This window comes from Lissotriton helveticus (genome assembly GCF_964261635.1).
Source record: "Lissotriton helveticus chromosome 1_1 unlocalized genomic scaffold, aLisHel1.1 SUPER_1_unloc_30, whole genome shotgun sequence".
Taxonomy (NCBI): domain Eukaryota; kingdom Metazoa; phylum Chordata; class Amphibia; order Caudata; family Salamandridae; genus Lissotriton; species Lissotriton helveticus.
Genome location: NW_027611671.1, coordinates 2,230,287 through 2,302,375, shown reverse-complemented (window position 1 = coordinate 2,302,375; position 72,089 = coordinate 2,230,287).

The window sequence follows — 72,089 nt, the reverse complement described above, 5'->3', positions numbered from 1 at the left end:
TCGGGCTGTTAGAAGCTGGGCAGGCTTGATCTCGTCGATCTCAGTCGCTCGAGTTCCGGCGGGAACTGCAACTAAGTAGACGTCGAGGGCTGGATGGTGCCTGCTGCTGCAGGGTGGTCACTCCTTGACCACAAGGGAGATTCTTCGGGCTTCCACGTTGAGATGGAGGGCGAAGGGTCCAGAATATCGTTTCAAAATGTTTCTTCCAGGAAATCTGATGTGCATTGGCACTGCTCCCACTCTTATTCGAATCTGGTGGGCGTGATTACCTGCTAGGTCCCCTCCTATGGGTGGGACCCAGGAAGTGGGTGGATACACCCCCTTCCTTTGATCCAGGCCGCCCTGGCACGAGGGCTGGAGTGCCCCAGAACCGGTTTGGCCGGATTATGCAAGGGGCAGCCTTGTGCGCCCCAGGCAGTGTCTGGTTTCTTTCAAACCTCCCTGCTACAATACACTATCTCCTGTCTGGAGGGCGGTGACACCCTCCTGTGACAGGAAACCCTTTGTCCAGGACCCCCTTGACTGGGTTTCGGTCAGCTCCAGGGGTCCAGACATTTGTCTGTGGCAGAGGCATCCATTTTGGGGATCTTAAGGCCTTTGGAGAAATCAACCGCATTAAAGTGAAGTAACATGTCTTACCCCTCTAGAGGGGTGGAATGCCATCCCCGTCGCCAGAACTGGCGAGGGGATGGTATTCCAAAGCGTATGACACCTTACACGACATGTTTTGATAAAGCCAAACCAGAGTTGCTAAATAACCGCGAGGATTATAAGGCACTTAATAGTATATGGTATGGCATTATCCTGAAACAGCTTAGGGATTTGTTCCCGACGGCTGCAGACAGGCTCAGCTCATGCTAGAGCTCCATCTCACATAAAAACCATGCACCCAGCCTCCAGGATTGGTGAGGCCTGTCTATAGGAGTGGCTCACAGGTTTACATGTGTCCAGATATAGGTTTAGACATAGGTATACTATATCTAAGCAAGGGGTGTGTACACCACCTTACCCCAGCTGAGTGATCAGCCAGTTGTGTCAATTTAAGAACCAGCCAGGGGTGGCAAAAGATATGCTGCAGCCCCTGGTAGGCCTTAGTGGCTCCTGTGCCCTGTGCACCTATAGTGCATTCTGCAGGGGCTGACAAGGAGTCCAGTTCCAATTGGTATGTGCCTATAGCACATGTGTCATTAATTTAGTGAGAGAACAGCAGGCTGGGGGTCTGATCAGCAGGCCCACAGCCTCAGTAGTCGAAAACCAGTGAAGCAAAAAGCAAAAATTTGGGGTGACCATAGGATAGCAGACCCTACTCTCCTACACAACCCCCCCCCAAACGCAGGGACATTAAACTAACCTTGACCAGATAAGTCTTCATGTTCTAAGTGGAAGTACCTGGAGAGACCATCTGCATTACCATGGTCAGTCCCTGGGCGGTGCTCCACTGTAAAGTCCATCCCCTGTAGGGAAATGGACCACCTGAGCAGTTTGGGATTTTCACCCTTCATCTGATTAAGCCATAAGAGGGGCTTATGGTCTGTTTGCACCAGGAAGTGAGTTCCAAACAAGTAGGACCTCAACTTCTTTAATGCCCAAACCACAGCAAAGGCCTCCCTCTCAATGGCTGACCAACGTTTTTCTCTTGGGGTTAGCCTCCTGCTAATGAAAGCAATTGGCTGGTCTTGACCATCTTGATTAAGTTGTGAGAGTACAGCTCCCACCCCCAACTCAGAAGCATCTGTCTGAACAATGAACTGTTTGGAGTAGTCAGGACTCTTTAGGATAGGTGCAGAGCACATGGCCTTCTTCAGGTCTTCAAATGCCTTCTGACAGCTAACTGTCCACTGAACCTTTTTTGGCATCTTCTTGGATGTCAAGTCATTTAATGGTGTCACTATAGACCCATAGTTTTTCACAAACTTTCTGTAATACCCAGTCAGGCCCAAGAAGGCTCTGACTTGTGTCTGGGTAACTGGAGGAGCCCAGTCCTGTATGGCCTGGATTTTGCTTTCCAGTGGCTGAACCTGGCCTCCACCTACTAGGTGGCCCAGGTATACAACCTTACTCTGCCCTATCTGGCACTTTGTGGCCTTGATAGTTAGGCCTGCCTTTTGCAGGGCCTCCAAAACTTTCTTCAGGTGGATCAGGTGATCCTCCCAGGTGGAGCTAAAGACAGCAATATCATCCAGATAAGCTGCACAAAAGTCATCCAACCCAGTAAGGACTTGGTTCACCAACCTTTGAAAAGTGGCAGGTGCATTCTTCAAACCAAAGGGCATTACCACAAACTGATAATGTCCACTAGGGGTAGAGAATGCTGTTTTGGCTTTTGACTCCTCAGCTAGTCTGATTTGCCAGTAGCCAGCTGTCAGATCAAATGTGCTCAGAAACTTGGCAGAAGCCAATCTGTCAATGAGCTCATCTGCTCTTGGAATGGGGTGAGCATCTGTCCTAGTGACAGCATTGAGACCCCTGTAATCCACGCAAAACCTCATTTCTCTCTTACCATCTTGGGTATGAGGTTTTGGCACCAGGACTACTGGGCTGGCCCATGGGCTCTCTGATGGCTCAATCACTCCAAGCTCCAACATCTTTTGCACCTCAGCCTTGATGCAATCCCTGACATGATCAGGTTGCCTGTAGATCTTATTCTTGACAGGCAGACTGTCACCAGTGTCCACAACATGGGTACACCAGTCAGTTTGGCTGGGTGTGAGTGAAAACATTTGCCTGTGAGCCTGCAAAACTTGTCTGCAGTCCCTCTGTTGCTGGTCAGTGAGGCTGCCTGCCAAGGCTACTCCATCAACTGAACCATCATCAGGGTTCTGGGAAAGCAGGTCTGGGAGAGGGTCACTCTCTTCCTCCTGTTCCCCATCTGTGGCCATGAGCAAGCTCATGTCCTCCCTGTCTACAAATGCTTTCAAGCGATTCACATGGATTACCCTGTGGGGGCTCCTGGGTGTTCCAAAGTCTACCAAGTAGGTGACTTCCCCTTTCTTCTCAATAATAGGATAGGGTCCACTCCATTTGTCTTGGAGTGCTGCTGGAGCCACTGGCTCCAGTACCCATACCTTCTGTCCTGGTTGGAACTCTACCAGCACAGCCTTTTGGTCATGCCAAGCTTTCTGCAATTCTTGGCTGGCCTCCAGGTTTTTGGATGCTCTTTCCATGTACTCAGCCATCCTGGAGCGGAGACCAAGTACATAGTCCACTATGTCTAGTTTGGGCTTTCTGAGAGGTAACTCCCATCCTTCCTTCACCAAACACAATGGACCTCTCACAGGGTGGCCAAACAAAAGTTCAAAAGGGCTGTAGCCAACCCCCTTCTGTGGGACCTCTCTGTAAGCAAAGAGCAGGCAGGGTAAAAGAATGTCCCATTTCCGCCTGAGCTTCTCTGGTAATCCTTTTATCATGCCTTTAAGGGTCTTGTTAAATCTCTCCACAAGCCCATTGCATTGTGGATGATATGGGGTGGTAAACTTGTAGTTTACTCCACATTCCTTCCACATTGCTTTTAGATAGCTGGACATAAAATTTGTCCCTCTATCTGATAGTACCTCCTTAGGAAAGCCCACTCTTGAGAAAACTGCAATGAGGGCTTTTGCCACCACAGGTGCTGTGGTGGTCCTTAGGGGAATAGCCTCTGGGTACCTGGTGGCATGATCCACTACCACCAGTATGAATCTGTTCCCAGATGCTGTTTGGGGGTCCATTGGACCCACAATATCAATTCCAACTCTCTCAAAGGGGACCCCCACCACAGGTAGTGGTATTAGGGGGGCCTTTGTTGTGCCACCTGACTTACCACTGGCTTGGCAAGTGACACAGGAGCGACAAAACTCCTTGACATCCTCTGACATGTGAGGCCAGTGAAAGTGTGGAACAAGCCTGTCCCACGTCTTGTTCTGGCCTAAGTGTCCTGCAAGGGGAATATCATGGGCCAAGGTAAGGAGGAATCCCCTAAACTGCAGAGGTATCACCAACCTCCTGGTCATGCCAGGCTTGGGGGCTCTAGCCTCTGAGTAAAGGAGTCCCTCATCCCAATACACAGTATGGGTACCTTGGGCATCCCCAGCAGCCTCAGCAGCAGCCTGCTGTCTGAGGGGTTCAAGGGAAGGGCAATCTAATTGAGCCTGCCTCAGGTCTGCCCTTGAGGGTCCCCCTGTCCCCAGAAACTCAACCTGGTCAGGTTCAAGCTCCTCAGAGACAGTCTCCTCTTGGACTGCAGAATCAGTTTCCTCTGAAACCTGATCCTCAACCTGGGGCAAGGTGGAAGGCGAGGCCTTTCCTCTCTTGCTCCTTCTCTTGGGTTGTGGCTGGTCTATTGTCTCAAGATCCACCACTGGTTCAGGAAGGCACTTCTTAGCCTGAGCCCTTGTCATGGCAAGGACATGCTCTGAAATCCCTAGCATTTCTGCATGAGTCCTGTACTCCACTTCTGACCATGCTGAGCTTTCAAGGTCATTGCCTAACAGACAGTCTACTGGTAGGTCTGCACTCACCACAACTTTCTTTAGGCCATCAACCCCTCCCCAGGAGAAGTTCACAACTGCCACACTATGGGAGGTAGTGGAGTTGCTTGCATTGGTTACTAGGTAGCTCTCTCCTAGTACAATCTGTCCAGGGTCCACAAAGCCAGGGGTCACCATGGTGACACTAGCACATGTGTCCCTGTAAGCTTGAGCCAGTTTCTCATTTATTAAGGGAGTCTGCCTGTATTTGCCCAGGTTAGTGGGGCTTACTGCAGTGGGCAACTCAATGTCCACATCATACAGGAGAACTGCCTGTGTAGGGACTCTGACTAGGCCAGATCCTACTTCAATACCCAGGGTCAACCCAGCTACACCCTTGGACTGTGTTCCACCACTGCTTACTGTACTTGGGGTTGCAGTTGCTTTAGGAGCTGTAGTGGTGGGAACTGGATTTGCCTTGGTGCACTCACTGCCCCAGTGTGAAACTGATTTGCAGGTATTACACCAAGGTGTCTTTGGACCTTTGTTCTTCTTCTTCTTGTTACCATTTTGGGAACCACCCTCCTTACTATTAGTTTGGGGGCCTGAAGACTTCTGGTCTTTTTCTTTATCTTTCTGATTCTGATTACCACCCTTCTGGTCTGTTTTCTTCTGGTCACCACCTTGGTTCTGGGGTTTCTGCTTAATCCTTGTTCTGACCCATTTGTCTGCCTTCTTTCCCAATTCTTGGGGAGAGGTCAGATCAGAGTCAATAAGGTATTGATGCAACAGCTGGTTTGTACAGTTATTAAGGATCTGTTCTCTCATCATAAGATTGTACAATCCTGTATAGTCTGAAACTTTACTTCCCTGTAACCAACCCTCCAAAGCCTTAGTGGCACACTCCACAAAATCAGTCCAGTCTTGAGTCTGTGCTTTCTGGGTGTCTCTGAACAACAACCTGTATTGCTCAGTGGTTAGGCCATACCCTTCAATGAGAGCACTCTTCAAAACAGAGTAGTTTTTGGCATCCTCAGGTCTAACTGTGAGGAGCCTGTCTCTCCCTTTCTCAGAAAAGGAGTACCACAAAATTGCAGCCCACTGATTCTCAGGAACCTGCTGTACCATGCAGGCTCTCTCAAGAGCAGTCATCCATTTGTGGATGTCATCCCCTTCTTTAAAGGGGGGCACAATTTTGGTCAGGTTTCTATTATCATAGGCCCTGTCTTTTTCTCTTGGAAAATTGCTGCCACCAGTGACATCTAAGCCACTTAATTTCTGCTCTCTTGCCAAGGCAAGTTTAGCTTGAGCTAAGGTAAGCTTAGCTTGACTCAGGGCTACCTCCTCTCTCTCTATCTGGAGTCTGACAGCCCTCATTCTAGCCCTATGCTCAGCTTTCTGAGAAGCACTCATGCCTCTCTCTGATTCTCTGGAGGCACTAGAAAGATGAGAGTCCCCTGAGGGAGATCTCACTCTTCTGTTGCCTGGGAGAATCATTTGTTGGGATCTGGGGAGGTGCTGGCCCTCTCCATTTCCCAGTAGGTCCAAGTTGGCCTGGCTAAGCCTACCAACTGGAACCTGGCTACCCTGATCCTGTACTTCTAAGTCCCCAGCATCTGAGTCCTCATCCAAGTCATCATCATCCTCCTCTTCAGGGGGATCAACTGCAGGGGGGTTCCCTCCAGTTCCTGTATCTAGGGAAGCTGCTTTTGCCTTCTCTAAGTCATCCTGTTCTAGGAGTTCTACCAGAATTAGGCAGGTGGGGCTTCTGCCCCTTTTTAACCCTCTTGCTTTGCACAAGACAATCAAGTCTCTGCGGGTTAGTTTGTCATATCCAGAAGTTGCCTGGGTAGGGTCAACTGTCACAGGACTAGACCCTGAGGCCTTTCCTGTGTCGGACATGGTTACTAGTGAGGTGTAAGTGGTGCACTTACCTACACTAAGTGTTTTCCTACTGGACCTTGCTAGTGAGTTGTAGTCAGGGGTGTGCTACTCCCTTCAACCTACAACTACTAAGTTCAGTAGAACTTAATATGCTAAGCTTTTGATTTTATATGTACCTAGAGGTACTTGATGTGATCTTTCAATTTGATATAAAGATTGCAATGGTAAAACAACAGCAAGCTCAAATCCGCACCGCTGCTCACCAATGTGAGAAGTTGGCCTGGTAGGGGATGTTTCCAATTCTGGAACCACCTACTACCTGACCAAACAATCCCCTTATGGTGTCTGGTTGTAAGTCAACCTTATTAGACAAGCTATCCTAGTGGTAGCATGGACTAAGCAGCCTAAAGGCTTAACTTAAGAGGTCGTGTTAAGCGAGCTGTTTTACCACATACAATCCTGTAATACCAAATGAAAGGACACCACACAAGTATATATTATAAAAATATATGTGTTTATTACTAAAAACAATCCCCAGTATTCTTTATGAATAAAGGGGCACAAGCGTTAAATCAAAAGCACTGTTTAAACATACAAAGTTGCACAATTATGGATGAGGGCAGGGGGCCACTCAAACCATATACTAAACAAGTGGTATAAGAAAGGCCACTCGAGCAGTGGTTAGGCCTAGGGCCTAGGGAATCGCTGGGAGCAGTCAGGACAAGCAATGCTGAAGTCGGGAATGGCCCTCGGGATTCGGGAGATGTGCGGAAAGCGCACGCATGCACCAATGTTAACCAATGGTGCGTAAAAGTCAAATAGTTAAAGTTTAAGGACACTTCCGCTGAACCTAGAGGAACAAAACTTAACACACAGACCCTAGAGGTGTGCACCAGTGTGGGAACACCGGCGGAGCAAAGTTACCTCACCCACAGGAAGTGGGTGCACAGGGTCGAAGTGGCGTCGGGTTTTGACACGCAGGCTCTTGGTGCTTGAAGCTGAAAGGGCTGCAGGCAGGGTGAAGACGAAGTGTCCGGTGGAGTCCAAGGGTGGACTCAAGTTGTAGAGTACCTGAAAGCAGAGGGGACAGAGTCTGGGTCACTCAGCAGTGACCAGGGTGGAACCAGGACGGAACCAGGCAATGTCGGGCGCAATCAGGTGGTCGTCGAGGCGCTTCTCTTCGCTGTCACGTGGGCTCTGGGGCATCTGCGACGTCCAGGAGCAGGTCACGATCTGTCCCACGCAGGCTCTCACCGTCGGTGCAGTCGGCTTCCGGTTTGGAGCAAACAAGCCTTGGTAAGAGCAATCCACGCGGGATTGGAAGATGGCGTCTCACTCGGACCAGGAAGGTCAGAGTCGGGGCTCCCTTTCAGGGGAGCTGGTGTGGATCTGGAGCAACCAGAATCACGAGTCTTTCTTTGTAGTTCGTCGGCACAGGGACCACAAGCCAGCTGGCAAGTGACCGGGCCAACGCGTTGAGCCAAATCGTGCCAAAGGGCCCCACGCAGCACTCGTCGAGTGTGGAGGGCTGAACTTCGGCTCAGGAGTAGCTCAGGGTGGGGGCTTCTCAAACCCCGGTGTACAGCTTCGAGGGTCACTCGTGGGCTGCACGGTCAGCGTCTCGTGGTCACTTCAAGATGGCGTGCCCCACGCTTCCGGTCGCCTCCACGGGTCTCAGCTTTGCAGGGACTGTGGATCGGGCTGTTAGAAGCTGGGCAGGCTTGATCTCGTCGATCTCAGTCGCTCGAGTTCCGGCGGGAACTGCAACTAAGTAGACGTCGAGGGCTGGATGGTGCCTGCTGCTGCAGGGTGGTCACTCCTTGACCACAAGGGAGATTCTTCGGGCTTCCACGTTGAGATGGAGGGCGAAGGGTCCAGAATATCGTTTCAAAATGTTTCTTCCAGGAAATCTGATGTGCATTGGCACTGCTCCCACTCTTATTCGAATCTGGTGGGCGTGATTACCTGCTAGGTCCCCTCCTATGGGTGGGACCCAGGAAGTGGGTGGATACACCCCCTTCCTTTGATCCAGGCCGCCCTGGCACGAGGGCTGGAGTGCCCCAGAACCGGTTTGGCCGGATTATGCAAGGGGCAGCCTTGTGCGCCCCAGGCAGTGTCTGGTTTCTTTCAAACCTCCCTGCTACAATACACTATCTCCTGTCTGGAGGGCGGTGACACCCTCCTGTGACAGGAAACCCTTTGTCCAGGACCCCCTTGACTGGGTTTCGGTCAGCTCCAGGGGTCCAGACATTTGTCTGTGGCAGAGGCATCCATTTTGGGGATCTTAAGGCCTTTGGAGAAATCAACCGCATTAAAGTGAAGTAACATGTCTTACCCCTCTAGAGGGGTGGAATGCCATCCCCGTCGCCAGAACTGGCGAGGGGATGGTATTCCAAAGCGTATGACACCTTACACGACATGTTTTGATAAAGCCAAACCAGAGTTGCTAAATAACCGCGAGGATTATAAGGCACTTAATAGTATATGGTATGGCATTATCCTGAAACAGCTTAGGGATTTGTTCCCGACGGCTGCAGACAGGCTCAGCTCATGCTAGAGCTCCATCTCACATAAAAACCATGCACCCAGCCTCCAGGATTGGTGAGGCCTGTCTATAGGAGTGGCTCACAGGTTTACATGTGTCCAGATATAGGTTTAGACATAGGTATACTATATCTAAGCAAGGGGTGTGTACACCACCTTACCCCAGCTGAGTGATCAGCCAGTTGTGTCAATTTAAGAACCAGCCAGGGGTGGCAAAAGATATGCTGCAGCCCCTGGTAGGCCTTAGTGGCTCCTGTGCCCTGTGCACCTATAGTGCATTCTGCAGGGGCTGACAAGGAGTCCAGTTCCAATTGGTATGTGCCTATAGCACATGTGTCATTAATTTAGTGAGAGAACAGCAGGCTGGGGGTCTGATCAGCAGGCCCACAGCCTCAGTAGTCGAAAACCAGTGAAGCAAAAAGCAAAAATTTGGGGTGACCATAGGATAGCAGACCCTACTCTCCTACACCATCCCCTCGCCAGTTCTGGCGACGGGGATGGCATTCCACCCCTCTAGAGGGGTAAGACATGTTACTTCACTTTAATGCGGTTGATTTCTCCAAAGGCCTTAAGATCCACAAAATGGATGCCTCTGCCACAGACAAATGTCTGGACCCCTGGAGCTGACCGAAACCCAGTCAAGGGGGTCCTGGACAAAGGGTTTCCTGTCACAGGAGGGTGTCACCGCCCTCCAGACAGGAGATAGTGTATTGTAGCAGGGAGGTTTGAAAGAAACCAGACACTGCCTGGGGCGCACAAGGCTGCCCCTTGCATAATCCGGCCAAACCGGTTCTGGGGCACTCCAGCCCTCGTGCCAGGGCGGCCTGGATCAAAGGAAGGGGGTGTATCCACCCACTTCCTGGGTCCCACCCATAGGAGGGGACCTAGCAGGTAATCACGCCCACCAGATTCGAATAAGAGTGGGAGCAGTGCCAATGCACATCAGATTTCCTGGAAGAAACATTTGAAACGATATTCTGGACCCTTCGCCCTCCATCTCAACGTGGAAGCCCGAAGAATCTCCCTTGTGGTCAAGGAGTGACCACCCTGCAGCAGCAGGCACCATCCAGCCCTCGACGTCTACTTGGTTGCAGTTCCCGCCGGAACTCGAGCGACTGAGATCGACGAGATCAAGCCTGCCCAGCTTCTAACAGCCCGATCCACAGTCCCTGCAAAGCTGAGACCCGTGGAGGCGACCGGAAGCGTGGGGCACGCCATCTTGAAGTGACCACGAGACGCTGACCGTGCAGCCCACGAGTGACCCTCGAAGCTGTACACCGGGGTTTGAGAAGCCCCCACCCTGAACTACTACTGAGCCGAAGTTCAGCCCTCCACACTCGACGAGTGCTGCGTGGGGCCCTTTGGCACGATTTGGCTCAACGCGTTGGCCCGGTCACTTGCCAGCTGGCTTGTGGTCCCTGTGCCGACGAACTACAAAAGAAGACTCGTGATTCTGGTTGCTCCAGATCCACACCAGCTCCCCTGAAAGGGAGCCCCGACTCTGACCTTCCTGGTCCGAGTGAGACGCCATCTTCCAATCCCGCGTGGATTGCTCTTACCAAGGCTTGTTTGCTCCAAACCGGAAGCCGACTGCACCGACGGTGAGAGCCTGCGTGGGACAGATCGTGACCTGCTCCTGGACGTCGCAGATGCCCCAGAGCCCACGTGACAGCGAAGAGAAGCGCCTCGACGACCACCTGATTGCGCCCGACATTGCCTGGTTCCGTCCTGGTTCCACCCTGGTCACTGCTGAGTGACCCAGACTCTGTCCCCTCTGCTTTCAGGTACTCTACAACTTGAGTCCACCCTTGGACTCCACCGGACACTTCGTCTTCACCCTGCCTGCAGCCCTTTCAGCTTCAAGCACCAAGAGCCTGCGTGTCAAAACCCGACGCCACTTCGACCCTGTGCACCCACTTCCTGTGGGTGAGGTAACTTTGCTCCGCCGGTGTTCCCACACTGGTGCACACCTCTAGGGTCTGTGTGTTAAGTTTTGTTCCTCTAGGTTCAGCGGAAGTGTCCTTAAACTTTAACTATTTGACTTTTACGCACCATTGGTTAACATTGGTGCATGCGTGCGCTTTCCGCACATCTCCCGAATCCCGAGGGCCATTCCCGACTTCAGCATTGCTTGTCCTGACTGCTCCCAGCGATTCCCTAGGCCCTAGGCCTAACCACTGTTCGAGTGGCCTCTCTTATACCACTTGTTTAGTATATGGTTTGAGTGGCCCCCTGCCCTCATCCATAATTGTGCAACTTTGTATGTTTAAACAGTGCTTTTGATTTAACGCTTGTGCCCCTTTATTCATAAAGAATACTGGGGATTGTTTTTAGTAATAAACACATATATTTTTATAATATATACTTGTGTGGTGTCCTTTCATTTGGTATTACAGGATTGTATGTGGTAAAACAGCTCGCTTAACACGACCTCTTAAGTTAAGCCTTTAGGCTGCTTAGTCCATGCTACCCCTAGGATAGCTTGTCTAATAAGGTTGACTTACAACCAGACACCATAAGGGGATTGTTTGGTCAGGTAGTAGGTGGTTCCAGAATTGGAAACATCCCCTACCAGGCCAACTTCTCACAATGTGGTAAAACAGCTCGCTTAACACGACCTCTTAAGTTAAGCCTTTAGGCTGCTTAGTCCATGCTACCCCTAGGATAGCTTGTCTAATAAGGTTGACTTACAACCAGACACCATAAGGGATTGTTTGGTCTGATAATAGGTGGTTCCAGAATTGGAAACATCACCTATCAGGCCAACTTCTCACACACAGCCTGGGGGACCAAGAGCAACCAGGGGGACCAAGCACAGCCTGGGGGACCAAGCACAGCCTGGTGGACCAAGAGCAACCAGGGGGACCAAGCACAGCCAGGGGTACCATGCACAGCCAGGGGGACCAAGAGCAACCAGGGGGACCAAGCACAGCCTGGGGGACCAAGCACAGCCCGGGGGACCAAGCACAGCCTGGGGGACCAAGCACAGCCTGAGGGACCAAGAGCAACCAGGGGGACCAAGCAGAGCCTGGGGGACCAAGCAGAGCCTGGGGGACCAAGCACAGCCTGGGGTACCAAGCACAGCCTGGGGGACCAAGAGCAACCAGGGGGACCAAGCACAGCCTGGGGGACCAAGCACAGCCGGGGGTACCAAGAGCAACCAGGGGGACCAAGAACAGCCAGGGGTACCAAGCACAGCCAGGGGGACCAAGAGCAACCAGGGGGACCAAGCACAGCCTGGGGGACCAAGAGCAACCAGGGGGACCAAGCACAGCCTGGGGGACCAAGCACAGCCTGGGGGACCAAGCACAGCCTGGGGGACCAAGAGCAACTGGAGGGACCAAGCACAGCCTGGGGGACCAAGCACAGCCTGGGGGACCAAGCACAGCCTGGGGGACCAAGAACAGTCTGGGGGACCAAGCACAGCCTGGGGGACCAAGAGCAACCAGGAGGACCAAGCACAGCCTGGGGTACCAAGCACAGCCTGGGGGACCAAGCACAGCCTGGGGGACCAAGCACAGCATGGGGGACCAAGCACAGCCTGGGGGACCAAAAGCAACCAGGGGGACCAAGCACAGCCTGGGGGACCAAGCACAGCCAGGGGGACCAAGCACAGCCTGGGGGACAAAGAGCAACCAGGGGGACCAAGCACAGCCTGGGGGACCAAGCACAGCCTGGGGGACCAAGAGCAACCAGGGGGACCAAGCACAGCCTGGGGGACCAAGCACAGCCTGAAGGACCAAGAGCAACCAGGGGGACCAAGCAGAGCCTGGGGGACCAAGCAGAGCCTGGGGGTCCAAGCACAGCCTGGGGGACCTAGCACAGCCTGGGGGACCAAGAGCAACCAGGGGGACCAAGCACAGCCTGGGGGACCAAGCACAGCCTGGGGGACCAAGAGCAACCAGGGGGACCAAGCACAGCCAGGGGGACCAAGAGCAACCAGGGGGACCAAGCACAGCCTGGGGGACCAAGCACAGGCTGGGGGACCAAGAGCAACCAGGGGGACCAAGCACTGCCGGGGTACCAAGCACAGCCTGGGGGACCAAGAGCAACCAGTGGGACCAAGCACAGCCTGGGGGACCAAGCACAGCCTGGGGGACCAAGCACAGCCTGGGGGACCAAGAGCAACCAGGGGGACCAAGCACAGCCTGGGGGACCAAGAACAGCCTGGGGGACCAAGAGCAACCAGGGGGACCAAGCACAGCCAGGGGTATCACGCACAGACAGGGGGACCAAGAGCAACCAGGGGGACCAAGCACAGCCTGGGGGACCAAGCACAGCCTGGGGGACCAAGAGCAACAAGGGGGACCAAGCACAGCCTGGGGGACCAAGCACAGTCTGGGGGACCAAGCACAGCCTGGGGGACCAAGAGCAACCAGGGGGACCAAGCAGAGCCTGGGGGACCAAGCACAGCCTGGGGTACCAAGCACAGCCTGGGGGACTAAGAGCAACTAGGGGGACCAAGCACAGCCTGGGGGACCAAGCACAGCCTGGGGGACCAAGAGCAACCAGGGGGACCAAGCACAGCCAGGGGTACCAAGCACAGCCAGGGGGACCAAGAGCAACCAGGGGGACCAAGCACAGCCTGGGGACCAAGCACAGCCTGGGGGACCAAGCACAGCCTGGGGGACAAAGCACAGCCTGGGGGACCAAGAGCAACCAGGGGGACCAAGCACAGCCTGGGGGACCAAGCACAAGCCTGGGGGACCAAGAGCAACCAGGGGGACCAAGCACAGCCTGGGGGACCAAGCACAAGCCTGGGGGACCAAGAGCAACCAGGGGGACCAAGCACAGCCTGGGGGACCAAGCACAGCCTGGGGGACCATGAGCAACCAGGGGGACCAAGCACAGCTGGGGGACCAAGCACAGCCTGGGGGACCAAGCACAGCCTGGGGGACCAGGAGCAACCATGGGGACCCAAGCACAGCCTGGGGGACCAAGAGCAACCAGGGGGACCAAGCACAGCCAGGGGTACCAAGCACAGCCTGGGGGACCAAAAGCAACCAGGGGGACCAAGCACAGCCTGGGGGACCAAGCACAGCCTGGGGGACCAAGCACAGCCTGGGGGACCAAGAGCAACCAGGGGGACCAAGCACAGCCTGGGGGACCAAGCCCAGCCTGGTGGACCAAGAGCAACCAGGGGGACCAAGCACAGCCAGGGGTACCATGCACAGCCAGGGGGACCAAGAGCAACCAGGGGGACCAAGCACAGCCTGGGGGACCAAGCACAGCCCGGGGGACCAAGCACAGCCTGGGGGACCAAGCACAGCCTGAGGGACCAAGAGCAACCAGGGGGACCAAGCAGAGCCTGGGGGACCAAGCAGAGCCTGGGGGACCAAGCAGAGCCTGGGGTACCAAGCACAGCCTGGGGGACCAAGAGCAACCAGGGGGACCAAGCACAGCCTGGGGGACCAAGCACAGCCTGGGGGACCAAGAGCAACTGGAGGGACCAAGCACAGCCTGGGGGACCAAGCACAGCATGGGGGACCAAGCACAGCCTGGGGGACCAAGAACAGCCTGGGGGACCAAGCACAGCCTGGGGGACCAAGAGCAACCAGGAGGACCAAGCACAGCCTGGGGTACCAAGCACAGCCTGGGGGACCAAGCACAGCCTGGGGGACCAAGAGCAACCAGGGGGACCAAGCACAGCCTGGGGGACCAAGCACAGCCTGGGGGACCAAGCACAGCATGGGGGACCAAGCACAGCCTGGGGGACCAAGAGCAACCAGGGGGACCAAGCACAGCCTGGGGGACCAAGCACAGCCTGGGGGACCAAGCACAGCCTGGGGGACCAAGAGCAACCAGGGGGACCAAGCACAGCCTGGGGGACAAAGCACAGCCTGGGGGACCAAGAGCAACCAGGGGGACCAAGCAGAGCCTGGGGGACCAAGCACAGCCTGAAGGACCAAGAGCAACCAGGGGGACCAAGCAGAGCCTGGGGGACCAAGCAGAGCCTGGGGGACCAAGCACAGCCTGGGGGACCAAGCACAGCCTGGGGGACCAAGCACAGCCTGGGGGACCAAGAGCAACCAGGGGGACCAAGCACAGCCAGGGGGACCAAGAGCAACCAGGGGGACCAAGCACAGCCTGGGGGACCAAGCACAGCCTGGGGGACCAAGAGCAACCAGGGGGACCAAGCACAGCCTGGGGGACCAAGCACAGCCTGGGGGACCAAGAGCAACCAGGGGGACCAAGCACAGCCAGGGGTATCACGCACAGCCAGGGGGACCAAGAGCAACCAGGGGGACCAAGCACAGCCTGGGGGACCAAGCACAGCCTGGGGGACCAAGAGCAACCAGGGGGACCAAGCACAGCCTGGGGGACCAAGTACAGTCTGGGGGACCAAGCACAGTCTGGGGGACCAAGAGCAACCAGGGGGACCAAGCAGAGTCTGGGGGACCAAGCACAGCCTGGGGTACCAAGCACAGCCTGGGGGACTAAGAGCAACTAGGGGGACCAAGCACAGCCTGGGGGACCAAGCACAGCCTTGGGGACCAAGAGCAACCAGGGGGGCCAAGCACAGCCAGGGGTACCAAGCACAGCCAGGGGGACCAAGAGCAACCAGGGGGACCAAGCACAGCCTGGGGAACAAGCACAGCCTGGGGGACCAAGCACAGCCTTGGGGACCAAGAGCAACCAGGGGGACCAAGCACAGCCTGGGGGACCAAGCACAGCCTGGGGGACCAAGAGCAACCAGGGGGACCAAGCACAGCCTGGGGGACCAAGCACAGCCTGGGGGACCAAGCACAGCCTGGGGGACCAAGAGCAACCAGGGGGACCAAGCACAGCCTGGGGGACCAAGCACAGCCTGGGGGACCAAGAGCAACCAGGGGGACCAAGCACAGCCTGGGGGACCAAGCACAGCCTGGGGGACCAGGAGCAACCAGGGGGACCAAGCACAGCCAGGGGGACCAAGCACAGCCAGGGGGACCAGGAGCAACCAGGGGGACCAAGCACAGCCTGGGGGACCAAGCACAGCCTGGGGGACCAAGCACAGCCTGGGGGGACCAAGAGCAACCAGGGGGTCCAAGCACAGCCTGGGGGACCAAGCACAGCCTGGGGGACCAAGAGCAACCAGGGGGACCAAGCACAGCCTGGGGGACCAAGCACAGCCTGGGGGACCAAGCACAGCCTGGGGGACTGTGAGAAGTTGGCCTGGTAGGGGATGTTTCCAATTCTGGAACCACCTACTACCTGACCAAACAATCCCCTTATGGTGTCTGGTTGTAAGTCAACCTTATTAGACAAGCTATCCTAGTGGTAGCATGGACTAAGCAGCCTAAAGGCTTAACTTAAGAGGTCGTGTTAAGCGAGCTGTTTTACCACATACAATCCTGTAATACCAAATGAAAGGACACCACACAAGTATATATTATAAAAATATATGTGTTTATTACTAAAAACAATCCCCAGTATTCTTTATGAATAAAGGGGCACAAGCGTTAAATCAAAAGCACTGTTTAAACATACAAAGTTGCACAATTATGGATGAGGGCAGGGGGCCACTCAAACCATATACTAAACAAGTGGTATAAGAGAGGCCACTCGAACAGTGGTTAGGCCTAGGGCCTAGGGAATCGCTGGGAGCAGTCAGGACAAGCAATGCTGAAGTCGGGAATGGCCCTCGGGATTCGGGAGATGTGCGGAAAGCGCACGCATGCACCAATGTTAACCAATGGTGCGTAAAAGTCAAATAGTTAAAGTTTAGGGACACTTCCGCTGAACCTAGAGGAACAAAACTTAACACACAGACCCTAGAGGTGTGCACCAGTGTGGGAACACCGGCGGAGCAAAGTTACCTCACCCACAGGAAGTGGGTGCACAGGGTCGAAGTGGCGTCGGGTTTTGACACGCAGGCTCTTGGTGCTTGAAGCTGAAAGGGCTGCAGGCAGGGTGAAGACGAAGTGTCCGGTGGAGTCCAAGGGTGGACTCAAGTTGTAGAGTACCTGAAAGCAGAGGGGACAGAGTCTGGGTCACTCAGCAGTGACCAGGGTGGAACCAGGACGGAACCAGGCAATGTCGGGCGCAATCAGGTGGTCGTCGAGGCGCTTCTCTTCGCTGTCACGTGGGCTCTGGGGCATCTGCGACGTCCAGGAGCAGGTCACGATCTGTCCCACGCAGGCTCTCACCGTCGGTGCAGTCGGCTTCCGGTTTGGAGCAAACAAGCCTTGGTAAGAGCAATCCACGCGGGATTGGAAGATGGCGTCTCACTCGGACCAGGAAGGTCAGAGTCGGGGCTCCCTTTCAGGGGAGCTGGTGTGGATCTGGAGCAACCAGAATCACGAGTCTTTCTTTGTAGTTCGTCGGCACAGGGACCACAAGCCAGCTGGCAAGTGACCGGGCCAACGCGTTGAGCCAAATCGTGCCAAAGGGCCCCACGCAGCACTCGTCGAGTGTGGAGGGCTGAACTTCGGCTCAGGAGTAGCTCAGGGTGGGGGCTTCTCAAACCCCGGTGTACAGCTTCGAGGGTCACTCGTGGGCTGCACGGTCAGCGTCTCGTGGTCACTTCAAGATGGCGTGCCCCACGCTTCCGGTCGCCTCCACGGGTCTCAGCTTTGCAGGGACTGTGGATCGGGCTGTTAGAAGCTGGGCAGGCTTGATCTCGTCGATCTCAGTCGCTCGAGTTCCGGCGGGAACTGCAACTAAGTAGACGTCGAGGGCTGGATGGTGCCTGCTGCTGCAGGGTGGTCACTCCTTGACCACAAGGGAGATTCTTCGGGCTTCCACGTTGAGATGGAGGGCGAAGGGTCCAGAATATCGTTTCAAAATGTTTCTTCCAGGAAAATCTGATGTGCATTGGCACTGCTCCCACTCTTATTCGAATCTGGTGGGCGTGATTACCTGCTAGGTCCCCTCCTATGGGTGGGACCCAGGAAGTGGGTGGATACACCCCCTTCCTTTGATCCAGGCCGCCCTGGCACGAGGGCTGGAGTGCCCCAGAACCGGTTTGGCCGGATTATGCAAGGGGCAGCCTTGTGCGCCCCAGGCAGTGTCTGGTTTCTTTCAAACCTCCCTGCTACAATACACTATCTCCTGTCTGGAGGGCGGTGACACCCTCCTGTGACAGGAAACCCTTTGTCCAGGACCCCCTTGACTGGGTTTCGGTCAGCTCCAGGGGTCCAGACATTTGTCTGTGGCAGAGGCATCCATTTTGGGGATCTTAAGGCCTTTGGAGAAATCAACCGCATTAAAGTGAAGTAACATGTCTTACCCCTCTAGAGGGGTGGAATGCCATCCCCGTCGCCAGAACTGGCGAGGGGATGGTATTCCAAAGCGTATGACACCTTACACGACATGTTTTGATAAAGCCAAACCAGAGTTGCTAAATAACCGCGAGGATTATAAGGCACTTAATAGTATATGGTATGGCATTATCCTGAAACAGCTTAGGGATTTGTTCCCGACGGCTGCAGACAGGCTCAGCTCATGCTAGAGCTCCATCTCACATAAAAACCATGCACCCAGCCTCCAGGATTGGTGAGGCCTGTCTATAGGAGTGGCTCACAGGTTTACATGTGTCCAGATATAGGTTTAGACATAGGTATACTATATCTAAGCAAGGGGTGTGTACACCACCTTACCCCAGCTGAGTGATCAGCCAGTTGTGTCAATTTAAGAACCAGCCAGGGGTGGCAAAAGATATGCTGCAGCCCCTGGTAGGCCTTAGTGGCTCCTGTGCCCTGTGCACCTATAGTGCATTCTACAGGGGCTGACAAGGAGTCCATTTCCAATTGGTATGTGCCTATAGCACATGTGTCATTAATTTAGTGAGAGAACAGCAGGCTGGGGGTCTGATCAGCAGGCCCACAGCCTCAGTAGTCGAAAACCAGTGAAGCAAAAAGCAAAAATTTGGGGTGACCATAGGATAGCAGACCCTACTCTCCTACACAACCCCCCCCCAAACGCAGGGACATTAAACTAACCTTGACCAGATAAGTCTTCATGTTCTAAGTGGAAGTACCTGGAGAGACCATCTGCATTACCATGGTCAGTCCCTGGGCGGTGCTCCACTGTAAAGTCCATCCCCTGTAGGGAAATGGACCACCTGAGCAGTTTGGGATTTTCACCCTTCATCTGATTAAGCCATAAGAGGGGCTTATGGTCTGTTTGCACCAGGAAGTGAGTTCCAAACAAGTAGGACCTCAACTTCTTTAATGCCCAAACCACAGCAAAGGCCTCCCTCTCAATGGCTGACCAACGTTTTTCTCTTGGGGTTAGCCTCCTGCTAATGAAAGCAATTGGCTGGTCTTGACCATCTTGATTAAGTTGTGAGAGTACAGCTCCCACCCCCAACTCAGAAGCATCTGTCTGAACAATGAACTGTTTGGAGTAGTCAGGACTCTTTAGGATAGGTGCAGAGCACATGGCCTTCTTCAGGTCTTCAAATGCCTTCTGACAGCTAACTGTCCACTGAACCTTTTTTGGCATCTTCTTGGATGTCAAGTCATTTAATGGTGTCACTATAGACCCATAGTTTTTCACAAACTTTCTGTAATACCCAGTCAGGCCCAAGAAGGCTCTGACTTGTGTCTGGGTAACTGGAGGAGCCCAGTCCTGTATGGCCTGGATTTTGCTTTCCAGTGGCTGAACCTGGCCTCCACCTACTAGGTGGCCCAGGTATACAACCTTACTCTGCCCTATCTGGCACTTTGTGGCCTTGATAGTTAGGCCTGCCTTTTGCAGGGCCTCCAAAACTTTCTTCAGGTGGATCAGGTGATCCTCCCAGGTGGAGCTAAAGACAGCAATATCATCCAGATAAGCTGCACAAAAGTCATCCAACCCAGTAAGGACTTGGTTCACCAACCTTTGAAAAGTGGCAGGTGCATTCTTCAAACCAAAGGGCATTACCACAAACTGATAATGTCCACTAGGGGTAGAGAATGCTGTTTTGGCTTTTGACTCCTCAGCTAGTCTGATTTGCCAGTAGCCAGCTGTCAGATCAAATGTGCTCAGAAACTTGGCAGAAGCCAATCTGTCAATGAGCTCATCTGCTCTTGGAATGGGGTGAGCATCTGTCCTAGTGACAGCATTGAGACCCCTGTAATCCACGCAAAACCTCATTTCTCTCTTACCATCTTGGGTATGAGGTTTTGGCACCAGGACTACTGGGCTGGCCCATGGGCTCTCTGATGGCTCAATCACTCCAAGCTCCAACATCTTTTGCACCTCAGCCTTGATGCAATCCCTGACATGATCAGGTTGCCTGTAGATCTTATTCTTGACAGGCAGACTGTCACCAGTGTCCACAACATGGGTACACCAGTCAGTTTGGCTGGGTGTGAGTGAAAACATTTGCCTGTGAGCCTGCAAAACTTGTCTGCAGTCCCTCTGTTGCTGGTCAGTGAGGCTGCCTGCCAAGGCTACTCCATCAACTGAACCATCATCAGGGTTCTGGGAAAGCAGGTCTGGGAGAGGGTCACTCTCTTCCTCCTGTTCCCCATCTGTGGCCATGAGCAAGCTCATGTCCTCCCTGTCTACAAATGCTTTCAAGCGATTCACATGGATTACCCTGTGGGGGCTCCTGGGTGTTCCAAAGTCTACCAAGTAGGTGACTTCCCCTTTCTTCTCAATAATAGGATAGGGTCCACTCCATTTGTCTTGGAGTGCTGCTGGAGCCACTGGCTCCAGTACCCATACCTTCTGTCCTGGTTGGAACTCTACCAGCACAGCCTTTTGGTCATGCCAAGCTTTCTGCAATTCTTGGCTGGCCTCCAGGTTTTTGGATGCTCTTTCCATGTACTCAGCCATCCTGGAGCGGAGACCAAGTACATAGTCCACTATGTCTAGTTTGGGCTTTTTGAGAGGTAACTCCCATCCTTCCTTCACCAAACACAATGGACCTCTCACAGGGTGGCCAAACAAAAGTTCAAAAGGGCTGTAGCCAACCCCCTTCTGTGGGACCTCTCTGTAAGCAAAGAGCAGGCAGGGTAAAAGAATGTCCCATTTCCGCCTGAGCTTCTCTGGTAATCCTTTTATCATGCCTTTAAGGGTCTTGTTAAATCTCTCCACAAGCCCATTGCATTGTGGATGATATGGGGTGGTAAACTTGTAGTTTACTCCACATTCCTTCCACATTGCTTTTAGATAGCTGGACATAAAATTTGTCCCTCTATCTGATAGTACCTCCTTAGGAAAGCCCACTCTTGAGAAAACTGCAATGAGGGCTTTTGCCACCACAGGTGCTGTGGTGGTCCTTAGGGGAATAGCCTCTGGGTACCTGGTGGCATGATCCACTACCACCAGTATGAATCTGTTCCCAGATGCTGTTTGGGGGTCCATTGGACCCACAATATCAATTCCAACTCTCTCAAAGGGGACCCCCACCACAGGTAGTGGTATTAGGGGGGCCTTTGTTGTGCCACCTGACTTACCACTGGCTTGGCAAGTGACACAGGAGCGACAAAACTCCTTGACATCCTCTGACATGTGAGGCCAGTGAAAGTGTGGAACAAGCCTGTCCCACGTCTTGTTCTGGCCTAAGTGTCCTGCAAGGGGAATATCATGGGCCAAGGTAAGGAGGAATCCCCTAAACTGCAGAGGTATCACCAACCTCCTGGTCATGCCAGGCTTGGGGGCTCTAGCCTCTGAGTAAAGGAGTCCCTCATCCCAATACACAGTATGGGTACCTTGGGCATCCCCAGCAGCCTCAGCAGCAGCCTGCTGTCTGAGGGGTTCAAGGGAAGGGCAATCTAATTGAGCCTGCCTCAGGTCTGCCCTTGAGGGTCCCCCTGTCCCCAGAAACTCAACCTGGTCAGGTTCAAGCTCCTCAGAGACAGTCTCCTCTTGGACTGCAGAATCAGTTTCCTCTGAAACCTGATCCTCAACCTGGGGCAAGGTGGAAGGCGAGGCCTTTCCTCTCTTGCTCCTTCTCTTGGGTTGTGGCTGGTCTATTGTCTCAAGATCCACCACTGGTTCAGGAAGGCACTTCTTAGCCTGAGCCCTTGTCATGGCAAGGACATGCTCTGAAATCCCTAGCATTTCTGCATGAGTCCTGTACTCCACTTCTGACCATGCTGAGCTTTCAAGGTCATTGCCTAACAGACAGTCTACTGGTAGGTCTGCACTCACCACAACTTTCTTTAGGCCATCAACCCCTCCCCAGGAGAAGTTCACAACTGCCACACTATGGGAGGTAGTGGAGTTGCTTGCATTGGTTACTAGGTAGCTCTCTCCTAGTACAATCTGTCCAGGGTCCACAAAGCCAGGGGTCACCATGGTGACACTAGCACATGTGTCCCTGTAAGCTTGAGCCAGTTTCTCATTTATTAAGGGAGTCTGCCTGTATTTGCCCAGGTTAGTGGGGCTTACTGCAGTGGGCAACTCAATGTCCACATCATACAGGAGAACTGCCTGTGTAGGGACTCTGACTAGGCCAGATCCTACTTCAATACCCAGGGTCAACCCAGCTACACCCTTGGACTGTGTTCCACCACTGCTTACTGTACTTGGGGTTGCAGTTGCTTTAGGAGCTGTAGTGGTGGGAACTGGATTTGCCTTGGTGCACTCACTGCCCCAGTGTGAAACTGATTTGCAGGTATTACACCAAGGTGTCTTTGGACCTTTGTTCTTCTTCTTCTTGTTACCATTTTGGGAACCACCCTCCTTACTATTAGTTTGGGGGCCTGAAGACTTCTGGTCTTTTTCTTTATCTTTCTGATTCTGATTACCACCCTTCTGGTCTGTTTTCTTCTGGTCACCACCTTGGTTCTGGGGTTTCTGCTTAATCCTTGTTCTGACCCATTTGTCTGCCTTCTTTCCCAATTCTTGGGGAGAGGTCAGATCAGAGTCAATAAGGTATTGATGCAACAGCTGGTTTGTACAGTTATTAAGGATCTGTTCTCTCATCATAAGATTGTACAATCCTGTATAGTCTGAAACTTTACTTCCCTGTAACCAACCCTCCAAAGCCTTAGTGGCACACTCCACAAAATCAGTCCAGTCTTGAGTCTGTGCTTTCTGGGTGTCTCTGAACAACAACCTGTATTGCTCAGTGGTTAGGCCATACCCTTCAATGAGAGCACTCTTCAAAACAGAGTAGTTTTTGGCATCCTCAGGTCTAACTGTGAGGAGCCTGTCTCTCCCTTTCTCAGAAAAGGAGTACCACAAAATTGCAGCCCACTGGTTCTCAGGAACCTGCTGTACCATGCAGGCTCTCTCAAGAGCAGTCATCCATTTGTGGATGTCATCCCCTTCTTTGAAGGGGGGCACAATCTTGGTCAGGTTTCTATTGTCATAGGCCCTGTCTTTTTCTCTTGGAAAATTGCTGCCACCAGTGACATCTAAGCCACTTAATTTCTGCTCTCTTGCCAAGGCAAGTCTAGCTTGAGCCAAGGCTACCTCCTCCCTCTCTATCTGGAGTTTGACAGCCCTCATTCTGGCCCTATGCTCTAACTTTTGAGAAGCACTCATGCCTCTCTGTGATTCTCTGGAGGCACTAGAAAGATGAGAGTCTCCTGAGGGAGATCTCACTCTTCTGTTGCCTGGGAGAATCATTTGTTGGGATCTGGGGAGGTGCTGGCCCTCTCCATTTCCCAGTAGGTCCAAGTTGGCCTGGCTAAGCCTACCAACTGGAACCTGGCTACCCTGATCCTGTACTTCTAAGTCCCCAGCATCTGAGTCCTCATCCAAGTCATCATCATCCTCCTCTTCAGGGGGATCAACTGCAGGGGGGTTCCCTCCAGTTCCTGTATCTAGGGAAGCTGCTTTTGCCCTCTCTAAGTCATCCTGTTCTAGGAGTCCTATCAGGATTAGGCAGGTGGGGCTTCTGCCCCTTTTTAACCCTCTTGCTTTGCACAAGACAATCAAGTCTCTGCGGGTTAGTTTGTCATATCCAGAAGTTGCCTGGGTAGGGTCAACTGTCACAGGACTAGACCCTGAGGCCTTTCCTGTGTCGGACATGGTTACTAGTGAGGTGTAAGTGGTGCACTTACCTACACTAAGTGTTTTCCTACTGGACCTTGCTAGTGAGTTGTAGTCAGGGGTGTGCTACTCCCTTCAACCTACAACTACTAAGTTCAGTAGAACTTAATATGCTAAGCTTTTGATTTTATATGTACCTAGAGGTACTTGATGTGATCTTTCAATTTGATATAAAGATTGCAATGGTAAAACAACAGCAAGCTCAAATCCGCACCGCTGCTCACCAATGTGAGAAGTTGGCCTGGTAGGGGATGTTTCCAATTCTGGAACCACCTACTACCTGACCAAACAATCCCCTTATGGTGTCTGGTTGTAAGTCAACCTTATTAGACAAGCTATCCTAGTGGTAGCATGGACTAAGCAGCCTAAAGGCTTAACTTAAGAGGTCGTGTTAAGCGAGCTGTTTTACCACATACAATCCTGTAATACCAAATGAAAGGACACCACACAAGTATATATTATAAAAATATATGTGTTTATTACTAAAAACAATCCCCAGTATTCTTTATGAATAAAGGGGCACAAGCGTTAAATCAAAAGCACTGTTTAAACATACAAAGTTGCACAATTATGGATGAGGGCAGGGGGCCACTCAAACCATATACTAAACAAGTGGTATAAGAGAGGCCACTCGAACAGTGGTTAGGCCTAGGGCCTAGGGAATCGCTGGGAGCAGTCAGGACAAGCAATGCTGAAGTCGGGAATGGCCCTCGGGATTCGGGAGATGTGCGGAAAGCGCACGCATGCACCAATGTTAACCAATGGTGCGTAAAAGTCAAATAGTTAAAGTTTAGGGACACTTCCGCTGAACCTAGAGGAACAAAACTTAACACACAGACCCTAGAGGTGTGCACCAGTGTGGGAACACCGGCGGAGCAAAGTTACCTCACCCACAGGAAGTGGGTGCACAGGGTCGAAGTGGCGTCGGGTTTTGACACGCAGGCTCTTGGTGCTTGAAGCTGAAAGGGCTGCAGGCAGGGTGAAGACGAAGTGTCCGGTGGAGTCCAAGGGTGGACTCAAGTTGTAGAGTACCTGAAAGCAGAGGGGACAGAGTCTGGGTCACTCAGCAGTGACCAGGGTGGAACCAGGACGGAACCAGGCAATGTCGGGCGCAATCAGGTGGTCGTCGAGGCGCTTCTCTTCGCTGTCACGTGGGCTCTGGGGCATCTGCGACGTCCAGGAGCAGGTCACGATCTGTCCCACGCAGGCTCTCACCGTCGGTGCAGTCGGCTTCCGGTTTGGAGCAAACAAGCCTTGGTAAGAGCAATCCACGCGGGATTGGAAGATGGCGTCTCACTCGGACCAGGAAGGTCAGAGTCGGGGCTCCCTTTCAGGGGAGCTGGTGTGGATCTGGAGCAACCAGAATCACGAGTCTTTCTTTGTAGTTCGTCGGCACAGGGACCACAAGCCAGCTGGCAAGTGACCGGGCCAACGCGTTGAGCCAAATCGTGCCAAAGGGCCCCACGCAGCACTCGTCGAGTGTGGAGGGCTGAACTTCGGCTCAGGAGTAGCTCAGGGTGGGGGCTTCTCAAACCCCGGTGTACAGCTTCGAGGGTCACTCGTGGGCTGCACGGTCAGCGTCTCGTGGTCACTTCAAGATGGCGTGCCCCACGCTTCCGGTCGCCTCCACGGGTCTCAGCTTTGCAGGGACTGTGGATCGGGCTGTTAGAAGCTGGGCAGGCTTGATCTCGTCGATCTCAGTCGCTCGAGTTCCGGCGGGAACTGCAACTAAGTAGACGTCGAGGGCTGGATGGTGCCTGCTGCTGCAGGGTGGTCACTCCTTGACCACAAGGGAGATTCTTCGGGCTTCCACGTTGAGATGGAGGGCGAAGGGTCCAGAATATCGTTTCAAAATGTTTCTTCCAGGAAAATCTGATGTGCATTGGCACTGCTCCCACTCTTATTCGAATCTGGTGGGCGTGATTACCTGCTAGGTCCCCTCCTATGGGTGGGACCCAGGAAGTGGGTGGATACACCCCCTTCCTTTGATCCAGGCCGCCCTGGCACGAGGGCTGGAGTGCCCCAGAACCGGTTTGGCCGGATTATGCAAGGGGCAGCCTTGTGCGCCCCAGGCAGTGTCTGGTTTCTTTCAAACCTCCCTGCTACAATACACTATCTCCTGTCTGGAGGGCGGTGACACCCTCCTGTGACAGGAAACCCTTTGTCCAGGACCCCCTTGACTGGGTTTCGGTCAGCTCCAGGGGTCCAGACATTTGTCTGTGGCAGAGGCATCCATTTTGGGGATCTTAAGGCCTTTGGAGAAATCAACCGCATTAAAGTGAAGTAACATGTCTTACCCCTCTAGAGGGGTGGAATGCCATCCCCGTCGCCAGAACTGGCGAGGGGATGGTATTCCAAAGCGTATGACACCTTACACGACATGTTTTGATAAAGCCAAACCAGAGTTGCTAAATAACCGCGAGGATTATAAGGCACTTAATAGTATATGGTATGGCATTATCCTGAAACAGCTTAGGGATTTGTTCCCGACGGCTGCAGACAGGCTCAGCTCATGCTAGAGCTCCATCTCACATAAAAACCATGCACCCAGCCTCCAGGATTGGTGAGGCCTGTCTATAGGAGTGGCTCACAGGTTTACATGTGTCCAGATATAGGTTTAGACATAGGTATACTATATCTAAGCAAGGGGTGTGTACACCACCTTACCCCAGCTGAGTGATCAGCCAGTTGTGTCAATTTAAGAACCAGCCAGGGGTGGCAAAAGATATGCTGCAGCCCCTGGTAGGCCTTAGTGGCTCCTGTGCCCTGTGCACCTATAGTGCATTCTACAGGGGCTGACAAGGAGTCCATTTCCAATTGGTATGTGCCTATAGCACATGTGTCATTAATTTAGTGAGAGAACAGCAGGCTGGGGGTCTGATCAGCAGGCCCACAGCCTCAGTAGTCGAAAACCAGTGAAGCAAAAAGCAAAAATTTGGGGTGACCATAGGATAGCAGACCCTACTCTCCTACAGGGACCAAGAGCAACCAGGGGGGCCAAGCACAGCCTGGGGGACCAAGCACAGCCTGGGGGACCAAGAGCAACCAGGGGGAACAAGCACAGCCTGGGGGACCAAGCACAGCCTGGGGGACCAAGAGCAACCAGAGGGACCAAGCACAGCCTGGGGGACCAAGAGCAACCAGGGGGACCAAGCACAGCCAGGGGTACCAAGCACAGCCAGGGGGACCAAGAGCAACCAGGGGGACCAAGCACAGCCTGGGGGACCAAGCACAGCCTGGGGGACCAAGCACAGCCTGGAGGACCAAGAGCAACCAGGGGGTCCAAGCACAGCCTGGGGGACCAAGCACAGCCTGGGGGACCAAGAGCAACCAAGGGGACCAAGCACAGCCTGGGGGACCAAGCACAGCCTGGGGGACCAAGAGCAACCAGGGGGACCAAGCACAGCCTGGGGGACCAAGAGCAACCAGGGGGACCAAGCACAGCCAGGGGGACCAAGAGCAACCAGGGGGACCAAGCACAGCCAGGGGGACCAAGAGCACCAGGGGGACCAAGCACAGCCTGGGGGACCAAGAGCAACCAGGGGGACCAAGCACAGTGTAGGAGAGTAGGGTCTGCTATCCTATGGTCACCCCAAATTTTTGCTTTTTGCTTCACTGGTTTTCGACTACTGAGGCTGTGGGCCTGCTGATCAGACCCCCAGCCTGCTGTTCTCTCACTAAATTAATGACACATGTGCTATAGGCACATACCAATTGGAAATGGACTCCTTGTCAGCCCCTGTAGAATGCACTATAGGTGCACAGGGCACAGGAGCCACTAAGGCCTACCAGGGGCTGCAGCATATCTTTTGCCACCCCTGGCTGGTTCTTAAATTGACACAACTGGCTGATCACTCAGCTGGGGTAAGGTGGTGTACACACCCCTTACTTAGATATAGTATACCTATGTCTAAACCTATATCTGGACACATGTAAACCTGTGAGCCACTCCTATAGTCAGGCCTCACCAATCCTGGAGGCTGGGTGCATGGTTTTATGTGAGATGGAGCTCTAGCATGAGCTGAGCCTGTCTGCAGCCGTCGGGAACAAATCCCTAAGCTGTTTCAGGATAATGCCATACCATATACTATTAAGTGCCTTATAATCCTCGCGGTTATTTAGCAACTTTGGTTTGGCTTTATCAAAACATGTCGTGTAAGGTGTCATACGCTTTGGAATACCATCCCCTCGCCAGTTCTGGCGACGGGGATGGCATTCCACCCCTCTAGAGGGGTAAGACATGTTACTTCACTTTAATGCGGTTGATTTCTCCAAAGGCCTTAAGATCCACAAAATGGATGCCTCTGCCACAGACAAATGTCTGGACCCCTGGAGCTGACCGAAACTCAGTCAAGGGGGTCATGGACAAAGGGTTTCCTGTCACAGGAGGGTGTCACCGCCCTCCAGACAGGAGATAGTGTATTGTAGCAGGGAGGTTTGAAAGAAACCAGACACTGCCTGGGGCGCACAAGGCTGCCCCTTGCATAATCCGGCCAAACCGGTTCTGGGGCACTCCAGCCCTCGTGCCAGGGCGGCCTGGATCAAAGAAAGGGGGTGTATCCACCCACTTCCTGGGTCCCACCCTGTAGGAAGGTGGCTACCTGACTATGGTTACCCCAGATTTTTTGCCTGTGTTTAGCTGGTTTTTTGACTTAGTTGACCTGGTTCCCTGCTAATCAGGGCCCCAGGCCATCTGCTCTCTCTGTAAAATGGATTCCATGTACCCTAGGTACATACCAATTGGAAATGGACTCCTTGTCAGCCCCTGTAGAATGCACTATAGGTGCACAGGGCACAGGAGCCACTAAGGCCTACCAGGGGCTGCAGCATATCTTTTGCCACCCCTGGCTGGTTCTTAAATTGACACAACTGGCTGATCACTCAGCTGGGGTAAGGTGGTGTACACACCCCTTGCTTAGATATAGTATACCTATGTCTAAACCTATATCTGGACACATGTAAACCTGTGAGCCACTCCTATAGACAGGCCTCACCAATCCTGGAGGCTGGGTGCATGGTTTTTATGTGAGATGGAGCTCTAGCATGAGCTGAGCCTGTCTGCAGCCGTCGGGAACAAATCCCTAAGCTGTTTCAGGATAATGCCATACCATATACTATTAAGTGCCTTATAATCCTCGCGGTTATTTAGCAACTCTGGTTTGGCTTTATCAAAACATGTCGTGTAAGGTGTCATACGCTTTGGAATACCATCCCCTCGCCAGTTCTGGCGACGGGGATGGCATTCCACCCCTCTAGAGGGGTAAGACATGTTACTTCACTTTAATGCGGTTGATTTCTCCAAAGGCCTTAAGATCCACAAAATGGATGCCTCTGCCACAGACAAATGTCTGGACCCCTGGAGCTGACCGAAACCCAGTCAAGGGGGTCCTGGACAAAGGGTTTCCTGTCACAGGAGGGTGTCACCGCCCTCCAGACAGGAGATAGTGTATTGTAGCAGGGAGGTTTGAAAGAAACCAGACACTGCCTGGGGCGCACAAGGCTGCCCCTTGCATAATCCGGCCAAACCGGTTCTGGGGCACTCCAGCCCTCGTGCCAGGGCGGCCTGGATCAAAGGAAGGGGGTGTATCCACCCACTTCCTGGGTCCCACCCATAGGAGGGGACCTAGCAGGTAATCACGCCCACCAGATTCGAATAAGAGTGGGAGCAGTGCCAATGCACATCAGATTTCCTGGAAGAAACATTTGAAACGATATTCTGGACCCTTCGCCCTCCATCTCAACGTGGAAGCCCGAAGAATCTCCCTTGTGGTCAAGGAGTGACCACCCTGCAGCAGCAGGCACCATCCAGCCCTCGACGTCTACTTAGTTGCAGTTCCCGCCGGAACTCGAGCGACTGAGATCGACGAGATGAAGCCTGCCCAGCTTCTAACAGCCCGATCCACAGTCCCTGCAAAGCTGAGACCCGTGGAGGCGACCGGAAGCGTGGGGCACGCCATCTTGAAGTGACCACGAGACGCTGACCGTGCAGCCCACGAGTGACCCTCGAAGCTGTACACCGGGGTTTGAGAAGCCCCCACCCTGAGCTACTCCTGAGCCGAAGTTCAGCCCTCCACACTCGACGAGTGCTGCGTGGGGCCCTTTGGCACGATTTGGCTCAACGCGTTGGCCCGGTCACTTGCCAGCTGGCTTGTGGTCCCTGTGCCGACGAACTACAAAAGAAGACTCGTGATTCTGGTTGCTCCAGATCCACACCAGCTCCCCTGAAAGGGAGCCCCGACTCTGACCTTCCTGGTCCGAGTGAGACGCCATCTTCCAATCCCGCGTGGATTGCTCTTACCAAGGCTTGTTTGCTCCAAACCGGAAGCCGACTGCACCGACGGTGAGAGCCTGCGTGGGACAGATCGTGACCTGCTCCTGGACGTCGCAGATGCCCCAGAGCCCACGTGACAGCGAAGAGAAGCGCCTCGACGACCACCTGATTGCGCCCGACATTGCCTGGTTCCGTCCTGGTTCCACCCTGGTCACTGCTGAGTGACCCAGACTCTGTCCCCTCTGCTTTCAGGTACTCTACAACTTGAGTCCACCCTTGGACTCCACCGGACACTTCGTCTTCACCCTGCCTGCAGCCCTTTCAGCTTCAAGCACCAAGAGCCTGCGTGTCAAAACCCGACGCCACTTCGACCCTGTGCACCCACTTCCTGTGGGTGAGGTAACTTTGCTCCGCCGGTGTTCCCACACTGGTGCACACCTCTAGGGTCTGTGTGTTAAGTTTTGTTCCTCTAGGTTCAGCGGAAGTGTCCTTAAACTTTAACTATTTGACTTTTACGCACCATTGGTTAACATTGGTGCATGCGTGCGCTTTCCGCACATCTCCCGAATCCCGAGGGCCATTCCCGACTTCAGCATTGCTTGTCCTGACTGCTCCCAGCGATTCCCTAGGCCCTAGGCCTAACCACTGTTCGAGTGGCCTCTCTTATACCACTTGTTTAGTATATGGTTTGAGTGGCCCCCTGCCCTCATCCATAATTGTGCAACTTTGTATGTTTAAACAGTGCTTTTGATTTAACGCTTGTGCCCCTTTATTCATAAAGGATACTGGGGATTGTTTTTAGTAATAAACACATATATTTTTATAATATATACTTGTGTGGTGTCCTTTCATTTGGTATTACAGGATTGTATGTGGTAAAACAGCTCGCTTAACACGACCTCTTAAGTTAAGCCTTTAGGCTGCTTAGTCCATGCTACCACTAGGATAGCTTGTCTAATAAGGTTGACTTACAACCAGACACCATAAGGGGATTGTTTGGTCAGGTAGTAGGTGGTTCCAGAATTGGAAACATCCCCTACCAGGCCAACTTCTCACATTGGTGAGCAGCGGTGCGGATTTGAGCTTGCTGTTGTTTTACCATTGCAATCTTTATATCAAATTGAAAGATCACATCAAGTACCTCTAGGTACATATAAAATCAAAAGCTTAGCATATTAAGTTCTACTGAACTTAGTAGTTGTAGGTTGAAGGGAGTAGCACACCCCTGACTACAACTCACTAGCAAGGTTGTAGGAGAGTAGGGTCTGCTATCCTATGGTCACCCCAAATTTTTGCTTTTTGCTTCACTGGTTTTCGACTACTGAGGCTGTGGGCCTGCTGATCAGACCCCCAGCCTGCTGTTCTCTCACTAAATTAATGACACATGTGCTATAGGCACATACCAATTGGAAATGGACTCCTTGTCAGCCCCTGTAGAATGCACTATAGGTGCACAGGGCACAGGAGCCACTAAGGCCTACCAGGGGCTGCAGCATATCTTTTGCCACCCCTGGCTGGTTCTTAAATTGACACAACTGGCTGATCACTCAGCTGGGGTAAGGTGGTGTACACACCCCTTGCTTAGATATAGTATACCTATGTCTAAACCTATATCTGGACACATGTAAACCTGTGAGCCACTCCTATAGACAGGCCTCACCAATCCTGGAGGCTGGGTGCATGGTTTTTATGTGAGATGGAGCTCTAGCATGAGCTGAGCCTGTCTGCAGCCGTCGGGAACAAATCCCTAAGCTGTTTCAGGATAATGCCATACCATATACTATTAAGTGCCTTATAATCCTCGCGGTTATTTAGCAACTCTGGTTTGGCTTTATCAAAACATGTCGTGTAAGGTGTCATACGCTTTGGAATACCATCCCCTCGCCAGTTCTGGCGACGGGGATGGCATTCCACCCCTCTAGAGGGGTAAGACATGTTACTTCACTTTAATGCGGTTGATTTCTCCAAAGGCCTTAAGATCCCCAAAATGGATGCCTCTGCCACAGACAAATGTCTGGACCCCTGGAGCTGACCGAAACCCAGTCAAGGGGGTCCTGGACAAAGGGTTTCCTGTCACAGGAGGGTGTCACCGCCCTCCAGACAGGAGATAGTGTATTGTAGCAGGGAGGTTTGAAAGAAACCAGACACTGCCTGGGGCGCACAAGGCTGCCCCTTGCATAATCCGGCCAAACCGGTTCTGGGGCACTCCAGCCCTCGTGCCAGGGCGGCCTGGATCAAAGGAAGGGGGTGTATCCACCCACTTCCTGGGTCCCACCCATAGGAGGGGACCTAGCAGGTAATCACGCCCACCAGATTCGAATAAGAGTGGGAGCAGTGCCAATGCACATCAGATTTCCTGGAAGAAACATTTTGAAACGATATTCTGGACCCTTCGCCCTCCATCTCAACGTGGAAGCCCGAAGAATCTCCCTTGTGGTCAAGGAGTGACCACCCTGCAGCAGCAGGCACCATCCAGCCCTCGACGTCTACTTAGTTGCAGTTCCCGCCGGAACTCGAGCGACTGAGATCGACGAGATCAAGCCTGCCCAGCTTCTAACAGCCCGATCCACAGTCCCTGCAAAGCTGAGACCCGTGGAGGCGACCGGAAGCGTGGGGCACGCCATCTTGAAGTGACCACGAGACGCTGACCGTGCAGCCCACGAGTGACCCTCGAAGCTGTACACCGGGGTTTGAGAAGCCCCCACCCTGAGCTACTCCTGAGCCGAAGTTCAGCCCTCCACACTCGACGAGTGCTGCGTGGGGCCCTTTGGCACGATTTGGCTCAACGCGTTGGCCCGGTCACTTGCCAGCTGGCTTGTGGTCCCTGTGCCGACGAACTACAAAGAAAGACTCGTGATTCTGGTTGCTCCAGATCCACACCAGCTCCCCTGAAAGGGAGCCCCGACTCTGACCTTCCTGGTCCGAGTGAGACGCCATCTTCCAATCCCGCGTGGATTGCTCTTACCAAGGCTTGTTTGCTCCAAACCGGAAGCCGACTGCACCGACGGTGAGAGCCTGCGTGGGACAGATCGTGACCTGCTCCTGGACGTCGCAGATGCCCCAGAGCCCACGTGACAGCGAAGAGAAGCGCCTCGACGACCACCTGATTGCGCCCGACATTGCCTGGTTCCGTCCTGGTTCCACCCTGGTCACTGCTGAGTGACCCAGACTCTGTCCCCTCTGCTTTCAGGTACTCTACAACTTGAGTCCACCCTTGGACTCCACCGGACACTTCGTCTTCACCCTGCCTGCAGCCCTTTCAGCTTCAAGCACCAAGAGCCTGCGTGTCAAAACCCGACGCCACTTCGACCCTGTGCACCCACTTCCTGTGGGTGAGGTAACTTTGCTCCGCCGGTGTTCCCACACTGGTGCACACCTCTAGGGTCTGTGTGTTAAGTTTTGTTCCTCTAGGTTCAGCGGAAGTGTCCTTAAACTTTAACTATTTGACTTTTACGCACCATTGGTTAACATTGGTGCATGCGTGCGCTTTCCGCACATCTCCCGAATCCCGAGGGCCATTCCCGACTTCAGCATTGCTTGTCCTGACTGCTCCCAGCGATTCCCTAGGCCCTAGGCCTAACCACTGCTCGAGTGGCCTTTCTTATACCACTTGTTTAGTATATGGTTTGAGTGGCCCCCTGCCCTCATCCATAATTGTGCAACTTTGTATGTTTAAACAGTGCTTTTGATTTAACGCTTGTGCCCCTTTATTCATAAAGAATACTGGGGATTGTTTTTAGTAATAAACACATATATTTTTATAATATATACTTGTGTGGTGTCCTTTCATTTGGTATTACAGGATTGTATGTGGTAAAACAGCTCGCTTAACACGACCTCTTAAGTTAAGCCTTTAGGCTGCTTAGTCCATGCTACCACTAGGATAGCTTGTCTAATAAGGTTGACTTACAACCAGACACCATAAGGGGATTGTTTGGTCAGGTAGTAGGTGGTTCCAGAATTGGAAACATCCCCTACCAGGCCAACTTCTCACATTGGTGAGCAGCGGTGCGGATTTGAGCTTGCTGTTGTTTTACCATTGCAATCTTTATATCAAATTGAAAGATCACATCAAGTACCTCTAGGTACATATAAAATCAAAAGCTTAGCATATTAAGTTCTACTGAACTTAGTAGTTGTAGGTTGAAGGGAGTAGCACACCCCTGACTACAACTCACTAGCAAGGTCCAGTAGGAAAACACTTAGTGTAGGTAAGTGCACCACTTACACCTCACTAGTAACCATGTCCGACACAGGAAAGGCCTCAGGGTCTAGTCCTGTGACAGTTGACCCTACCCAGGCAACTTCTGGATATGACAAACTAACCCGCAGAGACTTGATTGTCTTGTGCAAAGCAAGAGGGTTAAAAAGGGGCAGAAGCCCCACCTGCCTAATCCTGATAGGACTCCTAGAACAGGATGACTTAGAGAGGGCAAAAGCAGCTTCCCTAGATACAGGAACTGGAGGGAACCCCCCTGCAGTTGATCCCCCTGAAGAGGAGGATGATGATGACTTGGATGAGGACTCAGATGCTGGGGACTTAGAAGTACAGGATCAGGGTAGCCAGGTTCCAGTTGGTAGGCTTAGCCAGGCCAACTTGGACCTACTGGGAAATGGAGAGGGCCAGCACCTCCCCAGATCCCAACAAATGATTCTCCCAGGCAACAGAAGAGTGAGATCTCCCTCAGGAGACTCTCATCTTTCTAGTGCCTCCAGAGAATCACAGAGAGGCATGAGTGCTTCTCAAAAGTTAGAGCATAGGGCCAGAATGAGGGCTGTCAAACTCCAGATAGAGAGGGAGGAGGTAGCCTTGGCTCAAGCTAGACTTGCCTTGGCAAGAGAGCAGAAATTAAGTGGCTTAGATGTCACTGGTGGCAGCAATTTTCCAAGAGAAAAAGACAGGGCCTATGACAATAGAAACCTGACCAAGATTGTGCCCCCCTTCAAAGAAGGGGATGACATCCACAAATGGATGACTGCTCTTGAGAGAGCCTGCATGGTACAGCAGGTTCCTGAGAACCAGTGGGCTGCAATTTTGTGGTACTCCTTTTCTGAGAAAGGGAGAGACAGGCTCCTCACAGTTAGACCTGAGGATGCCAAAAACTACTCTGTTTTGAAGAGTGCTCTCATTGAAGGGTATGGCCTAACCACTGAGCAATACAGGTTGTTGTTCAGAGACACCCAGAAAGCACAGACTCAAGACTGGACTGATTTTGTGGAGTGTGCCACTAAGGCTTTGGAGGGTTGGTTACAGGGAAGTAAAGTTTCAGACTATACAGGATTGTACAATCTTATGATGAGAGAACAGATCCTTAATAACTGTACAAACCAGCTGTTGCATCAATACCTTATTGACTCTGATCTGACCTCTCCCCAAGAATTGGGAAAGAAGGCAGACAAATGGGTCAGAACAAGGATTAAGCAGAAACCCCAGAACCAAGGTGGTGACCAGAAGAAAACAGACCAGAAGGGTGGTAATCAGAATCAGAAAGATAAAGAAAAAGACCAGAAGTCTTCAGGCCCCCAAACTAATAGTAAGGAGGGTGGTTCCCAAAATGGTAACAAGAAGAAGAAGAACAAAGGTCCAAAGACACCTTGGTGTAATACCTGCAAATCAGTTTCACACTGGGGCAGTGAGTGCACCAAGGCAAATCCAGTTCCCACCACTACAGCTCCTAAAGCAACTGCAACCCCAAGTACAGTAAGCAGTGGTGGAACACAGTCCAAGGGTGTAGCTGGGTTGACCCTGGGTATTGAAGTAGGATCTGGCCTAGTCAGAGTCCCTACACAGGCAGTTCTCCTGTATGATGTGGACATTGAGTTGCCCACTGCAGTAAGCCCCACTAACCTGGGCAAATACAGGCAGACTCCCTTAATAAATGAGAAACTGGCTCAAGCCTACAGGGACACATGTGCTAGTGTCACCATGGTGACCCCTGGCTTTGTGGACCCTGGACAGATTGTACTAGGAGAGAGCTACCTAGTAACCAATGCAAGCAACTCCACTACCTCCCATAGTGTGGCAGTTGTGAACTTCTCCTGGGGAGGGGTTGATGGCCTAAAGAAAGTTGTGGTGAGTGCAGACCTACCAGTAGACTGTCTGTTAGGCAATGACCTTGAAAGCTCAGCATGGTCAGAAGTGGAGTACAGGACTCATGCAGAAATGCTAGGGATTTCAGAGCATGTCCTTGCCATGACAAGGGCTCAGGCTAAGAAGTGCCTTCCTGAACCAGTGGTGGATCTTGAGACAATAGACCAGCCACAACCCAAGAGAAGGAGCAAGAGAGGAAAGGCCTCGCCTTCCACCTTGCCCCAGGTTGAGGATCAGGTTTCAGAGGAAACTGATTCTGCAGTCCAAGAGGAGACTGTCTCTGAGGAGCTTGAACCTGACCAGGTTGAGTTTCTGGGGACAGGGGGACCCTCAAGGGCAGACCTGAGGCAGGCTCAATTAGATTGCCCTTCCCTTGAACCCCTCAGACAGCAGGCTGCTGCTGAGGCTGCTGGGGATGCCCAAGGTACCCATACTGTGTATTGGGATGAGGGACTCCTTTACTCAGAGGCTAGAGCCCCCAAGCCTGGCATGACCAGGAGGTTGGTGATACCTCTGCAGTTTAGGGGATTCCTCCTTACCTTGGCCCATGATATTCCCCTTGCAGGACACTTAGGCCAGAACAAGACGTGGGACAGGCTTGTTCCACACTTTCACTGGCCTCACATGTCAGAGGATGTCAAGGAGTTTTGTCGCTCCTGTGTCACTTGCCAAGCCAGTGGTAAGTCAGGTGGCACAACAAAGGCCCCCCTAATACCACTACCTGTGGTGGGGGTCCCCTTTGAGAGAGTTGGAATTGATATTGTGGGTCCAATGGACCCCCAAACAGCATCTGGGAACAGATTCATACTGGTGGTAGTGGATCATGCCACCAGGTACCCAGAGGCTATTCCCCTAAGGACCACCACAGCACCTGTGGTGGCAAAAGCCCTCATTGCAGTTTTCTCAAGAGTGGGCTTTCCTAAGGAGGTACTATCAGATAGAGGGACAAATTTTATGTCCAGCTATCTAAAAGCAATGTGGAAGGAATGTGGAGTAAACTACAAGTTTACCACCCCATATCATCCACAATGCAATGGGCTTGTGGAGAGATTTAACAAGACCCTTAAAGGCATGATAAAAGGATTACCAGAGAAGCTCAGGCGGAAATGGGACATTCTTTTACCCTGCCTGCTCTTTGCTTACAGAGAGGTCCCACAGAAGGGGGTTGGCTACAGCCCTTTTGAACTTTTGTTTGGCCACCCTGTGAGAGGTCCATTGTGTTTGGTGAAGGAAGGATGGGAGTTACCTCTCAAAAAGCCCAAACTAGACATAGTGGACTATGTACTTGGTCTCCGCTCCAGGATGGCTGAGTACATGGAAAGAGCATCCAAAAACCTGGAGGCCAGCCAAGAATTGCAGAAAGCTTGGCATGACCAAAAGGCTGTGCTGGTAGAGTTCCAACCAGGACAGAAGGTATGGGTACTGGAGCCAGTGGCTCCAGCAGCACTCCAAGACAAATGGAGTGGACCCTATCCTATTATTGAGAAGAAAGGGGAAGTCACCTACTTGGTAGACTTTGGAACACCCAGGAGCCCCCACAGGGTAATCCATGTGAATCGCTTGAAAGCATTTGTAGACAGGGAGGACATGAGCTTGCTCATGGCCACAGATGGGGAACAGGAGGAAGAGAGTGACCCTCTCCCAGACCTGCTTTCCCAGAACCCTGATGATGGTTCAGTTGATGGAGTAGCCTTGGCAGGCAGCCTCACTGACCAGCAACAGAGGGACTGCAGACAAGTTTTGCAGGCTCACAGGCAAATGTTTTCACTCACACCCAGCCAAACTGACTGGTGTACCCATGTTGTGGACACTGGTGACAGTCTGCCTGTCAAGAATAAGATCTACAGGCAACCTGATCATGTCAGGGATTGCATCAAGGCTGAGGTGCAAAAGATGTTGGAGCTTGGAGTGATTGAGCCATCAGAGAGCCCATGGGCCAGCCCAGTAGTCCTGGTGCCAAAACCTCATACCCAAGATGGTAAGAGAGAAATGAGGTTTTGCGTGGATTACAGGGGTCTCAATGCTGTCACTAGGACAGATGCTCACCCCATTCCAAGAGCAGATGAGCTCATTGACAGATTGGCTTCTGCCAAGTTTCTGAGCACATTTGATCTGACAGCTGGCTACTGGCAAATCAGACTAGCTGAGGAGTCAAAAGCCAAAACAGCATTCTCTACCCCTAGTGGACATTATCAGTTTGTGGTAATGCCCTTTGGTTTGAAGAATGCACCTGCCACTTTTCAAAGGTTGGTGAACCAAGTCCTTACTGGGTTGGATGACTTTTGTGCAGCTTATCTGGATGATATTGCTGTCTTTAGCTCCACCTGGGAGGATCACCTGATCCACCTGAAGAAAGTTTTGGAGGCCCTGCAAAAGGCAGGCCTAACTATCAAGGCCACAAAGTGCCAGATAGGGCAGAGTAAGGTTGTATACCTGGGCCACCTAGTAGGTGGAGGCCAGGTTCAGCCACTGGAAAGCAAAATCCAGGCCATACAGGACTGGGCTCCTCCAGTTACCCAGACACAAGTCAGAGCCTTCTTGGGCCTGACTGGGTATTACAGAAAGTTTGTGAAAAACTATGGGTCTATAGTGACACCATTAAATGACTTGACATCCAAGAAGATGCCAAAAAAGGTTCAGTGGACAGTTAGCTGTCAGAAGGCATTTGAAGACCTGAAGAAGGCCATGTGCTCTGCACCTATCCTAAAGAGTCCTGACTACTCCAAACAGTTCATTGTTCAGACAGATGCTTCTGAGTTGGGGGTGGGAGCTGTACTCTCACAACTTAATCAAGATGGTCAAGACCAGCCAATTGCTTTCATTAGCAGGAGGCTAACCCCAAGAGAAAAACGTTGGTCAGCCATTGAGAGGGAGGCCTTTGCTGTGGTTTGGGCATTAAAGAAGTTGAGGTCCTACTTGTTTGGAACTCACTTCCTGGTGCAAACAGACCATAAGCCCCTCTTATGGCTTAATCAGATGAAGGGTGAAAATCCCAAACTGCTCAGGTGGTCCATTTCCCTACAGGGGATGGACTTTACAGTGGAGCACCGCCCAGGGACTGACCATGGTAATGCAGATGGTCTCTCCAGGTACTTCCACTTAGAACATGAAGACTTATCTGGTCAAGGTTAGTTTAATGTCCCTGCGTTTGGGGGGGGGTTGTGTAGGAGAGTAGGGTCTGCTATCCTATGGTCACCCCAAATTTTTGCTTTTTGCTTCACTGGTTTTCGACTACTGAGGCTGTGGGCCTGCTGATCAGACCCCCAGCCTGCTGTTCTCTCACTAAATTAATGACACATGTGCTATAGGCACATACCAATTGGAAATGGACTCCTTGTCAGCCCCTGTAGAATGCACTATAGGTGCACAGGGCACAGGAGCCACTAAGGCCTACCAGGGGCTGCAGCATATCTTTTGCCACCCCTGGCTGGTTCTTAAATTGACACAACTGGCTGATCACTCAGCTGGGGTAAGGTGGTGTACACACCCCTTGCTTAGATATAGTATACCTATGTCTAAACCTATATCTGGACACATGTAAACCTGTGAGCCACTCCTATAGACAGGCCTCACCAATCCTGGAGGCTGGGTGCATGGTTTTTATGTGAGATGGAGCTCTAGCATGAGCTGAGCCTGTCTGCAGCCGTCGGGAACAAATCCCTAAGCTGTTTCAGGATAATGCCATACCATATACTATTAAGTGCCTTATAATCCTCGCGGTTATTTAGCAACTCTGGTTTGGCTTTATCAAAACATGTCGTGTAAGGTGTCATACGCTTTGGAATACCATCCCCTCGCCAGTTCTGGCGACGGGGATGGCATTCCACCCCTCTAGAGGGGTAAGACATGTTACTTCACTTTAATGCGGTTGATTTCTCCAAAGGCCTTAAGATCCCCAAAATGGATGCCTCTGCCACAGACAAATGTCTGGACCCCTGGAGCTGACCGAAACCCAGTCAAGGGGGTCCTGGACAAAGGGTTTCCTGTCACAGGAGGGTGTCACCGCCCTCCAGACAGGAGATAGTGTATTGTAGCAGGGAGGTTTGAAAGAAACCAGACACTGCCTGGGGCGCACAAGGCTGCCCCTTGCATAATCCGGCCAAACCGGTTCTGGGGCACTCCAGCCCTCGTGCCAGGGCGGCCTGGATCAAAGGAAGGGGGTGTATCCACCCACTTCCTGGGTCCCACCCATAGGAGGGGACCTAGCAGGTAATCACGCCCACCAGATTCGAATAAGAGTGGGAGCAGTGCCAATGCACATCAGATTTCCTGGAAGAAACATTTTGAAACGATATTCTGGACCCTTCGCCCTCCATCTCAACGTGGAAGCCCGAAGAATCTCCCTTGTGGTCAAGGAGTGACCACCCTGCAGCAGCAGGCACCATCCAGCCCTCGACGTCTACTTAGTTGCAGTTCCCGCCGGAACTCGAGCGACTGAGATCGACGAGATCAAGCCTGCCCAGCTTCTAACAGCCCGATCCACAGTCCCTGCAAAGCTGAGACCCGTGGAGGCGACCGGAAGCGTGGGGCACGCCATCTTGAAGTGACCACGAGACGCTGACCGTGCAGCCCACGAGTGACCCTCGAAGCTGTACACCGGGGTTTGAGAAGCCCCCACCCTGAGCTACTCCTGAGCCGAAGTTCAGCCCTCCACACTCGACGAGTGCTGCGTGGGGCCCTTTGGCACGATTTGGCTCAACGCGTTGGCCCGGTCACTTGCCAGCTGGCTTGTGGTCCCTGTGCCGACGAACTACAAAGAAAGACTCGTGATTCTGGTTGCTCCAGATCCACACCAGCTCCCCTGAAAGGGAGCCCCGACTCTGACCTTCCTGGTCCGAGTGAGACGCCATCTTCCAATCCCGCGTGGATTGCTCTTACCAAGGCTTGTTTGCTCCAAACCGGAAGCCGACTGCACCGACGGTGAGAGCCTGCGTGGGACAGATCGTGACCTGCTCCTGGACGTCGCAGATGCCCCAGAGCCCACGTGACAGCGAAGAGAAGCGCCTCGACGACCACCTGATTGCGCCCGACATTGCCTGGTTCCGTCCTGGTTCCACCCTGGTCACTGCTGAGTGACCCAGACTCTGTCCCCTCTGCTTTCAGGTACTCTACAACTTGAGTCCACCCTTGGACTCCACCGGACACTTCGTCTTCACCCTGCCTGCAGCCCTTTCAGCTTCAAGCACCAAGAGCCTGCGTGTCAAAACCCGACGCCACTTCGACCCTGTGCACCCACTTCCTGTGGGTGAGGTAACTTTGCTCCGCCGGTGTTCCCACACTGGTGCACACCTCTAGGGTCTGTGTGTTAAGTTTTGTTCCTCTAGGTTCAGCGGAAGTGTCCTTAAACTTTAACTATTTGACTTTTACGCACCATTGGTTAACATTGGTGCATGCGTGCGCTTTCCGCACATCTCCCGAATCCCGAGGGCCATTCCCGACTTCAGCATTGCTTGTCCTGACTGCTCCCAGCGATTCCCTAGGCCCTAGGCCTAACCACTGCTCGAGTGGCCTTTCTTATACCACTTGTTTAGTATATGGTTTGAGTGGCCCCCTGCCCTCATCCATAATTGTGCAACTTTGTATGTTTAAACAGTGCTTTTGATTTAACGCTTGTGCCCCTTTATTCATAAAGAATACTGGGGATTGTTTTTAGTAATAAACACATATATTTTTATAATATATACTTGTGTGGTGTCCTTTCATTTGGTATTACAGGATTGTATGTGGTAAAACAGCTCGCTTAACACGACCTCTTAAGTTAAGCCTTTAGGCTGCTTAGTCCATGCTACCACTAGGATAGCTTGTCTAATAAGGTTGACTTACAACCAGACACCATAAGGGGATTGTTTGGTCAGGTAGTAGGTGGTTCCAGAATTGGAAACATCCCCTACCAGGCCAACTTCTCACAAAGGTCCAGTAGGAAAACACTTAGTGTAGGTAAGTGCACCACTTACACCTCACTAGTAACCATGTCTGACACAGGAAAGGCCTCAGGGTCTAGTCCTGTGACAGTTGACCCTACCCAGGCAACTTTTGGATATGACAAACTAACCCGCAGAGACTTGATTGCCTTGTGCAAAGCAAGAGGGTTAAAAAGGGGCAGAAGCCCCACCTGCCTAATCCTGGTAGAAATCCTAGAACAGGATGACTTAGAGAAGGCAAAAGCAGCTTCCCTAGATACAGGAACTGGAGGGAACCCCCCTGCAGTTGATCCCCCTGAAGAGGAGGATGATGATGACTTGGATGAGGACTCAGATGGTGGGGACTCACAAGTACAGGATCAGGGTAGCCAGGTTCCAGTTGGTAGGCTTAGCCAGGCCAACTTGGACCTACTGGGGAATGGAGAGGGCCAGCACCTCCCCAGAACCCAACATATGATTCTCCCAGGCAACAGAAGAGTGAGATCTCCCTCAGGGGACTCTCATCTTTCTAGTGCCTCCAGAGAATCAGAGAGAGGCATGAGTGCTTCTCAGAAAGCTGAGCATAGGGCTAGAATGAGGGCTGTCAGACTCCAGATAGAGAGAGAGGAGGTAGCCCTGAGTCAAGCTAAGCTTACCTTAGCTCAAGCTAAACTTGCCTTGGCAAGAGAGCAGAAATTGTGTGGCTTAGATGCCACTGGTGGCAGCAATATTCCTAAAGAGAAACCCAGGTCCTATGATAGTAGAAACCTGACAAAGATTGTGCCCCCCTTCAAAGAAGGGGATGACATCCACAAATGGATGACTGCTCTTGAGAGAGCCTGCATGGTACAGCAGGTTCCTGAGGAACAGTGGGCAGCAATCTTATGTGTGAGAAGTTGGCCTGGTAGGGGATGTTTCCAATTCTGGAACCACCTACTACCTGACCAAACAATCCCCTTATGGTGTCTGGTTGTAAGTCAACCTTATTAGACAAGCTATCCTAGGGGTAGCATGGACTAAGCAGCCTAAAGGCTTAACTTAAGAGGTCGTGTTAAGCGAGCTGTTTTACCACATACAATCCTGTAATACCAAATGAAAGGACACCACACAAGTATATATTATAAAAATATATGTGTTTATTACTAAAAACAATCCCCAGTATTCTTTATGAATAAAGGGGCACAAGCGTTAAATCAAAAGCACTGTTTAAACATACAAAGTTGCACAATTATGGATGAGGGCAGGGGGCCACTCAAACCATATACTAAACAAGTGGTATAAGAGAGGCCACTCGAACAGTGGTTAGGCCTAGGGCCTAGGGAATCGCTGGGAGCAGTCAGGACAAGCAATGCTGAAGTCGGGAATGGCCCTCGGGATTCGGGAGATGTGCGGAAAGCGCACGCATGCACCAATGTTAACCAATGGTGCGTAAAAGTCAAATAGTTAAAGTTTAAGGACACTTCCGCTGAACCTAGAGGAACAAAACTTAACACACAGACCCTAGAGGTGTGCACCAGTGTGGGAACACCGGCGGAGCAAAGTTACCTCACCCACAGGAAGTGGGTGCACAGGGTCGAAGTGGCGTCGGGTTTTGACAAGCAGGCTCTTGGTGCTTGAAGCTGAAAGGGCTGCAGGCAGGGTGAAGACGAAGTGTCCGGTGGAGTCCAAGGGTGGACTCCAGTTGTAGAGTACCTGAAAGCAGAGGGGACAGAGTCTGGGTCACTCAGCAGTGACCAGGGTGGAACCAGGACGGAACCAGGCAATGTCGGGCGCAATCAGGTGGTCGTCGAGGCGCTTCTCTTCGCTGTCACGTGGGCTCTGGGGCATCTGCGACGTCCAGGAGCAGGTCACGATCTGTCCCACGCAGGCTCTCACCGTCGGTGCAGTCGGCTTCCGGTTTGGAGCAAACAAGCCTTGGTAAGAGCAATCCACGCGGGATTGGAAGATGGCGTCTCACTCGGACCAGGAAGGTCAGAGTCGGGGCTCCCTTTCAGGGGAGCTGGTGTGGATCTGGAGCAACCAGAATCACGAGTCTTCTTTTGTAGTTCGTCGGCACAGGGACCACAAGCCAGCTGGCAAGTGACCGGGCCAACGCGTTGAGCCAAATCGTGCCAAAGGGCCCCACGCAGCACTCGTCGAGTGTGGAGGGCTGAACTTCGGCTCAGGAGTAGCTCAGGGTGGGGGCTTCTCAAACCCCGGTGTACAGCTTCGAGGGTCACTCGTGGGCTGCACGGTCAGCGTCTCGTGGTCACTTCAAGATGGCGTGCCCCACGCTTCCGGTCGCCTCCACGGGTCTCAGCTTTGCAGGGACTGTGGATCGGGCTGTTAGAAGCTGGGCAGGCTTGATCTCGTCGATCTCAGTCGCTCGAGTTCCGGCGGGAACTGCAACTAAGTAGACGTCGAGGGCTGGATGGTGCCTGCTGCTGCAGGGTGGTCACTCCTTGACCACAAGGGAGATTCTTCGGGCTTCCACGTTGAGATGGAGGGCGAAGGGTCCAGAATATCGTTTCAAATGTTTCTTCCAGGAAATCTGATGTGCATTGGCACTGCTCCCACTCTTATTCGAATCTGGTGGGCGTGATTACCTGCTAGGTCCCCTCCTATGGGTGGGACCCAGGAAGTGGGTGGATACACCCCCTTCCTTTGATCCAGGCCGCCCTGGCACGAGGGCTGGAGTGCCCCAGAACCGGTTTGGCCGGATTATGCAAGGGGCAGCCTTGTGCGCCCCAGGCAGTGTCTGGTTTCTTTCAAACCTCCCTGCTACAATACACTATCTCCTGTCTGGAGGGCGGTGACACCCTCCTGTGACAGGAAACCCTTTGTCCAGGACCCCCTTGACTGGGTTTCGGTCAGCTCCAGGGGTCCAGACATTTGTCTGTGGCAGAGGCATCCATTTTGGGGATCTTAAGGCCTTTGGAGAAATCAACCGCATTAAAGCAAAGTAACATGTCTTACCCCTCTAGAGGGGTGGAATGCCATCCCCGTCGCCAGAACTGGCGAGGGGATGGTATTCCAAAGCGTATGACACCTTACACGACATGTTTTGATAAAGCCAAACCAGAGTTGCTAAATAACCGCGAGGATTATAAGGCACTTAATAGTATATGGTATGGCATTATCCTGAAACAGCTTAGGGATTTGTTCCCGACGGCTGCAGACAGGCTCAGCTCATGCTAGAGCTCCATCTCACATAAAAACCATGCACCCAGCCTCCAGGATTGGTGAGGCCTGTCTATAGGAGTGGCTCACAGGTTTACATGTGTCCAGATATAGGTTTAGACATAGGTATACTATATCTAAGCAAGGGGTGTGTACACCACCTTACCCCAGCTGAGTGATCAGCCAGTTGTGTCAATTTAAGAACCAGCCAGGGGTGGCAAAAGATATGCTGCAGCCCCTGGTAGGCCTTAGTGGCTCCTGTGCCCTGTGCACCTATAGTGCATTCTACAGGGGCTGACAAGGAGTCCATTTCCAATTGGTATGTACCTAGGGTACATGGAATCCATTTTACAGAGAGAGCAGATGGCCTGGGGCCCTGATTAGCAGGGAACCAGGTCAACTAAGTCAAAAAACCAGCTAAACACAGGCAAAAAATCTGGGGTAACCATAGTCAGGTAGCCACCTTCCTACATAACCCCCCCCCAAACGAAAGGAGATAAGGCTATCCTTGGCCAGGTAAGCCTATATTGCCTGAGTGGCCATATAAGGAAGTACCTGCACTAGCATGGGTACCCCCTGTCTCATGGTCCACTAAGCAGTCCCTCACCCTTTGGGTATTAGAGGGTCTCCACCATAGGGAATCACTACCTTGGGTGTGTTTATGCAAAGTTAAAGGCTGGTTTGGATATGGAGTATTGAAGTTAGGCTCTACTAAGTTAGGGCTTGGCTTCCTCCAATTATCTTCCACCAGGTGTGCCTTTCTTTCTTTAACTGAGTTGCACTGTGCTCTCAGGGTCAACCTCTGGCTACCTAAAGCTGGAGGCTGGGTCCCTCTGTTTGGCTTGCTGGAGGGACAGTTCAGGTTTGGGCCCCTTGGGTCCCAGGTTTGGCTGTGCCCAACAGAATCCATCTGTGGGAGGTCCCTAACTGTTTTTAAGGGGGCTCCCTCAGGAGTTTTTAAAGTTTTCACCTTACTAGGGCTACTAGTTTTGGTGCACCTAATCTTTTGATGGGGGTGCTTTATTTGACAGGGGGCCCTCTGGGTCTCACTGTCCTTCTTGTCCTCTGCAGCCCTGGGCTGGCTAAGGCAAGGTAGAGAGGGGCAGGTTACCTGCTCCAGACTGGGTCCCACCTGAGAAGGGTCCACTGACATCAGAGGTTCTGTCAGGCTAGGCCCAACCACCTCTGGGGCAGTTCCTTCATCAGGGGTAAGATCAGTTCCCTGAGGAGGCTGATCCTGTCCTAAAGTCTGGTGAGGGGGATGTAGGAGAGTAGGGTCTGCTATCCTATGGTCACCCCAAATTTTTGCTTTTTGCTTCACTGGTTTTCGACTACTGAGGCTGTGGGCCTGCTGATCAGACCCCCAGCCTGCTGTTCTCTCACTAAATTAATGACACATGTGCTATAGGCACATACCAATTGGAAATGGACTCCTTGTCAGCCCCTGTAGAATGCACTATAGGTGCACAGGGCACAGGAGCCACTAAGGCCTACCAGGGGCTGCAGCATACCTTTTGCCACCCCTGGCTGGTTCTTAAATTGACACAACTGGCTGATCACTCAGCTGGGGTAAGGTGGTGTACACACCCCTTGCTTAGATATAGTATACCTATGTCTAAACCTATATCTGGACACATGTAAACCTGTGAGCCACTCCTATAGACAGGCCTCACCAATCCTGGAGGCTGGGTGCTTGGTTTTTATGTGAGATGGAGCTCTAGCATGAGCTGAGCCTGTCTGCAGCCGTCGGGAACAAATCCCTAAGCTGTTTCAGGATAATGCCATACCATATACTATTAAGTGCCTTATAATCCTCGCGGTTATTTAGCAACTCTGGTTTGGCTTTATCAAAACATGTCGTGTAAGGTGTCATACGCTTTGGAATACCATCCCCTCGCCAGTTCTGGCGACGGGGATGGCATTCCACCCCTCTAGAGGGGTAAGACATGTTACTTCACTTTAATGCGGTTGATTTCTCCAAAGGCCTTAAGATCCACAAAATGGATGCCTCTGCCACAGACAAATGTCTGGACCCCTGGAGCTGACCGAAACCCAGTCAAGGGGGTCCTGGACAAAGGGTTTCCTGTCACAGGAGGGTGTCACCGCCCTCCAGACAGGAGATAGTGTATTGTAGCAGGGAGGTTTGAAAGAAACCAGACACTGCCTGGGGCGCACAAGGCTGCCCCTTGCATAATCCGGCCAAACCGGTTCTGGGGCACTCCAGCCCTCGTGCCAGGGCGGCCTGGATCAAAGGAAGGGGGTGTATCCACCCACTTCCTGGGTCCCACCCATAGGAGGGGACCTAGCAGGTAATCACGCCCACCAGATTCGAATAAGAGTGGGAGCAGTGCCAATGCACATCAGATTTCCTGGAAGAAACATTTGAAACGATATTCTGGACCCTTCGCCCTCCATCTCAACGTGGAAGCCCGAAGAATCTCCCTTGTGGTCAAGGAGTGACCACCCTGCAGCAGCAGGCACCATCCAGCCCTCGACGTCTACTTAGTTGCAGTTCCCGCCGGAACTCGAGCGACTGAGATCGACGAGATCAAGCCTGCCCAGCTTCTAACAGCCCGATCCACAGTCCCTGCAAAGCTGAGACCCGTGGAGGCGACCGGAAGCGTGGGGCACGCCATCTTGAAGTGACCACGAGACGCTGACCGTGCAGCCCACGAGTGACCCTCGAAGCTGTACATCGGGGTTTGAGAAGCCCCCACCCTGAGCTACTCCTGAGCCGAAGTTCAGCCCTCCACACTCGACGAGTGCTGCGTGGGGCCCTTTGGCACGATTTGGCTCAACGCGTTGGCCCGGTCACTTGCCAGCTGGCTTGTGGTCCCTGTGCCGACGAACTACAAAAGAAGACTCGTGATTCTGGTTGCTCCAGATCCACACCAGCTCCCCTGAAAGGGAGCCCCGACTCTGACCTTCCTGGTCCGAGTGAGACGCCATCTTCCAATCCCGCGTGGATTGCTCTTACCAAGGCTTGTTTGCTCCAAACCGGAAGCCGACTGCACCGACGGTGAGAGCCTGCGTGGGACAGATCGTGACCTGCTCCTGGACGTCGCAGATGCCCCAGAGCCCACGTGACAGCGGAGAGAAGCGCCTCGACGACCACCTGATTGCGCCCGACATTGCCTGGTTCCGTCCTGGTTCCACCCTGGTCACTGCTGAGTGACCCAGACTCTGTCCCCTCTGCTTTCAGGTACTCTACAACTTGAGTCCACCCTTGGACTCCACCGGACACTTCGTCTTCACCCTGCCTGCAGCCCTTTCAGCTTCAAGCACCAAGAGCCTGCGTGTCAAAACCCGACGCCACTTCGACCCTGTGCACCCACTTCCTGTGGGTGAGGTAACTTTGCTCCGCCGGTGTTCCCACACTGGTGCACACCTCTAGGGTCTGTGTGTTAAGTTTTGTTCCTCTAGGTTCAGCGGAAGTGTCCTTAAACTTTAACTATTTGACTTTTACGCACCATTGGTTAACATTGGTGCATGCGTGCGCTTTCCGCACATCTCCCGAATCCCGAGGGCCATTCCCGACTTCAGCATTGCTTGTCCTGACTGCTCCCAGCGATTCCCTAGGCCCTAGGCCTAACCACTGTTCGAGTGGCCTCTCTTATACCACTTGTTTAGTATATGGTTTGAGTGGCCCCCTGCCCTCATCCATAATTGTGCAACTTTGTATGTTTAAACAGTGCTTTTGATTTAACGCTTGTGCCCCTTTATTCATAAAGAATACTGGGGATTGTTTTTAGTAATAAACACATATATTTTTATAATATATACTTGTGTGGTGTCCTTTCATTTGGTATTACAGGATTGTATGTGGTAAAACAGCTCGCTTAACACGACCTCTTAAGTTAAGCCTTTAGGCTGCTTAGTCCATGCTACCACTAGGATAGCTTGTCTAATAAGGTTGACTTACAACCAGACACCATAAGGGGATTGTTTGGTCAGGTAGTAGGTGGTTCCAGAATTGGAAACATCCCCTACCAGGCCAACTTCTCACATTGGTGAGCAGCGGTGCGGATTTGAGCTTGCTGTTGTTTTACCATTGCAATCTTTATATCAAATTGAAAGATCACATCAAGTACCTCTAGGTACATATAAAATCAAAAGCTTAGCATATTAAGTTCTACTGAACTTAGTAGTTGTAGGTTGAAGGGAGTAGCACACCCCTGACTACAACTCACTAGCAAGGTCCAGTAGGAAAACACTTAGTGTAGGTAAGTGCACCACTTACACCTCACTAGTAACCATGTCCGACACAGGAAAGGCCTCAGGGTCTAGTCCTGTGACAGTTGACCCTACCCAGGCAACTTCTGGATATGACAAACTAACCCGCAGAGACTTGATTGTCTTGTGCAAAGCAAGAGGGTTAAAAAGGGGCAGGAGCCCCACCTGCCTAATTCTGGTAGAACTCCTAGAACAGGATGACTTAGAGAAGGCAAAAGCAGCTTCCCTAGATACAGGAACTGGAGGGAACCCCCCTGCAGTTGATCCCCCTGAAGAGGAGGATGATGATGACTTGGATGAGGACTCAGATGCTGGGGACTTAGAAGTACAGGATCAGGGTAGCCAGGTTCCAGTTGGTAGGCTTAGCCAGGCCAACTTGGACCTACTGGGAAATGGAGAGGGCCAGCACCTCCCCAGATCCCAACAAATGATTCTCCCAGGCAACAGAAGAGTGAGATCTCCCTCAGGGGACTCTCATCTTTCTAGTGCCTCCAGAGAATCAGAGAGAGGCATGAGTGCTTCTCAGAAAGCTGAGCATAGGGCTAGAATGAGGGCTGTCAGACTCCAGATAGAGAGAGAGGAGGTAGCCCTGAGTCAAGCTAAGCTTACCTTAGCTCAAGCTAAACTTGCCTTGGCAAGAGAGCAGAAATTAAGTGGCTTAGATGTCACTGGTGGCAGCAATTTTCCAAGAGAAAAAGACAGGGCCTATGATAATAGAAACCTGACCAAAATTGTGCCCCCCTTTAAAGAAGGGGATGACATCCACAAATGGATGACTGCTCTTGAGAGAGCCTGCATGGTACAGCAGGTTCCTGAGAACCAGTGGGCTGCAATTTTGTGGTACTCCTTTTCTGAGAAAGGGAGAGACAGGCTCCTCACAGTTAGACCTGAGGATGCCAAAAACTACTCTGTTTTGAAGAGTGCTCTCATTGAAGGGTATGGCCTAACCACTGAGCAATACAGGTTGTTGTTCAGAGACACCCAGAAAGCACAGACTCAAGACTGGACTGATTTTGTGGAGTGTGCCACTAAGGCTTTGGAGGGTTGGTTACAGGGAAGTAAAGTTTCAGACTATACAGGATTGTACAATCTTATGATGAGAGAACAGATCCTTAATAACTGTACAAACCAGCTGTTGCATCAATACCTTATTGACTCTGATCTGACCTCTCCCCAAGAATTGGGAAAGAAGGCAGACAAATGGGTCAGAACAAGGATTAAGCAGAAACCCCAGAACCAAGGTGGTGACCAGAAGAAAACAGACCAGAAGGGTGGTAATCAGAATCAGAAAGATAAAGAAAAAGACCAGAAGTCTTCAGGCCCCCAAACTAATAGTAAGGAGGGTGGTTCCCAAAATGGTAACAAGAAGAAGAAGAACAAAGGTCCAAAGACACCTTGGTGTAATACCTGCAAATCAGTTTCACACTGGGGCAGTGAGTGCACCAAGGCAAATCCAGTTCCCACCACTACAGCTCCTAAAGCAACTGCAACCCCAAGTACAGTAAGCAGTGGTGGAACACAGTCCAAGGGTGTAGCTGGGTTGACCCTGGGTATTGAAGTAGGATCTGGCCTAGTCAGAGTCCCTACACAGGCAGTTCTCCTGTATGATGTGGACATTGAGTTGCCCACTGCAGTAAGCCCCACTAACCTGGGCAAATACAGGCAGACTCCCTTAATAAATGAGAAACTGGCTCAAGCTTACAGGGACACATGTGCTAGTGTCACCATGGTGACCCCTGGCTTTGTGGACCCTGGACAGATTGTACTAGGAGAGAGCTACCTAGTAACCAATGCAAGCAACTCCACTACCTCCCATAGTGTGGCAGTTGTGAACTTCTCCTGGGGAGGGGTTGATGGCCTAAAGAAAGTTGTGGTGAGTGCAGACCTACCAGTAGACTGTCTGTTAGGCAATGACCTTGAAAGCTCAGCATGGTCAGAAGTGGAGTACAGGACTCATGCAGAAATGCTAGGGATTTCAGAGCATGTCCTTGCCATGACAAGGGCTCAGGCTAAGAAGTGCCTTCCTGAACCAGTGGTGGATCTTGAGACAATAGACCAGCCACAACCCAAGAGAAGGAGCAAGAGAGGAAAGGCCTCGCCTTCCACCTTGCCCCAGGTTGAGGATCAGGTTTCAGAGGAAACTGATTCTGCAGTCCAAGAGGAGACTGTCTCTGAGGAGCTTGAACCTGACCAGGTTGAGTTTCTGGGGACAGGGGGACCCTCAAGGGCAGACCTGAGGCAGGCTCAATTAGATTGCCCTTCCCTTGAACCCCTCAGACAGCAGGCTGCTGCTGAGGCTGCTGGGGATGCCCAAGGTACCCATACAGTGTATTGGGATGAGGGACTCCTTTACTCAGAGGCTAGAACCCCCAAGCCTGGCATGACCAGGAGGTTGGTGATACCTCTGCAGTTTAGGGGATTCCTCCTTACCTTGGCCCATGATATTCCCCTTGCAGGACACTTAGGCCAGAACAAGACGTGGGACAGGCTTGTTCCACACTTTCACTGGCCTCACATGTCAGAGGATGTCAAGGAGTTTTGTCGCTCCTGTGTCACTTGCCAAGCCAGTGGTAAGTCAGGTGGCACAACAAAGGCCCCCCTAATACCACTACCTGTGGTGGGGGTCCCCTTTGAGAGAGTTGGAATTGATATTGTGGGTCCAATGGACCCCCAAACAGCATCTGGGAACAGATTCATACTGGTGGTAGTGGATCATGCCACCAGGTACCCAGAGGCTATTCCCCTAAGGACCACCACAGCACCTGTGGTGGCAAAAGCCCTCATTGCAGTTTTCTCAAGAGTGGGCTTCCCTAAGGAGGTACTATCAGATAGAGGGACAAATTTTATGTCCAGCTATCTAAAAGCAATGTGGAAGGAATGTGGAGTAAACTATAAGTTTACCACCCCATATCATCCACAATGCAATGGGCTTGTGGAGAGATTTAACAAGACCCTTAAAGGCATGATAAAAGGACTACCAGAGAAGCTCAGGCGGAAATGGGACATTCTTTTACCCTGCCTGCTCTTTGCTTACAGAGAGGTCCCACAGAAGGGGGTTGGCTACAGCCCTTTTGAACTTTTGTTTGGCCACCCTGTGAGAGGTCCATTGTGTTTGGTGAAGGAAGGATGGGAGTTACCTCTCAAAAAGCCCAAACTAGACATAGTGGACTATGTACTTGGTCTCCGCTCCAGGATGGCTGAGTACATGGAAAGAGCATCCAAAAACCTGGAGGCCAGCCAAGAATTGCAGAAAGCTTGGCATGACCAAAAGGCTGTACTGGTAGAGTTCCAACCAGGACAGAAGGTATGGGTACTGGAGCCAGTGGCTCCAGCAGCACTCCAAGACAAATGGAGTGGACCCTATCCTATTATTGAGAAGAAAGGGGAAGTCACCTACTTGGTAGACTTTGGAACACCCAGGAGCCCTCACAGGGTAATCCATGTGAATCGCTTGAAAGCATTTGTAGACAGGGAGGACATGAGCTTGCTCATGGCCACAGATGGGGAACAGGAGGAAGAGAGTGACCCTCTCCCAGACCTGCTTTCCCAGAACCCTGATGATGGTTCAGTTGATGGAGTAGCCTTGGCAGGCAGCCTCACTGACCAGCAACAGAGGGACTGCAGACAAGTTTTGCAGGCTCACAGGCAAATGTTTTCACTCACACCCAGCCAAACTGACTGGTGTACCCATGTTGTGGACACTGGTGACAGTCTGCCTGTCAAGAATAAGATCTACAGACAACCTGATCATGTCAGGGATTGCATCAAGGCTGAGGTGCAAAAGATGTTGGAGCTTGGAGTGATTGAGCCATCAGAGAGCCCATGGGCCAGCCCAGTAGTCCTGGTGCCAAAACCTCATACCCAAGATGGTAAGAGAGAAATGAGGTTTTGCGTGGATTACAGGGGTCTCAATGCTGTCACTAGGACAGATGCTCACCCCATTCCAAGAGCAGATGAGCTCATTGACAGATTGGCTTCTGCCAAGTTTCTGAGCACATTTGATCTGACAGCTGGCTACTGGCAAATCAGACTAGCTGAGGAGTCAAAAGCCAAAACAGCATTCTCTACCCCTAGTGGACATTATCAGTTTGTGGTAATGCCCTTTGGTTTGAAGAATGCACCTGCCACTTTTCAAAGGTTGGTGAACCAAGTCCTTACTGGGTTGGATGACTTTTGTGCAGCTTATCTGGATGATATTGCTGTCTTTAGCTCCACCTGGGAGGATCACCTGATCCACCTGAAGAAAGTTTTGGAGGCCCTGCAAAAGGCAGGCCTAACTATCAAGGCCACAAAGTGCCAGATAGGGCAGAGTAAGGTTGTATACCTGGGCCACCTAGTAGGTGGAGGCCAGGTTCAGCCACTGGAAAGCAAAATCCAGGCCATACAGGACTGGGCTCCTCCAGTTACCCAGACACAAGTCAGAGCCTTCTTGGGCCTGACTGGGTATTACAGAAAGTTTGTGAAAAACTATGGGTCTATAGTGACACCATTAAATGACTTGACATCCAAGAAGATGCCAAAAAAGGTTCAGTGGACAGTTAGCTGTCAGAAGGCATTTGAAGACCTGAAGAAGGCCATGTGCTCTGCACCTATCCTAAAGAGTCCTGACTACTCCAAACAGTTCATTGTTCAGACAGATGCTTCTGAGTTGGGGGTGGGAGCTGTACTCTCACAACTTAATCAAGATGGTCAAGACCAGCCAATTGCTTTCATTAGCAGGAGGCTAACCCCAAGAGAAAAACGTTGGTCAGCCATTGAGAGGGAGGCCTTTGCTGTGGTTTGGGCATTAAAGAAGTTGAGGTCCTACTTGTTTGGAACTCACTTCCTGGTGCAAACAGACCATAAGCCCCTCTTATGGCTTAATCAGATGAAGGGTGAAAATCCCAAACTGCTCAGGTGGTCCATTTCCCTACAGGGGATGGACTTTACAGTGGAGCACCGCCCAGGGACTGACCATGGTAATGCAGATGGTCTCTCCAGGTACTTCCACTTAGAACATGAAGACTTATCTGGTCAAGGTTAGTTTAATGTCCCTGCGTTTGGGGGGGGGTTGTGTAGGAGAGTAGGGTCTGCTATCCTATGGTCACCCCAAATTTTTGCTTTTTGCTTCACTGGTTTTCGACTACTGAGGCTGTGGGCCTGCTGATCAGACCCCCAGCCTGCTGTTCTCTCACTAAATTAATGACACATGTGCTATAGGCACATACCAATTGGAAATGGACTCCTTGTCAGCCCCTGTAGAATGCACTATAGGTGCACAGGGCACAGGAGCCACTAAGGCCTACCAGGGGCTGCAGCATACCTTTTGCCACCCCTGGCTGGTTCTTAAATTGACACAACTGGCTGATCACTCAGCTGGGGTAAGGTGGTGTACACACCCCTTGCTTAGATATAGTATACCTATGTCTAAACCTATATCTGGACACATGTAAACCTGTGAGCCACTCCTATAGACAGGCCTCACCAATCCTGGAGGCTGGGTGCTTGGTTTTTATGTGAGATGGAGCTCTAGCATGAGCTGAGCCTGTCTGCAGCCGTCGGGAACAAATCCCTAAGCTGTTTCAGGATAATGCCATACCATATACTATTAAGTGCCTTATAATCCTCGCGGTTATTTAGCAACTCTGGTTTGGCTTTATCAAAACATGTCGTGTAAGGTGTCATACGCTTTGGAATACCATCCCCTCGCCAGTTCTGGCGACGGGGATGGCATTCCACCCCTCTAGAGGGGTAAGACATGTTACTTCACTTTAATGCGGTTGATTTCTCCAAAGGCCTTAAGATCCACAAAATGGATGCCTCTGCCACAGACAAATGTCTGGACCCCTGGAGCTGACCGAAACCCAGTCAAGGGGGTCCTGGACAAAGGGTTTCCTGTCACAGGAGGGTGTCACCGCCCTCCAGACAGGAGATAGTGTATTGTAGCAGGGAGGTTTGAAAGAAACCAGACACTGCCTGGGGCGCACAAGGCTGCCCCTTGCATAATCCGGCCAAACCGGTTCTGGGGCACTCCAGCCCTCGTGCCAGGGCGGCCTGGATCAAAGGAAGGGGGTGTATCCACCCACTTCCTGGGTCCCACCCATAGGAGGGGACCTAGCAGGTAATCACGCCCACCAGATTCGAATAAGAGTGGGAGCAGTGCCAATGCACATCAGATTTCCTGGAAGAAACATTTGAAACGATATTCTGGACCCTTCGCCCTCCATCTCAACGTGGAAGCCCGAAGAATCTCCCTTGTGGTCAAGGAGTGACCACCCTGCAGCAGCAGGCACCATCCAGCCCTCGACGTCTACTTAGTTGCAGTTCCCGCCGGAACTCGAGCGACTGAGATCGACGAGATCAAGCCTGCCCAGCTTCTAACAGCCCGATCCACAGTCCCTGCAAAGCTGAGACCCGTGGAGGCGACCGGAAGCGTGGGGCACGCCATCTTGAAGTGACCACGAGACGCTGACCGTGCAGCCCACGAGTGACCCTCGAAGCTGTACATCGGGGTTTGAGAAGCCCCCACCCTGAGCTACTCCTGAGCCGAAGTTCAGCCCTCCACACTCGACGAGTGCTGCGTGGGGCCCTTTGGCACGATTTGGCTCAACGCGTTGGCCCGGTCACTTGCCAGCTGGCTTGTGGTCCCTGTGCCGACGAACTACAAAAGAAGACTCGTGATTCTGGTTGCTCCAGATCCACACCAGCTCCCCTGAAAGGGAGCCCCGACTCTGACCTTCCTGGTCCGAGTGAGACGCCATCTTCCAATCCCGCGTGGATTGCTCTTACCAAGGCTTGTTTGCTCCAAACCGGAAGCCGACTGCACCGACGGTGAGAGCCTGCGTGGGACAGATCGTGACCTGCTCCTGGACGTCGCAGATGCCCCAGAGCCCACGTGACAGCGGAGAGAAGCGCCTCGACGACCACCTGATTGCGCCCGACATTGCCTGGTTCCGTCCTGGTTCCACCCTGGTCACTGCTGAGTGACCCAGACTCTGTCCCCTCTGCTTTCAGGTACTCTACAACTTGAGTCCACCCTTGGACTCCACCGGACACTTCGTCTTCACCCTGCCTGCAGCCCTTTCAGCTTCAAGCACCAAGAGCCTGCGTGTCAAAACCCGACGCCACTTCGACCCTGTGCACCCACTTCCTGTGGGTGAGGTAACTTTGCTCCGCCGGTGTTCCCACACTGGTGCACACCTCTAGGGTCTGTGTGTTAAGTTTTGTTCCTCTAGGTTCAGCGGAAGTGTCCTTAAACTTTAACTATTTGACTTTTACGCACCATTGGTTAACATTGGTGCATGCGTGCGCTTTCCGCACATCTCCCGAATCCCGAGGGCCATTCCCGACTTCAGCATTGCTTGTCCTGACTGCTCCCAGCGATTCCCTAGGCCCTAGGCCTAACCACTGTTCGAGTGGCCTCTCTTATACCACTTGTTTAGTATATGGTTTGAGTGGCCCCCTGCCCTCATCCATAATTGTGCAACTTTGTATGTTTAAACAGTGCTTTTGATTTAACGCTTGTGCCCCTTTATTCATAAAGAATACTGGGGATTGTTTTTAGTAATAAACACATATATTTTTATAATATATACTTGTGTGGTGTCCTTTCATTTGGTATTACAGGATTGTATGTGGTAAAACAGCTCGCTTAACACGACCTCTTAAGTTAAGCCTTTAGGCTGCTTAGTCCATGCTACCACTAGGATAGCTTGTCTAATAAGGTTGACTTACAACCAGACACCATAAGGGGATTGTTTGGTCAGGTAGTAGGTGGTTCCAGAATTGGAAACATCCCCTACCAGGCCAACTTCTCACAGGGGAGATTTCTCTTCCTCCTCCATGCTCTCAGTTTGTGTGGAGTTATCCATCATTTCAGGTTTCACAACACACGTGTCAGTTTGAGTTTGGGCTGTGGCCATCACAGCCCCACCAACCTTTTCAGGAGGAGACTCAGTTTGGGTTTCTGCTGTTATCATAACAGCTTTGCTATTCTGTTCAGGAAGAGCTTTTGCTAAAGATGGGGCAGGGAGTATCTCCGCCCTACCAACCTTTTCAGGAAGGACATCTTGAATTGGGGCTGTAGCCATTACAGCCCCACTAACCTTTCCATTGGAATTTACCATTCTAGAATGGATTTCCTGTTCAACCCCAGCCCAGGCTGAGATTTCTAAATCATTACCCAGTAGACAGTCTACAGGCAAGTTTGGGGACACTGCCACTCTCTTTGGGCCAGTGACACCTCCCCAGCTGAGACTTACTACTGCCATGGGATGATTTGTTTGGATGCCATCAATGTTTATTACCTGGTATGTGGCACCAGGTAAAAGTTGCTTAGAGGGGACTATGCCATCAGCCACCAGGGTGATGCTAGCCCCTGTGTCTCTAAAAGCTTCAACTCTTAAACCATTGATGATGGGTTCTTGTCTATACTTGCTCAAAGTATTTGGGCAAGCAGAGAAGTTGGCAAACCCCATGCCAGCCTCATAAACAAGATCATGGGGTGATGGGGACCTGGATAGGCCAGGGTCCACCTGATTTCCAAAAGTAAACCCACCCAGATTCCTGGGTGTGCTTCCACTTCCTGGGGGATTACTGCTGACAGTAACAGGAGGTGTTGAAGCTGGCTTTGGAGGTATATTTTCTTTATTGTTATTCTTGGGACAACAGCTGTCTGTTTTGTAATGCCCCACCTGTTTACAGGGATAACAATAGGGTTTTTTCTCAGTTGAAGAAGTGTCTTGGGACTGTGAGAAGTTGGCCTGGTAGGGGATGTTTCCAATTCTGGAACCACCTACTACCTGACCAAACAATCCCCTTATGGTGTCTGGTTGTAAGTCAACCTTATTAGACAAGCTATCCTAGTGGTAGCATGGACTAAGCAGCCTAAAGGCTTAACTTAAGAGGTCGTGTTAAGCGAGCTGTTTTACCACATACAATCCTGTAATACCAAATGAAAGGACACCACACAAGTATATATTATAAAAATATATGTGTTTATTACTAAAAACAATCCCCAGTATTCTTTATGAATAAAGGGGCACAAGCGTTAAATCAAAAGCACTGTTTAAACATACAAAGTTGCACAATTATGGATGAGGGCAGGGGGCCACTCAAACCATATACTAAACAAGTGGTATAAGAGAGGCCACTCGAACAGTGGTTAGGCCTAGGGCCTAGGGAATCGCTGGGAGCAGTCAGGACAAGCAATGCTGAAGTCGGGAATGGCCCTCGGGATTCGGGAGATGTGCGGAAAGCGCACGCATGCACCAATGTTAACCAATGGTGCGTAAAAGTCAAATAGTTAAAGTTTAAGGACACTTCCGCTGAACCTAGAGGAACAAAACTTAACACACAGACCCTAGAGGTGTGCACCAGTGTGGGAACACCGGCGGAGCAAAGTTACCTCACCCACAGGAAGTGGGTGCACAGGGTCGAAGTGGCGTCGGGTTTTGACACGCAGGCTCTTGGTGCTTGGAGCTGAAAGGGCTGCAGGCAGGGTGAAGACGAAGTGTCCGGTGGAGTCCAAGGGTGGACTCAAGTTGTAGAGTACCTGAAAGCAGAGGGGACAGAGTCTGGGTCACTCAGCAGTGACCAGGGTGGAACCAGGACGGAACCAGGCAATGTCGGGCGCAATCAGGTGGTCGTCGAGGCGCTTCTCTTCGCTGTCACGTGGGCTCTGGGGCATCTGCGACGTCCAGGAGCAGGTCACGATCTGTCCCACGCAGGCTCTCACCGTCGGTGCAGTCGGCTTCCGGTTTGGAGCAAACAAGCCTTGGTAAGAGCAATCCACGCGGGATTGGAAGATGGCGTCTTACTCGGACCAGGAAGGTCAGAGTCGGGGCTCCCTTTCAGGGGAGCTGGTGTGGATCTGGAGCAACCAGAATCACGAGTCTTCTTTTGTAGTTCGTCGGCACAGGGACCACAAGCCAGCTGGCAAGTGACCGGGCCAACGCGTTGAGCCAAATCGTGCCAAAGGGCCCCACGCAGCACTCGTCGAGTGTGGAGGGCTGAACTTCGGCTCAGGAGTAGCTCAGGGTGGGGGCTTCTCAAACCCCGGTGTACAGCTTCGAGGGTCACTCGTGGGCTGCACGGTCAGCGTCTCGTGGTCACTTCAAGATGGCGTGCCCCACGCTTCCGGTCGCCTCCACGGGTCTCAGCTTTGCAGGGACTGTGGATCGGGCTGTTAGAAGCTGGGCAGGCTTGATCTCGTCGATCTCAGTCGCTCGAGTTCCGGCGGGAACTGCAACCAAGTAGACGTCGAGGGCTGGATGGTGCCTGCTGCTGCAGGGTGGTCACTCCTTGACCACAAGGGAGATTCTTCGGGCTTCCACGTTGAGATGGAGGGCGAAGGGTCCAGAATATCGTTTCAAATGTTTCTTCCAGGAAATCTGATGTGCATTGGCACTGCTCCCACTCTTATTCGAATCTGGTGGGCGTGATTACCTGCTAGGTCCCCTCCTATGGGTGGGACCCAGGAAGTGGGTGGATACACCCCCTTCCTTTGATCCAGGCCGCCCTGGCACGAGGGCTGGAGTGCCCCAGAACCGGTTTGGCCGGATTATGCAAGGGGCAGCCTTGTGCGCCCCAGGCAGTGTCTGGTTTCTTTCAAACCTCCCTGCTACAATACACTATCTCCTGTCTGGAGGGCGGTGACACCCTCCTGTGACAGGAAACCCTTTGTCCAGGACCCCCTTGACTGGGTTTCGGTCAGCTCCAGGGGTCCAGACATTTGTCTGTGGCAGAGGCATCCATTTTGGGGATCTTAAGGCCTTTGGAGAAATCAACCGCATTAAAGTGAAGTAACATGTCTTACCCCTCTAGAGGGGTGGAATGCCATCCCCGTCGCCAGAACTGGCGAGGGGATGGTATTCCAAAGCGTATGACACCTTACACGACATGTTTTGATAAAGCCAAACCAGAGTTGCTAAATAACCGCGAGGATTATAAGGCACTTAATAGTATATGGTATGGCATTATCCTGAAACAGCTTAGGGATTTGTTCCCGACGGCTGCAGACAGGCTCAGCTCATGCTAGAGCTCCATCTCACATAAAAACCAAGCACCCAGCCTCCAGGATTGGTGAGGCCTGTCTATAGGAGTGGCTCACAGGTTTACATGTGTCCAGATATAGGTTTTAGACATAGGTATACTATATCTAAGCAAGGGGTGTGTACACCACCTTACCCCAGCTGAGTGATCAGCCAGTTGTGTCAATTTAAGAACCAGCCAGGGGTGGCAAAAGATATGCTGCAGCCCCTGGTAGGCCTTAGTGGCTCCTGTGCCCTGTGCACCTATAGTGCATTCTACAGGGGCTGACAAGGAGTCCATTTCCAATTGGTATGTACCTAGGGTACATGGAATCCATTTTACAGAGAGAGCAGATGGCCTGGGGCCCTGATTAGCAGGGAACCAGGTCAACTAAGTCAAAAAACCAGCTAAACACAGGCAAAAAATCTGGGGTAACCATAGTCAGGTAGCCACCTTCCTACATAACCCCCCCCCAAACGAAAGGAGATAAGGCTATCCTTGGCCAGGTAAGCCTATATTGCCTGAGTGGCCATATAAGGAAGTACCTGCACTAGCATGGGTACCCCCTGTCTCATGGTCCACTAAGCAGTCCCTCACCCTTTGGGTATTAGAGGGTCTCCACCATAGGGAATCACTACCTTGGGTGTGTTTATGCAAAGTTAAAGGCTGGTTTGGATATGGAGTATTGAAGTTAGGCTCCACTAAGTTAGGGCTTGGCTTCCTCCAATTATCTTCCACCAGGTGTGCCTTTCTTTCTTTAACTGAGTTGCACTGTGCTCTCAGGGTCAACCTCTGGCTACCTAAAGCTGGAGGCTGGGTCCCTCTGTTTGGCTTGCTGGAGGGACAGTTCAGGTTTGGGCCCCTTGGGTCCCAGGTTTGGCTGTGCCCAACAGAATCCATCTGTGGGAGGTCCCTAACTGTTTTTAAGGGGGCTCCCTCAGGAGTTTTTAAAGTTTTCACCTTACTAGGGCTACTAGTTTTGGTGCACCTAATCTTTTGATGGGGGTGCTTTATTTGACAGGGGGCCCTCTGGGTCTCACTGTCCTTCTTGACCTCTGCAGCCCTGGGCTGGCTAAGGCAAGGGAGAGAGGGGCAGGTTACCTGCTCCAGACTGGGTCCCACCTGAGAAGGGTCCACTGACATCAGAGGTTCTGTCAGGCTAGGCCCAACCACCTCTGGGGCAGTTCCTTCATCAGGGGTAAGATCAGTTCCCTGAGGAGGCTGATCCTGTCCTAAAGTCTGGTGAGGGGGAGATTTCTCTTCCTCCTCCATGCTCTCAGTTTGTGTGGAGTTATCCATCATTTCAGGTTTCACAACACACGTGTCAGTTTGAGTTTGGGCTGTGGCCATCACAGCCCCACCAACCTTTTCAGGAGGAGACTCAGTTTGGGTTTCTGCTGTTATCATAACAGCTTTGCTATTCTGTTCAGGAAGAGCTTTTGCTAAAGATGGGGCAGGGAGTATCTCCGCCCTACCAACCTTTTCAGGAAGGACATCTTGAATTGGGGCTGTAGCCATTACAGCCCCACTAACCTTTCCATTGGAATTTACCATTCTAGAATGGATTTCCTGTTCAACCCCAGCCCAGGCTGAGATTTCTAAATCATTACCCAGTAGACAGTCTACAGGCAAGTTTGGGGACACTGCCACTCTCTTTGGGCCAGTGACACCTCCCCAGCTGAGACTTACTACTGCCATGGGATGATTCGTTTGGATGCCATCAATGTTTATTACCTGGTATGTGGCACCAGGTAAAAGTTGCTTAGAGGGGACTATGCCATCAGCCACCATGGTGATGCTAGCCCCTGTGTCTCTAAAAGCTTCAACTCTTAAACCATTGATGACGGGTTCTTGTCTATACTTGCTCAAAGTATTTGGGCAAGCAGAGAAGTTGGCAAACCCCATGCCAGCCTCATAAACAAGATCATTGGGTGATGGGGACCTGGATAGGCCAGGGTCCACCTGATTTCCAAAAGTAAACCCACCCAGATTCCTGGGTGTGCTTCCACTTCCTGGGGGATTACTGCTGACAGTAACAGGAGGTGTTGAAGCTGGCTTTGGAGGTATATTTTCTTTATTGTTATTCTTGGGACAACAGCTGTCTGTTTTGTAATGCCCCACCTGTTTACAGGGATAACAATAGGGTTTTTTCTCAGTTGAAGAAGTGTCTTGGGACCCACCCCCATCCTTGGAGTTTTGGGGCCCTGGGGAAGTCTTTTCTTTACTTTTATCCCCACCCTTATCTTGAGGCTTGGTAGACTCCTTCTTCTGGTTACTGTCCTGATTCTTAGGCCTAATCCTGGTTCTGACCCATTTGTCTGCCTTCTTTCCCAATTCTTGGGGAGAGGTCAGATCAGAGTCTACCAGGTGCTGGTGTAAGAGCTGGTTCTGACAATTACTTAGGATCTGCTCCCTCATAATCAAATTATACAATCCTGTAAAGTCATGTACTTTGCTGCCATGTAGCCAACCCTCCAGAGCCTTAGTAGCACAATCTACAAAATCAGTCCAGTCCTGAGTCTGTGTCTTCTGGGTGTCTCTGAACTTGAACCTGTACTGTTCAGTGGTTAAGCCAAACCCATCTATCAGAACACTCTTCAGGACTTTGTAATTGTTTGCATCCTCATGTCTGACAGTGAGGAGCTTGTCCCTCCCTTTCTCTGAAAAGGAGTACCATAAGATTGCTGCCCACTGTTCCTCAGGAACCTGCTGTACCATGCAGGCTCTCTCAAGAGCAGTCATCCATTTGTGGATGTCATCCCCTTCTTTGAAGGGGGGCACAATCTTTGTCAGGTTTCTACTATCATAGGACCTGGGTTTCTCTTTAGGAATATTGCTGCCACCAGTGGCATCTAAGCCACACAATTTCTGCTCTCTTGCCAAGGCAAGTTTAGCTTGAGCTAAGGTAAGCTTAGCTTGACTCAGGGCTACCTCCTCTCTCTCTATCTGGAGTCTGACAGCCCTCATTCTAGCCCTATGCTCAGCTTTCTGAGAAGCACTCATGCCTCTCTCTGATTCTCTGGAGGCACTAGAAAGATGAGAGTCCCCTGAGGGAGATCTCACTCTTCTGTTGCCTGGGAGAATCACATTTTGGGTTCTGGGGAGGTGCTGGCCCTCTCCATTCCCCAGTAGGTCCAAGTTGGCCTGGCTAAGCCTACCAACTGGAACCTGGCTACCCTGATCCTGTACTTCTAAGTCCCCAGCATCTGAGTCCTCATCCAAGTCATCATCATCCTCCTCTTCAGGGGGATCAACTGCAGGGGGGTTCCCTCCAGTTCCTGTATCTAGGGAAGCTGCTTTTGCCCTCTCTAAGTCATCCTGTTCTAGGAGTTCTATCAGGGTCAGGCAGGTGGGGCTTCTGCCCCTTTTTAACCCTCTTGCTTTGCACAAGACAATCAAGTCTCTGCGGGTTAGTTTGTCATATCCAGAAGTTGCCTGGGTAGGGTCAACTGTCACAGGACTAGACCCTGAGGCCTTTCCTGTGTCGGACATGGTTACTAGTGAGGTGTAAGTGGTGCACTTACCTACACTAAGTGTTTTCCTACTGGACCTTGCTAGTGAGTTGTAGTCAGGGGTGTGCTACTCCCTTCAACCTACAACTACTAAGTTCAGTAGAACTTAATATGCTAAGCTTTTGATTTTATATGTACCTAGAGGTACTTGATGTGATCTTTCAATTTGATATAAAGATTGCAATGGTAAAACAACAGCAAGCTCAAATCCGCACCGCTGCTCACCAATGTGAGAAGTTGGCCTGGTAGGGGATGTTTCCAATTCTGGAACCACCTACTACCTGACCAAACAATCCCCTTATGGTGTCTGGTTGTAAGTCAACCTTATTAGACAAGCTATCCTAGTGGTAGCATGGACTAAGCAGCCTAAAGGCTTAACTTAAGAGGTCGTGTTAAGCGAGCTGTTTTACCACATACAATCCTGTAATACCAAATGAAAGGACACCACACAAGTATATATTATAAAAATATATGTGTTTATTACTAAAAACAATCCCCAGTATTCTTTATGAATAAAGGGGCACAAGCGTTAAATCAAAAGCACTGTTTAAACATACAAAGTTGCACAATTATGGATGAGGGCAGGGGGCCACTCAAACCATATACTAAACAAGTGGTATAAGAGAGGCCACTCGAACAGTGGTTAGGCCTAGGGCCTAGGGAATCGCTGGGAGCAGTCAGGACAAGCAATGCTGAAGTCGGGAATGGCCCTCGGGATTCGGGAGATGTGCGGAAAGCGCACGCATGCACCAATGTTAACCAATGGTGCGTAAAAGTCAAATAGTTAAAGTTTAAGGACACTTCCGCTGAACCTAGAGGAACAAAACTTAACACACAGACCCTAGAGGTGTGCACCAGTGTGGGAACACCGGCGGAGCAAAGTTACCTCACCCACAGGAAGTGGGTGCACAGGGTCGAAGTGGCGTCGGGTTTTGACACGCAGGCTCTTGGTGCTTGGAGCTGAAAGGGCTGCAGGCAGGGTGAAGACGAAGTGTCCGGTGGAGTCCAAGGGTGGACTCAAGTTGTAGAGTACCTGAAAGCAGAGGGGACAGAGTCTGGGTCACTCAGCAGTGACCAGGGTGGAACCAGGACGGAACCAGGCAATGTCGGGCGCAATCAGGTGGTCGTCGAGGCGCTTCTCTTCGCTGTCACGTGGGCTCTGGGGCATCTGCGACGTCCAGGAGCAGGTCACGATCTGTCCCACGCAGGCTCTCACCGTCGGTGCAGTCGGCTTCCGGTTTGGAGCAAACAAGCCTTGGTAAGAGCAATCCACGCGGGATTGGAAGATGGCGTCTTACTCGGACCAGGAAGGTCAGAGTCGGGGCTCCCTTTCAGGGGAGCTGGTGTGGATCTGGAGCAACCAGAATCACGAGTCTTCTTTTGTAGTTCGTCGGCACAGGGACCACAAGCCAGCTGGCAAGTGACCGGGCCAACGCGTTGAGCCAAATCGTGCCAAAGGGCCCCACGCAGCACTCGTCGAGTGTGGAGGGCTGAACTTCGGCTCAGGAGTAGCTCAGGGTGGGGGCTTCTCAAACCCCGGTGTACAGCTTCGAGGGTCACTCGTGGGCTGCACGGTCAGCGTCTCGTGGTCACTTCAAGATGGCGTGCCCCACGCTTCCGGTCGCCTCCACGGGTCTCAGCTTTGCAGGGACTGTGGATCGGGCTGTTAGAAGCTGGGCAGGCTTGATCTCGTCGATCTCAGTCGCTCGAGTTCCGGCGGGAACTGCAACCAAGTAGACGTCGAGGGCTGGATGGTGCCTGCTGCTGCAGGGTGGTCACTCCTTGACCACAAGGGAGATTCTTCGGGCTTCCACGTTGAGATGGAGGGCGAAGGGTCCAGAATATCGTTTCAAATGTTTCTTCCAGGAAATCTGATGTGCATTGGCACTGCTCCCACTCTTATTCGAATCTGGTGGGCGTGATTACCTGCTAGGTCCCCTCCTATGGGTGGGACCCAGGAAGTGGGTGGATACACCCCCTTCCTTTGATCCAGGCCGCCCTGGCACGAGGGCTGGAGTGCCCCAGAACCGGTTTGGCCGGATTATGCAAGGGGCAGCCTTGTGCGCCCCAGGCAGTGTCTGGTTTCTTTCAAACCTCCCTGCTACAATACACTATCTCCTGTCTGGAGGGCGGTGACACCCTCCTGTGACAGGAAACCCTTTGTCCAGGACCCCCTTGACTGGGTTTCGGTCAGCTCCAGGGGTCCAGACATTTGTCTGTGGCAGAGGCATCCATTTTGGGGATCTTAAGGCCTTTGGAGAAATCAACCGCATTAAAGTGAAGTAACATGTCTTACCCCTCTAGAGGGGTGGAATGCCATCCCCGTCGCCAGAACTGGCGAGGGGATGGTATTCCAAAGCGTATGACACCTTACACGACATGTTTTGATAAAGCCAAACCAGAGTTGCTAAATAACCGCGAGGATTATAAGGCACTTAATAGTATATGGTATGGCATTATCCTGAAACAGCTTAGGGATTTGTTCCCGACGGCTGCAGACAGGCTCAGCTCATGCTAGAGCTCCATCTCACATAAAAACCAAGCACCCAGCCTCCAGGATTGGTGAGGCCTGTCTATAGGAGTGGCTCACAGGTTTACATGTGTCCAGATATAGGTTTTAGACATAGGTATACTATATCTAAGCAAGGGGTGTGTACACCACCTTACCCCAGCTGAGTGATCAGCCAGTTGTGTCAATTTAAGAACCAGCCAGGGGTGGCAAAAGATATGCTGCAGCCCCTGGTAGGCCTTAGTGGCTCCTGTGCCCTGTGCACCTATAGTGCATTCTACAGGGGCTGACAAGGAGTCCATTTCCAATTGGTATGTACCTAGGGTACATGGAATCCATTTTACAGAGAGAGCAGATGGCCTGGGGCCCTGATTAGCAGGGAACCAGGTCAACTAAGTCAAAAAACCAGCTAAACACAGGCAAAAAATCTGGGGTAACCATAGTCAGGTAGCCACCTTCCTACAGGGACCCACCCCCATCCTTGGAGTTTTGGGGCCCTGGGGAAGTCTTTTCTTTACTTTTATCCCCACCCTTATCTTGAGGCTTGGTAGACTCCTTCTTCTGGTTACTGTCCTGATTCTTAGGCCTAATCCTGGTTCTGACCCATTTGTCTGCCTTCTTTCCCAATTCTTGGGGAGAGGTCAGATCAGAGTCTACCAGGTGCTGGTGTAAGAGCTGGTTCTGACAATTACTTAGGATCTGCTCCCTCATAATCAAATTATACAATCCTGTAAAGTCATGTACTTTGCTGCCATGTAGCCAACCCTCCAGAGCCTTAGTAGCACAATCTACAAAATCAGTCCAGTCCTGAGTCTGTGTCTTCTGGGTGTCTCTGAACTTGAACCTGTACTGTTCAGTGGTTAAGCCAAACCCATCTATCAGAACACTCTTCAGGACTTTGTAATTGTTTGCATCCTCATGTCTGACAGTGAGGAGCTTGTCCCTCCCTTTCTCTGAAAAGGAGTACCATAAGATTGCTGCCCACTGTTCCTCAGGAACCTGCTGTACCATGCAGGCTCTCTCAAGAGCAGTCATCCATTTGTGGATGTCATCCCCTTCCTTGTAGGGGGGCACAATCTTTGTCAGGTTTCTACTATCATAGGACCTGGGTTTCTCTTTAGGGATATTGCTGCCACCAGTGGCATCTAAGCCACACAATTTCTGCTCTCTTGCCAAGGCAAGTTTAGCTTGAGCCAAGGCTACCTCCTCCCTCTCTATCTGGAGTTTGACAGCCCTCATTCTGGCCCTATGCTCTAACTTTTGAGAAGCATTCATGCCTCTCTGTGATTCCCTGGAGGCACTAGAAAGATGAGAGTCTCCTGAGGGAGATCTCACTCTTCTGTTGCCTGGGGGAATCATATGTTGGGTTCTGGGGAGGTGCTGGCCCTCTCCATTCCCCAGTAGGTCCAAGTTGGCCTGGCTAAGCCTACCAACTGGAACCTGGCTACCCTGATCCTGTACTTCTAAGTCCTCAACCTCTGAGTCCTCATCCAAGTCATCATCATCCTCCTCTTCAGGGGGATCAACTGCAGGGGGGTTCCCTTCAGTTCCTGTATCTAGGGAAGCTGCTTTTGCCCTCTCTAAGTCATCCTGTTCTAGGAGTCCTATCAGGATTAGGCAGGTGGGGCTTCTGCCCCTTTTTAACCCTCTTGCTTTGCACAAGACAATCAAGTCTCTGCGGGTTAGTTTGTCATATCCAGAAGTTGCCTGGGTAGGGTCAACTGTCACAGGACTAGACCCTGAGGCCTTTCCTGTGTCGGACATGGTTACTAGTGAGGTGTAAGTGGTGCACTTACCTACACTAAGTGTTTTCCTACTGGACCTTGCTAGTGAGTTGTAGTCAGGGGTGTGCTACTCCCTTCAACCTACAACTACTAAGTTCAGTAGAACTTAATATGCTAAGCTTTTGATTTTATATGTACCTAGAGGTACTTGATGTGATCTTTCAATTTGATATAAAGATTGCAATGGTAAAACAACAGCAAGCTCAAATCCGCACCGCTGCTCACCAATGTGAGAAGTTGGCCTGGTAGGGGATGTTTCCAATTCTGGAACCACCTACTACCTGACCAAACAATCCCCTTATGGTGTCTGGTTGTAAGTCAACCTTATTAGACAAGCTATCCTAGGGGTAGCATGGACTAAGCAGCCTAAAGGCTTAACTTAAGAGGTCGTGTTAAGCGAGCTGTTTTACCACATACAATCCTGTAATACCAAATGAAAGGACACCACACAAGTATATATTATAAAAATATATGTGTTTATTACTAAAAACAATCCCCAGTATTCTTTATGAATAAAGGGGCACAAGCGTTAAATCAAAAGCACTGTTTAAACATACAAAGTTGCACAATTATGGATGAGGGCAGGGGGCCACTCAAACCATATACTAAACAAGTGGTATAAGAGAGGCCACTCGAACAGTGGTTAGGCCTAGGGCCTAGGGAATCGCTGGGAGCAGTCAGGACAAGCAATGCTGAAGTCGGGAATGGCCCTCGGGATTCGGGAGATGTGCGGAAAGCGCACGCATGCACCAATGTTAACCAATGGTGCGTAAAAGTCAAATAGTTAAAGTTTAAGGACACTTCCGCTGAACCTAGAGGAACAAAACTTAACACACAGACCCTAGAGGTGTGCACCAGTGTGGGAACACCGGCGGAGCAAAGTTACCTCACCCACAGGAAGTGGGTGCACAGGGTCGAAGTGGCGTCGGGTTTTGACAAGCAGGCTCTTGGTGCTTGAAGCTGAAAGGGCTGCAGGCAGGGTGAAGACGAAGTGTCCGGTGGAGTCCAAGGGTGGACTCCAGTTGTAGAGTACCTGAAAGCAGAGGGGACAGAGTCTGGGTCACTCAGCAGTGACCAGGGTGGAACCAGGACGGAACCAGGCAATGTCGGGCGCAATCAGGTGGTCGTCGAGGCGCTTCTCTTCGCTGTCACGTGGGCTCTGGGGCATCTGCGACGTCCAGGAGCAGGTCACGATCTGTCCCACGCAGGCTCTCACCGTCGGTGCAGTCGGCTTCCGGTTTGGAGCAAACAAGCCTTGGTAAGAGCAATCCACGCGGGATTGGAAGATGGCGTCTCACTCGGACCAGGAAGGTCAGAGTCGGGGCTCCCTTTCAGGGGAGCTGGTGTGGATCTGGAGCAACCAGAATCACGAGTCTTCTTTTGTAGTTCGTCGGCACAGGGACCACAAGCCAGCTGGCAAGTGACCGGGCCAACGCGTTGAGCCAAATCGTGCCAAAGGGCCCCACGCAGCACTCGTCGAGTGTGGAGGGCTGAACTTCGGCTCAGGAGTAGCTCAGGGTGGGGGCTTCTCAAACCCCGGTGTACAGCTTCGAGGGTCACTCGTGGGCTGCACGGTCAGCGTCTCGTGGTCACTTCAAGATGGCGTGCCCCACGCTTCCGGTCGCCTCCACGGGTCTCAGCTTTGCAGGGACTGTGGATCGGGCTGTTAGAAGCTGGGCAGGCTTGATCTCGTCGATCTCAGTCGCTCGAGTTCCGGCGGGAACTGCAACTAAGTAGACGTCGAGGGCTGGATGGTGCCTGCTGCTGCAGGGTGGTCACTCCTTGACCACAAGGGAGATTCTTCGGGCTTCCACGTTGAGATGGAGGGCGAAGGGTCCAGAATATCGTTTCAAATGTTTCTTCCAGGAAATCTGATGTGCATTGGCACTGCTCCCACTCTTATTCGAATCTGGTGGGCGTGATTACCTGCTAGGTCCCCTCCTATGGGTGGGACCCAGGAAGTGGGTGGATACACCCCCTTCCTTTGATCCAGGCCGCCCTGGCACGAGGGCTGGAGTGCCCCAGAACCGGTTTGGCCGGATTATGCAAGGGGCAGCCTTGTGCGCCCCAGGCAGTGTCTGGTTTCTTTCAAACCTCCCTGCTACAATACACTATCTCCTGTCTGGAGGGCGGTGACACCCTCCTGTGACAGGAAACCCTTTGTCCAGGACCCCCTTGACTGGGTTTCGGTCAGCTCCAGGGGTCCAGACATTTGTCTGTGGCAGAGGCATCCATTTTGGGGATCTTAAGGCCTTTGGAGAAATCAACCGCATTAAAGCAAAGTAACATGTCTTACCCCTCTAGAGGGGTGGAATGCCATCCCCGTCGCCAGAACTGGCGAGGGGATGGTATTCCAAAGCGTATGACACCTTACACGACATGTTTTGATAAAGCCAAACCAGAGTTGCTAAATAACCGCGAGGATTATAAGGCACTTAATAGTATATGGTATGGCATTATCCTGAAACAGCTTAGGGATTTGTTCCCGACGGCTGCAGACAGGCTCAGCTCATGCTAGAGCTCCATCTCACATAAAAACCATGCACCCAGCCTCCAGGATTGGTGAGGCCTGTCTATAGGAGTGGCTCACAGGTTTACATGTGTCCAGATATAGGTTTAGACATAGGTATACTATATCTAAGCAAGGGGTGTGTACACCACCTTACCCCAGCTGAGTGATCAGCCAGTTGTGTCAATTTAAGAACCAGCCAGGGGTGGCAAAAGATATGCTGCAGCCCCTGGTAGGCCTTAGTGGCTCCTGTGCCCTGTGCACCTATAGTGCATTCTACAGGGGCTGACAAGGAGTCCATTTCCAATTGGTATGTACCTAGGGTACATGGAATCCATTTTACAGAGAGAGCAGATGGCCTGGGGCCCTGATTAGCAGGGAACCAGGTCAACTAAGTCAAAAAACCAGCTAAACACAGGCAAAAAATCTGGGGTAACCATAGTCAGGTAGCCACCTTCCTACATTATGGTACTCCTTTTCAGAGAAAGGGAGGGACAAGCTCCTCACTGTCAGACATGAGGATGCAAACAATTACAAAGTCCTGAAGAGTGTTCTGATAGATGGGTTTGGCTTAACCACTGAACAGTACAGGTTCAAGTTCAGAGACACCCAGAAGACACAGACTCAGGACTGGACTGATTTTGTAGATTGTGCTACTAAGGCTCTGGAGGGTTGGCTACATGGCAGCAAAGTACATGACTTTACAGGATTGTATAATTTGATTATGAGGGAGCAGATCCTAAGTAATTGTCAGAACCAGCTCTTACACCAGCACCTGGTAGACTCTGATCTGACCTCTCCCCAAGAATTGGGAAAGAAGGCAGACAAATGGGTCAGAACCAGGATTAGGCCTAAGAATCAGGACAGTAACCAGAAGAAGGAGTCTACCAAGCCTCAAGATAAGGGTGGGGATAAAAGTAAAGAAAAGACTTCCCCAGGGCCCCAAAACTCCAAGGATGGGGGTGGGTCCCAAGACACTTCTTCAACTGAGAAAAAACCCTATTGTTATCCCTGTAAACAGGTGGGGCATTACAAAACAGACAGCTGTTGTCCCAAGAATAACAATAAAGAAAATATACCTCCAAAGCCAGCTTCAACACCTCCTGTTACTGTCAGCAGTAATCCCCCAGGAAGTGGGAGCACACCCAGGAATCTGGGTGGGTTTACTTTTGGAAATCAGGTGGACCCTGGCCTATCCAGGTCCCCATCACCCAATGATCTTGTTTATGAGGCTGGCATGGGGTTTGCCAACTTCTCTGCTTGCCCAAATACTTTGAGCAAGTATAGACAAGAACCCATCATCAATGGTTTAAGAGTTG